The sequence below is a fragment of the Anabas testudineus genome, chromosome 12 (assembly GCF_900324465.2).
Source record: "Anabas testudineus chromosome 12, fAnaTes1.2, whole genome shotgun sequence".
NCBI classification, from domain to species: Eukaryota; Metazoa; Chordata; class Actinopteri; order Anabantiformes; family Anabantidae; genus Anabas; species Anabas testudineus.
The window spans coordinates 7,281,318-7,353,406 of record NC_046621.1 but is presented as its reverse complement, the minus strand read 5'-3'; the positions used below and the strand labels follow the sequence as shown (position 1 = coordinate 7,353,406).

Sequence of the window (72,089 nt, the reverse complement as noted above, 5' to 3'; positions counted from 1 at the left end):
TTGGCTGCAAAAGAGGCAGTGTCACTTTTTGTCAGCCATCTTGACATCCATCATGTGACAGTCAAGCCAAACTGGGCCCACATACAGTGCAGTAATGCTAAACATCTGCTCGCATTCCGCAGTTGTCTCCTCGTGCTTTATTCCAGAAGCAGAGGGAGGTGACGCTTGCCAGAGCAGTACTGCTACAACATCTGGAACAATGTCAGTTTCCACTATCTGCTAGTCCCCTGGAATTCTAAGATTCCTTAGCGTGCCTCTTTAAACCTAATTACAGTTAACGCCATAATGTGTTCAAAATCTCCAAATTGTGAAGGAGTTATGGACACAATGCTTTGGACTTCTGCCAGAGGTCTTTCTGCTGCTGGACAGTCTGGGGAACATTGTCTTTGAGGTAGATGCCTCTGTTGTGACACAGGCCAGAGGGTGTGGAATACAAGTATACAAGGATAGAGCAAATTACCGTCTACATCTATTTCTTTTCTGTCTTTAGAGTTTGGGAATAATATATCATAATTTCAGAAAACCTATCTGTATTATCAAACTGAGAAATAGACAGGAAGAACAAAAAGCAGGCAGATGGAGAGACAGAAGGATAAATCAAGACACATGCAACAAGTCAAGTTAGCTGGACAGACAAGCAGATGGAAGAAAGGAAGACTGGCAAAAACTATACAGTATAGAACAGAGCTGTAAGGCAGTAAAAACACAATGTTCTTCTTGGGTTGAGAAAACTGAGGGGAAAACAGCTCTTCACTTCCTGAAGAATAGATTGTCATTATGACTACCAGCTGCCGCACAGCGACACCATGGTGACAGGTCTGAGATTGGAAATATGATTGGCTAATCCTGCAGGATGAGACGAAATACTGCGCCTTTCTGAAGACCAAGGTAAACTTTGTTGAGGACGGGGAGTTAATTGAAGTGTCACTCAGTCCCCGATTTGAATGACGTGTCAGACAAATGAGAATCGCTGTTCCCTCCCCCCCCACTTCCCTGCTCTGCATAAATCGCTGTTTAGAGGTCACTGACTCTGAAAACAGCATCCGGTCAGTTAGTTCACACCAATATCTTAGTCACTCTTGGGCATAAAACGGTTGCTCGGCTTTATCTGCTGCTGGTGGGCTTGACTGACATGCATATTAGCTCCTTTCTCCCAAGGCTCTGAAAACACATCATATTTTCCACATTTTTCATTTTCTCTATTCAGATTGCAGCCACATTGAGGCGTCTTTGTTGCATACTAATTGCGCCATGCTCACCTCTGAGAACAAGTGAGACATCGATGCAAGGAACCAACTATTTTTCACTGTCTCTGTCGCAATAAAAAGTGTCATCCTAGACAGGCTGCCGAATAGCTAAGATCCAGCATCATCCGTGGAGAACCAGTGTAGATCAAAACAGGGACAAAATGTGATTGTTTAGGGACAAAATGTCTACAATGCAATATAAACACAAGCTTTTCCTCATCTGCAAACCCTGCAAATCCACCTTTTGTTGCTCACCTCTGGTGATATCCCACATCCCAACTGTTGTTGCTCCCTTTTCCCCGTTCTAATTCCACAGGAATCGTCTTTGCTTTTGTTTCTCAATTAAAAGACAAAAGCAAGCCTCTTGCTTTCTCCTCTGAAGGATATCAGACGATCCTGTTGGCGCATCTCTCAACCTTCACGCTCTCGTTGTTTTGCTGTGAGATATATTATTTCTTGCCAAAGAAAAAAGATAATCACAAATAACGAAATGCCACAGTGACATGTAAAAACAGTACAACTCTGAAGAGAGCGGTTTGCGAGTAAATGTCTCTCTAGCTTGTATATGTACATATGTAGGTACAGAGACTGGAATTTAAAATAACTGTTACACACCAATTTTGAATTTAATCTTATTTTGTGTTACTGATAAAAAAAAGATTCGCACACTGGCTTGTTCATTCACCACATCTCATATCTCTATCTACAGGCCTTTTCATTATGAGTGTGAAAAACATTTCCAAGGAAAATTGAAATGCAAAAAAGCAATGAAGAGCTTCAGTAACCATGTTTTGTTGCGTGTGTCTGTGATGAAATATCCTGTGAGCAGACCTTGTATTTGGGATGAAATGAGTAAGATGGGTATGTGTGTTTGTGGTTTAGGATGGTATGAGTAACAGGATGGTGTGTTTTGGAGCCAGAGGACACATGAGTCGCACTGGAGGATGGAGGTAATGGCAGCTGCTGTGGCACAAAGACGGACTTACATAAAAGGGAGTTAAACGCAGAGAAACCGACATTTTTCTGCCACAGATGTGTTTCCTCACAACAACATACTTTTGCATTTCTTTTGTTAGATTTGATTCATGTAAACATCTTGCACCACATAGTGCTCAGAATACCATCGTGGCTTAGAATTCAATTCAATTCAAGTCAATTTATTTATATAACACCAAATTACAACTAAAGTCATCTCAGGGCACTTTTATGTAAGATCTCACACCATACAGATTATAACATTACAAACATACAATATATAGAGTTATATAGAAAACCCAACAAATCCCATTTAAGCAGCATCCACTGAAAAGGAAAAACCTTTTTAATCGAGAAAAACCTCCAGCAGAACCAGCCTCAGGGTGGGCGGCCATCTGCCTCAACCTGTTGGGTGAGTGGGAAGTAGAGACAGAAACAAAAGAGTATCAACAAGCAGCAGACAAAAGGGCCAGGGATACCTGCAAAACAGGTTCAAAGAGAAGGAAACAGAGAGGAGGAAGCACAACTACGGGAGGAAGAGGACACAAAGTTAATCAAATGCAATGGTGGCATTTAAATGGATATAATTCTGTCATCCAGGTGACGTCATGTGGACGCTGAATCATGGCAACTGGATTTTTTTTGTGAGGTCAAAACATGTCACTACTCATCCAAGTAGCTTCTTCAGTCTGGCCCAGGGGAGGCAGAAAACGCTTTTCTTTCCTTACATGGCCGTTGTGTCCCAGGAGCTTGAAAGGATTTCTGGAAAGTACCACATACCTGTCCACTTCTGACTCACATAGACACCAAGGCAGAGACAGGTCCACCTAAAAACCCAGGCACCAAAACACAGGGAGGATCAATACAGTTTAAGTGGTCCAATGAACTCTGAGCTCTACACTGGAGTAACACAGCACAGACAGGAGGAGCAACCTCAGGACCAGATCCAGATGTGTAACTTCATTTAAAGGATAAAGGACACTGGACACAGAACATAGGTGGTATGACAAGAGTATGAGGGACGCTATACATGTGCATGTGGAAAACTCCTCCTTTAACAGAGGTGGAGGCCTCAGACACAATCTGTCTCTGATTTATCCTGCTTCCTTTCATCCCTCACCCGGATAATAAAGACCATTTTACACATTCACCTGGAAGGCCACAGTTAATGACCTACTTTAATAGGGGTAGAAAGCATTGCAAGAGGTCTGACTACTGTCACACCCCTTCCACTGTCTACCTAACTAGCCTATTCAGGTCAGGTGTAAAGCGAAACCAACCTGGAGGATATTTGAGGTCTCCTTCCAACCTTCCTCAGACGGAAGCTGAAGCAGGAGAAGAACTGAGATGAGTAGTGAAACAACAAAGTCCAACTACCAAAAACCAGAAAACACTAAATTAAACAGTTTAGCCAATCATGTGTGAGCATTTTAGTTACAGATTATGCTGAACTTTATGGCTGCAACTCACTACAATTTCTCTCAGAGGCGCTAAAACCCATTATGAGGATTGTAATGTAGGTTTGTCAGCACACGTAATATTAACAACTTTTTAGTTCCATATATTGACCTCATATGAACAGCTTTGAAAAACTTTTCTTCATTAATTACTTTTAACGAAATTCAATGTTCAAAGTTTTATTCACAAGCAAATTCAGTAAGTAAGTTTTTCCCACCCTCTTCTCGCTCCCTCACATGTGTTGTAGGGAGCCTTCAGGTAAATCAATCACACATCTAAATTGCCTAGGCAACAGATGGAGGCAAAGTTACTGGGTGAAGGTGGATGGTTAAATAACACAGTGGGTTGAGTGAAAACGTATTTACCTGTCTAATTTTAGCTGCAACCTCTAATCACCCTTATGGAAGCAGAAACAACCTCACTGTGCATTTGTGTTGACCCATAAAGGTACAGCTAAAAATGGTAAAAGCATCCTTAAGAACAAATGTGAATACTGTGCAAAGGCAAACTCGGACCACTGCTCTGTCACAGATGTCTGGTGGCTGGGAGCGAGGTTAAGTTGTCAGAGCAGCACCAGAATCTGTAAATATAAATATTAATGTACTGTACAGACGCTGCATTATTATGCTAAAACCACTCTGTCCTTCTCGCTGAGGCAGATTAACAACCAAAATGCACTGATGTACAGTTCGCTGCCAATTTATTCCATCAACTTTTCATTTAAAAAGTATTTTTAGAGGAACAAGGAACAGAAGAGACATGGAGGAACTAAATTGTGGATTATGTGTGAGTGTTTTAGAAGATATTATCATTTCTTTATGTTCTGCCCTGTTGCACAACGTCTCCTTTCGTTGCTAGCATCACCTGACACATGGTGTGTATGTGTGTGTTTGTGCGTATTGTGAGAGAGAGAAAGAGAGGGTGAGGGTCTGACAAAGGAATGTCTGGGTGAAATGAATGGAGGCTAAATCTGCCCATCAATAAGCAGCTTGGGCCTGTGCCATGAGGCCTGCATGCCTCCCTGCAGATGCAGCTCCACAAAAAAGATACATCTGGATCTCAAATTGTGACCGAGTGCGCGAGTGTGCGTGCATGCACATGCAACTTGGCGCTCCTTCCAACAAGGATTAAACTCTCAGACATAGACTCATCTAATCACTGGTGGCCCAAATGGAGAGAGAAAATCAAATCCGCTTCCAACAAAGTGTGATCACAAACACACACAGAAGCGAATGTGCACTGCAGAGCTTGGCTGGATGAAGAGCTTCACCTCTCCCAGTCTAGAAGCTCGAGTTATTTAAAATGCTAGTTCATCCAAATTATGTTTTCTCACTTACCTCTTAACAGTGGTGGAAGTAGTATTTAGAACATTTAAGTAAACATACCAATGTTGAATGCTCAAAACTCAAAAGTACATCTTGCATTCAACATCCTACTTAAGTAAAACTGCTGTTATTTACAAATAAAAATAAGTAAGTTTTGCTCAGAGAAATCAGCAGCATTTAATTCATAAAACACCATGGTGACTGTAAAGCATGTGGGTGAAAATATTATTTGCAGTTGCATGGCAGCCATTGGCACAAGAAACGCTGCACAGAGAGTGGTAGGAATGGATCTCACCATATATCAGCAGTGAAGTGAAACTGAAAATAAGCTGATTTCTGCAACTTTTCATGATTGTGGCCAAATAGTCCAATTTATTTTTCATCTTTTTACAGCACTTGTAGTCAAAACAGGTCCAGCTTATATAGATGTGTAAACTTCAGAAGCCGACTTCTATTTCTTTAGGCCCTAGACAAGCTTTTCCTCTCTTGAGTCTTCTATGCAGACTCAGTTAGTGCAACAGTTACAGTTTCCTGTAGGTTCTTTGTAACCACTAGTCCTGACTTGACTTCAACGGTTCACCTTTACTGCCATTACTTAGTGACATTTCAGTGGAAATTTCAAGCAGGATGCCTTTGATATCTTTTTATAGTATTTCCTGCTTTGTAGGCATCAATTAGCTTCATTTTCAGATCCTCGGTCTGTTGCTTAGATGTTGAGTGTTACTAAAAGGTTTGAAGAGTCAAACTTCAATTGGCTGTGAGCTGTCATCAGCTAACAAGTCCAAGTCAGTAAGACAGTTCCTGCCTTACAAGTACTAACAAGTACAGTGCTCTGACTCTACAAGTAGCATGCCAGAATTACTGTTAATTTATTATGTCTTGTAATTGTAATTTTGTGAGTCTTTATTTTAATTATAATTTTGATTTATATATATATATATATATATATATATATATATATATATATATATATATATATATATATATATATATATATATATATATATATATATATACAATGGCACCTCACAACTGTACTTGTAACTGTAACTGTACAATTTTGCAAATAGTTGTAAAGAGAAATTTGTTTGTTGAGATCAGGTAGTGTGATTGATCTTGGAGGATCCTGGTCTTTTAAGATTGGATTTACCATTTTGTTACACAACATTAAATTGTCCCTGCAGAACCAATATCTCAGTTACTTGAAAGAGACCAAAGATCACCCTGCAAACAGTTTTCATATTTCTATAGCAGAGAGTATACAGATATCTGGAGCAAATGAAACGGAAACTATCTCCATGGCAGATCTGGAAAATGAAAAAAGTGGGAAAAATAAGGTTTGAGTTTAACTATTTTGGTACAAAATAAACACTTCAATTCATGGGAAAAAAAAACTGTGTTAAACGTGATGTTACCTGACAGGATGAGATAGAAGATAGTGAGGTGGAATTGAAATGAAAGATGCAACAGGGGGGTCTGGCTGTTGAATAGATTAATATACAGAATACCCATAATATGCAAACAAACAAATGGCCAAAAAAGACAAATGTTTATTGTTAGATGCTTTGGCAAAACTGCTCATCTATCATTCATGTCAATAGAGCGCAGTGAATAGAAGTGAAATTAAGACACAGGAGATGGAGCAGATTTGGCTTTGATTGAATTTTGCACAGACAGTGGCCAGATACACCTGGGTTCCTCTGCTCATCAGAATCTAGATATTACCCCTGAATATAAAACACCAGACACCTGACAAGCTGGGTCTGATGTTTGACAGATAAGGTGGAGTTCCTTCAGATGCAGGTAATTTATATATATATACATAGTGGCCTCCCAAACGACCATATGGCAAGGAGAGACGAGTATGAAGCCAAACTCAAAACATATAGCAAATAAATCTAGGATTCATTCAAAACATTTTTGAAAATTAAAATGCAAAATTAGTGCGTTTTATATCTTGTGGGGCTTAAACAGAACTGCTAATGCTCATAATGTGGTCTTCAGGAAGAATGTGTGTCCATCAACAGCAGAAAATGAATGTTAACAAATTCAGACACCCTCCCACACTGATCAGGTTTTGCTTATTTAAATCAGATGTGATCACGTTGCAGGTGAAAAGCCACACAGTTCTCTGGAGCTACTCAGAGCTGTCACTGTTGATGTTCGCCAATTAGTTCACAGAACAACTGGATCATTAAGATGTTGTTTTCCCTTCTGTTGCACTGTTGTTGACATCATCTCATCCTAATTTCATTTTAGTCAACAACAACTTCAGACTTTACACATTTTCCATGCACAGACCTGCTGTTCAATGGCAACAGAATTTTGGCATTCAAGCAATTGTCACTGCACAAACTTTATTAAACAGGAAGAGCCAAAACATTAACAACATCTAAAAACATCTAAATCTATAGCTTTTGAGTGCTGAACCACAGAAATCAGCATAGTAGCTCAAGAATGGTTACGTTCTACAATGCAAAGGTGAGACTTCTGTGTGAAGCGTGGTGTTTTCTCATGGGATTGAACATTAAATTAGCTGTTTTTAGTTTTAAGACTTACTTCCCAACATGTCCGACAATCACACTTCATTATATCTCTGTATAACTTCTGACTTCTGTTTGTTTTCTGCTGGAAAATTATCTCTATCTTTGCTGTGACATTCAGCATGGCCAGTCGCCGGATCAATAACTTCATAATGATGCCCTGTGAGGATTTTGATAGAACTGGGGAGGCTTAGACGTTTGCAGACCTCTAGACTGCATCCATAATCCAGATTCAGACACTGCAACATTACAACCATTCCCACAGTTTTCTCAGATAAAAACTTCAACCTATATACCTGCTGCAACCCGCCTGTCATTTCAACCCAGTTACATCAGCAGCTCTATGTGTAAAACCTGAAAGAGAGTCATATGCCATTTGGTCATGCAAAATTAATCATTGTAACCTTTTTAAATGGATTGTGCAGGGGATTGTTTCTGTGTGTGCACTGTATATAACACTATGTGTGTGAGTACAAAGCATATATGCTGTGAGGGAGGGTGTGGATTATAGCTCTGCTACCTCAGTCTAATGAGAAGAAGACTTAATCCACTCCTACCAGCTACTAATTCCTAACCTGCCTCACTCACACTAACACTCACTTGTAAACTAGCAGTGGGTAACAGTGTGTAGAAATCAGCATGGCAAGTTAACAAAGAGCATTATCACAGAAATTGTATTGGGAAAGAATCAGTACACTGTGACATGAATGCATGTGCACCTCTTTGATTGGCCTAGTTTACTGCATACACTGTACATAAAACATGGTGTAATCATATAAGTAGTCGCCTCACAGCAAAAAAGGATCTGAGTTCCAATCCACCGGTTGACCAGGTGGCTTTCCTTGTGAAATTTGCATGTTCTCCCTGTGGGTTTTCTCCAGGTACTCCAGCTTCCCCCCACAGTCCAAAGATGTGCAATTAGGTTAATTGGTGACTCTGTGAATGTGAGTGTGGATGGTTGTCCAAGGTGTACTCTGCCTTTCAGCCAGTGATGGCTGGGATTGGCTCCTGCTACAGTGGGATCCTGGAGAGGAATGGTGGTTAAGATAATGGATCGATGGATGAATACTCTTTAACATTCAGGATATCGGTGGAGGAATTAAGTGAACCCCTGGACTGAATAACTGGATAAACATCTTTTGGCAACAAACCTCTCAAACAAAAGCTTCATAATCAGACCTGCAAAATATCCAGGAGGATTTTTGAACTATTCTTCTATACAGAACTGCTTCACCTCAGATTTATTCTCTGTCTAGTGTGAACTGCTCTCTTGACGTTATTCAACAGCTTGTCTGGTGGGTGAAGGTCTGGGCTACGAGGGGTCACTCTGTAGTAGATTTAAATTTGTGTTTAGGGTCATTGTCCCTCTTCATCACCCAGATTCTGAGCATCAGCTGGTGGATCCACTCTGACGTTACCCTGTATCATACTTCGATAATCATTTTCCACTTGATGGTGGCAAGGTATCCAGACCTAGAGGCAACAAAGCAACCTCAAACCACGATGTTCCCGCTGCAGTGCAGTGTTTTTCCTGAGTCTCATCAATGCTCTTTGGCAAACTTCAGCAGTTTTTGTTGGACAGCAGCAGTTTTCACTGTGTAAACCTACATTTTCCAAGCAGTAAGTAACATGAGCACACTACAGTGGATGGAGACAGCTAATAAAGCCTGTTCAAAACCTTCAATGCTATTTCAACGAATATTTCAAGAACTGAAACATTACACATCTTTAACACAGTAACTTAAGTAAAGTTTAATCATATTCAACAAAAAGTCTGAATATAAATTACATGCTCTAGATGCAGAGTTCAGTACAATACTAAAAACACAGACCATCATGTAAACGTGACATCCACACCCTCTTCACAGCCTTTACGCACACAAACAGGAGAGCTTGTGTAGGATCTGCCTGCCCATGTAAGAACCCTATACAAGCTATCATGTTGTTCAGCCAAAAGGACATGGTCTTTGAAAAGCCCCACTCACAGACACACCATTTTATTTGTCCTTATAATTTCGGCTTACTGAAGCTGACAAGTGTGATGTCCTTTTACACACCGGCTGAGGGGGGAGAAACTGCTGACATGGACACTTGTCCCATGAATTTCGTGCCAGCAGAGAGAATCTGCTGACGCCGCCAACTGTCCAGGAAGAAATCTCAACAAAGAAGTGAAATTAAATGCCGACAACTTCTTCTGTGCTTCCTGGAGCTACACCTCGACTTTAATATTTCATACCTTCTATATCTTCTTATTGATGACTCTGACCTTAGCAGAAAAAAGTTCAAGTAATCAAGGAAAAAGGCAACATAACAAAGTGTTCCTTCATGGTCTGTCGTTTTTTTTGCCACTGGACCCCTCATTTTCCTAAAGAGCCCTCTAATTATCCTGCATTTAAACAGAGCAAATGTAATTATTTAGAAATCCATGCAGAGGCTTTAATTGAGAAAAGCAGTCAGACATTCTGCATGCATTAATTAACACAAATTAGTTGTTAGACACTTCAGTGTTTATGAATGATCTTCTTCTCTTTTGTTTTCATTTAACGATATTTGCAAAAAAAACCTGGGCCACTGACAATAAATTATATTGTTGGAAAGACATCTTTAATTGTCTATTGTTGAGACTACTAATTGTGACTCTAAATATATGTTCTTAAGTAATATCAGCTATTCTTTTGCCTGGCTGAACTATACTGTATTTGTCTTTGCAGTAGCCTTATAACAGCATGTCTGAGAATTCTGTATATTTATAGCAAACTATAAGTTCAGAGACAGCATTAGAGGTAAGAAAAAAGCCTTTTCAAGAACTGGGTGAAACAACAAAGTCATGTGGGGGAACTAGCCACACAAAATATGGGTCACTATGTTGCCTAGAGACTTGGATTTGACTCCAGAGATTTTACCTAAAGGGAAATGAAATAGACAAATATGGGACTGGTCGTCCTGCCTACATTTCCAGGCTCGATTGAAAGTCTGGAGTTTCTTTGGCATAAAATTCAAATAGTATATAAAGATTTATGAAATGTAATAGAGATTTTTCAGAATCCTCATTTGCATGATACCACAGCCCAGTGTTTGTTGTGCTTCTCTGCCTCAGGATGCTGCATGCTTTTCATTTATTTCTTGTGATTGTATGACAGCCTTGGTGGAGAGATGAAGTGTGACCTTGGAGAGACTGTGGCACCTTGTATCGTTGTGGGTGCATCAGAGGTATCTTCTTTATGAACTGTATCCCCTCATATGCTGGTGCAATGTTATAAATTCATGGTTTTTAACAGATAAAATTCAATGTTATTACTACAGTGCTTTATGTAGTGTTTACTCAGAGCTTACAAGGCTGTAACCAAGTAGAAATGGAGGAAAGAACTCATCTCAGATCTCACCAAGACGAATTCCTCAGTGGCTTGTTGGGAGCTTGGACAAGGACAGTAAACCCGTCTGTCATCTGGTTCAAAAAGCATGATGTACATATAGTATATCACTCTGTAGACGTACAGTATATCTGCTTTGACTTTTTACAGACCCCCATGATGTTAAGATGTTGGTAAAGACATGTTTTAATAAGAAGTATATAAAGTCAAGTCAAAAGACAAATTTTAAAAGGCAAATCTCATTTCAAGCTGACACACTGCATAATACAACAACACTAATGTGACATGCCCTTGTCGTTGCACCTATAAAGGTGAGTGTGAACTAGATACCAAGCAAACCTCATGAAAGACACCACAAAGGAGGAATAGCACAGCTCAGATCCTGTGGGACTTACCAGAGGATCCTGTGGGACTTAAGATGAATGACTAGTGGCCACACAACTGGCCAGAACAGTAATGGACAAGGCAGAAAATACAGCAGTGGAAATGCATGTAGTGTTCCCAAGTGGCAGCAACATCGAGAAGAATGACTATGAGAAGCTGAAGGAATGAGGCTGAGAGGTTGAAACTAAGAGGATGTGGGAAGTCTCAGATTTAAGGAACAACTTTCAGAATATCTGCTGAGAGAAGCACAGATGAAGAAACAGGCTACACACTGAAATAACATCTCAGGAGTCGTGTACACACACACACACACACACATATATATATATATAGTATAATTAACAGCATAAATATAATGGTTGTAGTATATTATACTGAGAGATCAATGCAGAGGAGGGTGATTTGTTTTTCACTACATGTTCATTAAGTGAACAGCAGGAGACAGGTCAACATTTTCAAGTGTTTTCCCAAAGTCAAGTACATCCATTAGCTACCTGGGCTTCAGTTGCCAAAAGCATTTTAGTCAAATTTTATCCTCCGTGTCATTAGTCAGTGCAGATGCTTGGATGTTTTTGGGAAAGTCAGTCCTTTATGTGCATGCTTAGATCTCTGGAAGACAGAGACAGAATAGATAGAGAGTAATTTGAAGAGAACTGGCCACGAGAGGAAGAGTGAGAAGCATAAATGATCATTTCAAATAATTGGGGTGTGATTGTTAACTATGCATGTCGGTGTCTTGTTTGTCTTTTTTCCTGCACTCTTCCTATATTAGTCAAGATGCTTTTAAGGGGGGCTGACAGAAAAATGGATTAAATGAGGATTGCTGACGGAATACATATCAAATCTGCGGCCATGCAATTGTGGGCTGCAGCATTTGCGAGGCTTATGGCTTCTGCTGAGGCTGTGGATCCATCAAGTCTTGCCTGCTCTCCTCTTCTCTTTGCTATTCAGATGTGGAGGAAGAGAGAAGGAGAAAAGTGAGAGGGAAAAAGGAAAGAGCTCTTGATCACCTGCTTTGTCTGAAGTGAGTCACCTTGCAAATATATGAATAGCAAATGCAGGAAAAGTAATCTGGTGGCGCACTGGTACATCCTCCTATTTGCATACCTGCCAGCCCCTGTAGTTAGCTCCTGCATTTCAGGACTTGGAACCTCAAATACGCAACAATATGCATATATTTTCTTTCTCTATTCTATAACTGTGTCTTGTTCTTTTTCTATCTCGCCTTTCTTTGTCTCCTCCTCGATCCTGTCCATCTTTTCCAATCCTCTATTTGCCCCCCTCATGCCCACCCCCTTCCAAACCCCCACCTCACTCATCCTTTTCCCTCTGTCTCCCTCAGACATCAGGGTGTATTTCCCCCCCGGCAGGATGCATGACAGGGGAGCAGGTGGAACAGAGAGCAAATGACAAATCTCTCTCTCAGTCCGTCTCTGCATCTCTGTCTTTCCATCTCTCCCTCTGTCCTGCCAGAGGCCCTCCTCAGCTTTGCTTCCTCCCTCCTTCGAGCACCTTCCCATCCTATCTGACCACATTGATATTCAAATCTGCCCATGCTGCATTCCACCTTCTCTCACCATGAAGGTCTTTCCAAACCACCAAGGGAGAAAGAAGGTGGGCTAATGTCACCACCCTGCTTCTTTCTCCATAGCTAGACAAATAAAATGACAGAGCATATGCTGCTGTGGGTGGTGCCCTGCTGGACTTAGATCAGGCCACAGTCTGTGATAAAAAAGGTGAAGATGGCTGCTTGAAGATTGTGGGGCTTAAGTGGAAGAAAAATGTGTACACTCTGAGGGCGAATGAATGTTTTCTGTCCCGTACTACATATGATGTGTTCATGTGTCTGTATGAAGCTGAATGGGCAGGACACAGTCACCACAAAGAGACGTGAAGAAAGCAAAAAAAAAAAACCAGCTTATCTGTCTGTTGTTTTTTGAAATTATCAACATGGTCCCACATGAAATGAGAGTGGAGACAACGTCTCACATCTGGCCATGAGGTGTCATTATTTTTGCCTTCATGTCTCTGATGAATCTGCCCCAGCTCCTCAGAAAGGAGCTGGGCTTTATTTAATGGGCTCTTTCAGCCGTGGTTTGCTAGGCAGAAGCCTCTTACAAACCCATTTAAAGGAGGGTCTATGGATTTCATGGCTCCCCGGGCGCTCTCTCCTTCTTTCAATAAGGTGAAGTCCAAGGCTTTATCCATCCGTCAATGGGCCAGGGGAACAGTGGATGCAGCAGTTTTTAATCCCAAAGATGCCACTGTCCACTGTATGCTTGGCTGTTTCGTGATAGCAGGCCTCCTTGCACAGCTCTTACCTGGGGACTTTTAAGTTCCTGTAGCAGGGCAGATCTATTGTTACATAGATGGGGATAAAGCGTAGGCACCCTGGACATCGGGTTCAGACAGAAATGTAGAAGGATGGAGTGAGAGACAGACAAAGAAAACAGGCACAGATTCACATGGTTCTTAAGTACAGTAGAAACCATGAAGTACAAATTCAGAGTGATATGATATGAATGCACACATGCAAAAGCTGCACCAACATCAGTTTCCAAGACTGTTTCCTTCTAGTGGATAAACATGAGAGTACAAGTACAGTCAGTCAGTCAAGTACAAGCGTTTAATAGTAACAATTACATTTATGGGTAAATCACCTTTGACGTAAGATCCAGATACAGTGTTTTACATAAAACTACATTTAACAAAACTATCTACAGCATTCATGAGACTGTAGCTTACCTAAGCTTTAAAGCTGATAATAGCATGCTATTGTCACAATGACAATGTTAACATACTGATGTCTAGCAATGCTCACTATATTTACCATCTGACTGGCACCAAATACAAAGTAGAGCTGAAGGGAATGCCATTTGTTTTTAAGGTAGTTGCTTATAACCGAAGTATTTCGACCTGAGGACTGACATTGTATCACCACTGAGATGAAATATTCCAATATCAAATAAATAATACATATAAAATTTTGGCATCCTCTCTTCTTTCTGCTACTCTCTTTTGGCATTTTCTAATGGAAAAATACAAAATACAACATTTAATGGAATTGTACATCTGCGAAATTTCTTTGTAATGTAATGTTAGATCATTTTCAATCCCCTATTCTGTCCGTGTTTACAGCAACAAAGAAAAGGCCTTAGTTTTTTTTAACATTAGAATAAAAGGTGACATTTGCCTCTCCCAATTCATTTGACCATCTTTCTTAGCGTCAGCCACTGGCATACAAATGAGTGGCTTTGTAGGTGGGGGCCGATCAATGTATGATTCAGTTAGTTTGAAGCAAATAAAATGTGGTCAATTTTTGCCCTTTGATAAATCAGGAGAGAGAAACATCCACACCTCTCTCAAAAATAAAAGTATTTTCTATTCTCAGTCTCTTGACTGCGCCCCAGAGAATTGTAGGGCAGTGGTTAATGGCATTATCAGAGGCAATCACTTCACTGAGGTCAGAGAATGAGGACTTGAAAGCAATAAAATTCCCCACGGTGAGAAATTATCCACCAGCACACACACACACACACACACACACACACATGCACACTACACAATGGTATTTCTATTGTGCAAAAACATATGGCGGTGCATTTCATTACACAGAACAGTGTCTCGTATGTTGCATGATGTGCATTTTCAACTGTAGAAAAGTGGGTAGAGCAGATAAAAGACTTGTAAATGCTTGTAATTTTTAGATATAATAAAAGCATGGCTCAAGGCATCTAGACAGCCTGTCTGTTGATATAGACTGAAATGTATCAACAACTATTCAGTGGATTAGCATAACAATTCACAGGATGAAAGCTGATGTGAACACTGAATTTAGTGGCACCAGCAGATTTTCATTTCTCCAGTGCTGTATCTCAAAATCTGCATTTATTGACACAAAATAAAGTTCCAATGTTTCATGGTGAGTTGTGCACTTTGTATTGAAATGTCTAAACAGCTGCTAAGGACTTTGGTACAAACATCCATGACTCCCTTAGGGTTTATTTTACCAATGTATTGCAAAAGATTCAATTCCCATCAAGCTGCACTGTAAGTGTTGTGCAGAGCAGATGTTAGCATGCTAACATGCTAAACTAACACAGTGAACATAGTAGAGATTATACCGGCTAAAACTCTGTCTGTGGTTAATGTCATGGGTGCCAACACTTAAGGAACAATCTGGATGCTTTTGCTCTCAGTGGTGCAAGCTGCCTAACATTAGCTATGATTGCAGTTATTTATTTGATCCCAAATAACAAATATAGAAAATGTACTTGTTGATTGTACTGTAAGAAATAAAAAACATGGCATCCAGACTCACCCATTTGTCTGCATCCAGTCCAAGTGCACAGATCGGGCCTACACACCATCAGTACCATCAGCTCCAGAGAAGCAGTCACAGACATTCAGCCATGAGGGAGACGAGGGATAAGGAGGAGTGGCAGAGCAATCCCTCAGCCCTTTAGAAAGGTGAGACATCCTGTGACAACATCTACAGATTAGAATATCATAGCCAAATGAGGTGTGGAGGGGTTATGCAAATCACCAGGCAGCAGTTTGCTGACTGCATAAAGCCATGCTGCTTCTGGGTTTGGTCCAGTTTCTTACAAACAGTATCTACCATGATGTGTATGTGCATGCATGGCGGTGCATTTTTGGTCATTGATTAAAGGAAAGGAAAATGCATGTTTTGTCTGGTTCACTTTAATCAATCGATAGTTTTTGCTGAAGGCCACTTGAAAAGAATTGCAATGCTATAAAATGTTTTTAGAGATTTAAGGTAAAACAATCTCTAACAATGACGTTCTTTTCCAATTTGCAGTTAATAACTAAAGATGTTCCCCAAATATGATGATTAGAAACATTTTGAGGATTCATATTTTAAGGCAAACAGCAACATTCTTGGTGGTGGAAAAATAAATAAATCTCTCTCAGCCTTGTGTTTTGTTTGCCATCACAAATTGCTGCGTTCCACAAAATGTATAAAGTGCTCTTGCTTAAAAGTACATTTTAGGTTTAGACGGCTGAAAATTGCATTCAAATCACAAAGCATGTATGTTTATTGTTCACTGTTCTATTTACATATGTACTGTGAGCAACATGAGGTACTAAAACTTCAACCAAATCAAGGCTCAGAAACACCTGAATGACTAAAAAGGTATTTTTCTACACCTCAGAAAGACGTTGTGCTTTAAGACAGTGGCAGGGAAACAGGCTATACAGGTCACACGGAAAGACGTATGCAAAACAAACAGACAGATAGCTGCACACCTCTGGGCTGCTTATTGTCTCAGACCTGTTTGATTTATATCTTAAAATTGTTGAAAGACAAAAGTTTTAAGATACAAACAAAACTACATGAAGTCATTTATGACACATTTCTGTTAAGTTAAAGGGCTTATTAAAAAAATAGCAATTGAAGTATTAATAATTCATAATAATTTCTCCATTATGCACATTCTATGACTGCTGCATGATGTGACTGTCGAAAAACCCTCACAGGCAGTGGCCAATGGTTTCATTTCTATTTTATGCACATGGTTGTACTGGCGTTTTGTAATTTAAGTGATCCCTTATAGCTACAATGTAATTTTTGGAGAAGAAGCTATTTTGGGGAGCTGCTGATGAAAGAAATAATAATGTGTATTGCCATTTCTTTCATCAGAATCTCGTAGAAAAATCTATTTCAATTAGGAAGACTTACTATCTGTCTACTGTCTGTCATACTTGATTATGTAAAAGCTACACCAGTTAAAAAGAACTGGCACAAGCAGTTAACATGTGTTTATTGCATGTGAGAATGAGAAGGGGAACTGCTTAAAACAACATCAACAGCAGCAGACAACCAGCAGGGTAGTCAGACTTGTAGTTGAAAGTAGTTGTCCGTGAAACTTACACTATCAGGGAGGCAATCATTTTATCTCCTTGCTTCTCCTCTGTCCTCTCTCCACTAGCACACAGATCAGACCTCATGTAATGTTTGCTGACCCATACAGAACTCCACGTTGTCTCAATTCCAGTCTCCAGGGTGCATTTGATTTCTCACTGGCAGAGAAGGCTGTTCAAAAATTGTGAAGTCAAACTTTTACTTTGCCTCTCGAATAGCAGGTGTTAAATCACGTTTATATGCAGAAAGCCTTCAGAAGTTAGGCGTGGAAGATGCTTGCTTTCAATTAACAGAAAGATATTCCTAGTGAAATGGTGATACATTAAGATTCAAGTATCCAAAAGGTCATTGGTCGCCCTTCTAAATCTGTACAGCACCCCCTCTGCTCCAACTCCCCCACCACTTAGACCATCTGAATCCCTGACAACTAGTCTGTTTTTAGTCGCGCTGGATGGAGGCCTGGCACGGTGCGTGGGGGAGGCCAGACCAGTGGGGATGTCCTGGTGCAGTCTGTCCTACGCTGGACTCCTGGCCATCCCATATTAATCAGATTTGCTGCAGCAGCCATATGTCCAAGCAGCATGATAAACCCCGGCTGCTACCTGGCACCCACAGGATGCACTGTCAACACAGTGTGCGTGTGTGTATTTCACACATCGCTCCTCCAGAGACATTCCTTCAAAGATCTGTTGAGACATCAAAATGTTTTTGGCATAAATATTACAGGTGTGGGGTTTGTGGGTGTCTTAGATTTTCTTCAAGATGCTCTGGCTGAAAAAAACAAAACAAAACTAACAATTGGGCATCACAGGTAACCCTGAAGGAGGAGGAAGTCAATTTTGGACCAAGTGGTCATTTACCACAGTGTCTGGGAAATACATGGGGCTATGTACGTCACTACAACAGGAGTACTGGCACTATGGAAGTGTATTAAAAAAGGCTCATTCCATCTGTCACCTTAAGCTTAACAACACATTATATATATTCCATTTTCTCACATGAATCAGCTCCAAAAGCATCACATTTTAGACACACAGCTTGTATCACACCGCGTTAACAGCATTGTGGAGAGTCTAGCCCTATATTAACACTGGTGACACAGATGGTTGATTGGGCGACACAAAGAGTGACTGAATAGCATTTCCTATCTGAAGCTTTCTATTAAATTTCACAAAATATATGTATCCCGCGAGCAATAATTCATAACCAAACGTCGCAAGAGGCAACACCAACACTTGTCAAACATGATTAACTACGTCTGTATCTTACACAAATTTAATTCCTCTCACTGTCTCTGCCTGTAAATCAGACAACAATCACTGGCGAGCCTGCTCACAAGATTTGTGATAGGTTTTTTTTCGTGTACTTGAATGTCTCAGGAAGAATTATTAGGAATAAACAAAGTATCTGGGATCCAAACAATGTTTTCTGAATCAATAAAAAGTTGCTGTTTTGTTGAAAAAGCTCAACACACAGAACATGCTTTTGTTTGGATGATCAGAGCAGAGAATCGACTGTCTGCACACTCAACAGTTTGTCAATCGCTCAGCTGTGTACATCATGCAGAGTGCAGCAATTGCTACCGTATGAACGAAAATAAACAAAAATACATCAGCGTTGTGACAAATATGTAATGTTAATACATGTGTTTGATAATTCTGCAAGACAATACACATATCCTCGACCCAAGGGCGGCCGACTTTCAATGAGATCGGGCTTTATTGTGAACTTTATGTGATGCATAATTCATACGCCGCACTGTGTAAAAACATTACTGGCATTAGATGTTTTGGTTCTTATCCATCACTCAAAACCATCACGGCAGTGACTGATTGGGTCCAAATTCATTCTGCAGTGTGACGATGGCCAAACGCATACAGTCAGAGTCCTAAAGAACTATCTACAGAGACAACAAGTCTTACAACAGATGGTATGGCCCCCACAGAGCCATGATCCAGCATCGTGGAGTCAGTCTGGGATTACATGATGAGACAGAAGACACTGAGGCAAACTAAATCCACACGAGAACTGTGGCAAGTTCTGCAGGATGCCAAGTACATTGACTGAGCTCAAGCCTATCTGGGAGTATGTTTTAAAGATAGAGAGGATGGTCATAGCAAATACGTGAGGCTTTTTTCTGTTGAGTGAATTTTGTATATATTGAACTGATAATTAACATATATTCGTTATTTTATATTTGAAACTCGCTCAATTTACATCAATTTTATGGTATTATCTGGAAAGATGAGAGAAAATGGTGAGTTTTAACTCAGTAACTGCAATACCTTCAAGTCTTTAGCATATGAAGATAAACCACGAACTCTGAAATCTGTATTTCTATCAAAAATCAAAAATATCTTGAAGTGTAGTAACAGCACAAGAGTACTTGAATCCTGTCGATAACTCAATACAGCATTTATGGCAAAAAGTGCAGCTAACACAATAAATTCTTTTGTTCTTTTGTTAACAAAAGCCATTAAGGTAGATTCGTGTCTCTCATGATATTATCGTCACTCAATCATTCAAGGTAGACTCTTCTCCTCACTACCCGTCCTTCCACGTGTGGCCCCTTTTTTTTTGCTGCTCAACCCCCACTCACCCACCAACCCGCCCACCCTCCCACCCTTTACGCTGACATACATCTGAGCAGGACCCTGCACCTTTTGTCTTGGGCTCCCTCTTTGTTAGCAGCTGGTGGACAGAGCAGCAGCATCATGTCTACCTTTACAGTAACACTGCAGGGACAACACATTTGGTACGCTGCAACACATCAGACGTTACATTTCCCACAATGCAGGAGAGAATGAATGAACGGAGACTGTCATGTGGTTATGTGTCATTTTATTGTTTTGCTTTGCTTTTATTAGATTTAATTTAGTAATAAACCTTTAGGGGAATGTCATCACTTTTATTTAGAATAATGACTGGGAAGGTTTCAATAATTATAATTTAATGTTTTATTATTGGTGTATTTAAATATACATATATATGTGTTTGTATGTATTTAATATTGTGATGTGCAAATCTAAATATATATATATATATAATAATATATAGAGATCAATCAATCTATTTATCTATCTACGTGTATCTGGTTTGAAGTGTGAAGCAGCAGCATCACCACCAAAGTGAACTGCAGATAACCCCATGACGTGGCAGACACAGTATGGAAAGCCTATATAAAATTCAGGGTGCCCGCATGTTTCTGGTGGTGGTCTGAGCCGCTGATAAGGCTTTGCAGGCTATCTGACTTCAGTCTAGATGAAGGATGAGCTTCTCAGACATAGACGTTGTCCATCCTGCTGATGCTCCCTCGTCTCATCGTAAACTCTTGTGCACCCTCTGGTGCTTGCTAGTCTCCCAAACTTCTTTGTGTAGCCTGCTTTGCAGATTGTCTTCCTTGTCTGTGTGGTTGCTCATTATTCAGAGACAGACGGATCTCAGGTCATCTGCAGCTGCAGCAAAGGAGAAGCAGGAAAGATGGCGATCATCCATTAGACCGACCGGGCGCACGCATGAAATACGAGGACAACTTTTGGGAGGATCGCTTGAGGAGAAGATTGTACCAGTGAGTGTTACCTCTTGCACTATATTTCCAGTTTCGCCAAGATTTCGGCTGGGCTTTCAAGGTCTGCGAGAACGTCGGTATGGTAGATCATGGGATATAATTTGGAGAGCGCCTCGTGAATGACCTGGAAAGAGCTGATCCCCCCCTTTTCTCTTTTTAGTCCATGTCCAGTCGACTTGGGAGAGGAAGCCGGGGGCGAGATTTTTTAGTCGGGTAGGCTCTCCGGCTGGCACCCATGCAGCCAAAGTCAAGTGGGTCTTCTCGTTTCCTAGTTAATATCCTAACCAACCCACCGCTTCCTCGCTATGTCGCCTTTCGGTTTGTTGTCAAAGTGACACAAGGAAATGGACGCGGCGGTGTAACGAGGCTCGGCTGCGTGTTTGGAGCAGCACAGGAGCGGAGTGGTTTTGTTATTCTGACATGTCTGGTCAGGGGAATTACTGGACACGGCTGTGCGTCCCCGTCCCCCCCCCCCCCCCCACTCCTTTACTCCGTCTCCGGCCGTGCGTGTTGTTGCGCGTTAGCTTCATGGAGAAGCCATTGCACGGATTGCTCTCCTCTCCCAACCAGCCTCCATTAGCGACACAGAGGAGCTGGCATAGCCGCTGGTCCAGTCCAGTCACACACACACACACACACACACACACACACACACACACCATGAAAGCCATGTCCAGGGTGAGGAGGCTAACTGTGCCACACACGCTCCTCTCCATTTTAAAAAAAAGAAACCTTATCTGGTGGCGATTTTGACTCCACAGGGTTGGAGCCAGATATCTGTGGATGGTGGTGAATACAGTGTAGTTTAGTGTCTGTTTAATTCTAGTGTTTTGTTTTTGTTCTTCTCTGCTACATTGTGTCCTCCCCCCCCCCCCCCTCTGCACTGTTTGGATGCCTGTTTGCTGTCACTGCTCTCAAGTCAGGTATGTCACACTAGTAGGGCTTCACCATAAAATGGAGGAAAGCAGATGAGTCTCCAAGGAGAGAGCCCTGGAGTCAGACAGGCAGGATCCCTCACGCCAGAACAAAGGTTGTGTTCAAAACTGATTGGCCACCACCTCTCTCTCTCCTTCTCCTTCTTCTTCTTCTTCCTCTTCTTCTGCTTGTTTTTCTGCTTTTTCAGCTCGGAAGTTTAGGGCTGCTAGAGGAAGCAGAAGAACTCTGAAAAAAGTGAGGTTAGATCCTTTAGCGGGGCTTTCAAGGTCAACTTCTGCGTTTTTCTGGCTCCATGAACGTGCTGCTTCCATTTGACACAATTAAACACGATTTGGTTGGGAAGTGTGCAGGAGTTTTACTCGGGGAAAGGTTCGCAGCTGCCACTTTTTTTGGGGCAGTATGTGTCTGCGACTGTGATGGCTGAGGGACACATGGATGAGATAGGAATTTCAATGCTGAATAATGCAGTGTTTTGGCCGTGCAGGTAGTTAATGTTCAACAATGTGGTCTCAACACACACACACACACACTCTCTGTCTCTCTCTGTGTGTGTGTGTGTGTGTGACTGAGTGAAGTAATGGCTGTTACTGTTTCTTAAAGGAAGTTCTCAAGATGATTCTTGTTTTATGCTTTGGATGAACTTTTGATTAAATTAGAGCTCGGTGTTGTTATCTCAACACTCCTAGGCTTTAAAAAACACAATTTAGTGTTCTGGTTAATATGTCTCGCTCATAATTTGTTGACTAATTATTTACAGAGGGGCTCTCTTGCTGTTTATTGGGTGTCACATGTGCCTGGTGTTGAGACATTGTGGTTTTTTTTTTTTCATTTGCCGTTTCAAGTGCGTTTTATTACTTGAAAAGTTATTTGCATTAATGGATTTGGTTGTTGGTCATTTATTAACAGGCGTCATGCTGTAATTTCTGTGTCCACTGTCCAGCCTTAGGTAATATTTCACACGTTATATCCTAAAGGTGTCTGTTGACCAGTTTGTCAGGAGAGTGAAGGTGTGTTGTGTTTGCAAGCTGTTGTGTGTTTGTGTGACAGTTGCTCTACGTGTGTGTGTGTGTGTGTGTGTGTGTGTGTGTGTGTGCGTGTGTGAATGTTAGTGTGGCTATGCTACGCTCTGCAGTTCCCCTGGCCACTGTGTGAAATCTTGCTGACAAGGAGACTGTGAGCTTGACACACTGTGCTGCGACAATGCTGGGGCTGAGAAGAGCAATCAAAATGGTGGCGATGCTCCTTCTCCCTGGCGTGGCAGGGCAAACAGGTTCTCAAGGAGGAGCTGATAGAGGACAGGAATCTGCTGCAGTCAACACAATTGTCTCACAGACGGCTGCAATGGATCTACTGTAGTGTGCTGGATGGTGGATTTTCTGCAAACGTGTCCAGTGATTTAGCTCTGGATGTGCTTGTGACATTTTTATTTATTTTTTATTTTTTTGAAGAAAGCCTCTACAGTCCACACACCTCATCTCTGACACGTTGCACCTTGGCTTTTTTTTGCTCCCAGGGTTGCTGTTGTAACTTTCACAAGTCTTCAACACATTATTGCATATTCATGCCACACTAGTAGCTAATCTGTGTGTTGTCAGTTTAACTAATCAGTTAAGGTCATGTGGGTTAGGGCTGTTTGTTTTGGCTGTGGCAGTGATGGCATTTCCAGTAGGTTGTGTTATAATAAAATGAGGCTGGATTACCAATAGAGACCACTGATAAGGGGCCCCGCTCTGTTGTAGGCCCCTCAATGTCACCAGGTTCTCTATGTGGTAGTTATATTGTTGTAATTGTGAATGATTCATTACACATTTGTCTGGTAATATGCATTAATGTAGCACAATTAAAAACTGAAAAACACATGGCCTTGAAGTGTCTCCAGCATTTTTACCTTATCTTATCTAATGTCTAAATAGAAGATCTTCGTTTAAATTGTACTAATTTGGCAGGAAGTAACTAATCTTTCAAATTAAAATGCCATCTTTTCTGGTTCCAGTTTCTCCAGTATGAGGATTTGATTTTTCTTTGTCTTAGTAAATTGAATGTTGTTTAATTGTAGACCTGTGTTAGCTTGGGCTCTGGCTAGTTGGGATGGCCATTTATCACTTTTTTGAGATATAAAGATTAATCAGTTAAGAGAAAATGATCATCAGATGAATCATTAGTTGCAGCTTTACTTAAATGATCCTTATGTGTTTTAGTTGATGCACGTTTACATATTCCTTAGACAACTTTGTGTTTTATCACAAACTAACCTGGGGCTGGATTGAACTCCAGCACAGACATATTGTTTGGTGTCTCTCACTCTAGCAAAATGTTTTGGGGGCACACGTGTATGGAGGAACTCAATGGGGGCTCCACCACCTCATTTTTGGCTTCTTAGTTGTTTTTTCTGGTTCTGCATCAGCTCCATTCTGTACTACAGACCAAAACATCTACTGTAAATGCTTCTTAGGTTGACGAATTAACTTAACAGTTGGTGAGATATTTACTGTCCATTGAATTAATGAGTGGATAAGATAAGTGTTTTGTAACATGACACAATTGTCATGAAACATTTATGCTTTATTTTTATATTGACACATCCAGGTTAATTGAAATTTCATAGCTGAAATCCACGACTGACTAAATATTTGTACTGGGAGTATTACAACTCTGTCCACATCCAAATGAAACTGGCTGACTTTTACCTCTGAATGAAATATTTAATACACATTGTTGCTGCAGTTGAGCTTTAAGGTGACAGGGCAAAACCGAACAGTGGTAGATACTTTTAGAAAAAAAAAAATTACATAACAGGATTTTTGCAAGGTATTTCAGGATTACTCTAAAAAAGCTCGGCAGAGAGGACAGAGGATTAAACAAGAGAGACTTCTGTGATGGTTTGAACGCTGGAAGGAAGTGGTTGTGAAGCTCATCACTCACTTTGATACTCGTTCTGTGTCTTTTGGCCTCACACATGCACTAACACACAACCTCTCTCTCTCTCCTTCTCTTCCTCTCTCTCATTCACTCACTCACATTGGGTGATGCACTCTCCATTCTTCTGTACCTGGGGCACTGAAGAAGGCTGGGGAGACGCACAAAAGCAAATTGAAATGCTCCAGTGAGTGCTTTCTTGACATGATGCATGGCTCATGAGATGCAGCCTGGCCCTGCTGCTACACTTTGTGAGCGTGCTGAAACACACAAGCCCAACATCCAAAACACTAGTCGCACAGTAGAGCACAAACCACATTTCTTTCTTGATTTAGCTGCAAAATGTGATTGTGCTCACATGTGTTTCAATCCACCACGTTTTGTGCAATTATTTAATGCTGTGTACCTCAGCATAGGGCTCTGTGAAAAAAAAACCAAACTGAAAAGCAACATCTAGTCTGGGTTTAAATGGAACAAGGAAGTGGCTCGCTTGAGGTGTCATTCCAGTTTCTGTTGTCAGTTGCCACGTTACACTGCTGCAGAACTGGTTCCTCCTCTCTGCTTTCCATCAGAACATCAACATTTCAATGCTGACTTTCCCCTTCTGGAAAAAAGGTGTGCAGCTCAGCTAATATCTGACTGTATCTTTAGGCTTTGTCAGCATAGATACATAAAATATATAGGCAACTAGTTTTATAGAAGATGAAGACTTCAGACAGAGTGGCCATGGTGATGAGACTGTTTGTCCAGTGGGATAAATTTAAGCCATCTGTATGTCAGGTTTCTAGCCTAAACTCAGGGTTAATGCCCCTCTCTAATAAGACACAGTGAACAAACTCTGTCAGCCTTGAGCTGCCTGTGGTGGAAAAAAATTCAGAATTCTTTGGAGACGCCCGTTCCTTGGGCAGTGTGGTGCCACCAGACAAGGCCTTCATTGAGCAGGAACAGGAGTGGTCTTGTAGAAGGGATCCACACTGGCTCGGCCTACGAAGCAACAGAGCTGTCCAAGGACGATTAAATATTTAAGAGCTTGGAAAGGAGGTCTCGGTGGTAAGTTAATATTGATGGGTCTCTCATCTTTCCCTTTCTCAAACTTGTTGAGTTGACTCACGAGGTCAGTTTGGTGATCCTGAAGAGTAGCTTCACTGCTCTTTTTAGATAAACCTGACAGTAGATTTAAAATGATCTTCATGGCAAAGCATTTCCTGCAATGTTTCTGCAAGAAATCTGACTGACTTTGACTTTTGGCTCTTTTTTTTTTTTTTTTTGAAGTCTTCCATGTCTTCTTTTGGTCACTCTGAAATGCACCATCCTGACTAGCTTGTAACCTCACCCACTCCCTGTAACTGTAGTAACTGCCATGCCAGACAAGGAAGTCAGCATTGCAGTGTTTTCTGGCAGTTGTCCACCGCGTGCCACTTACAAGAAACCCTTCAGTGCATCCCAGTGTTTTCTTGTTATCCTTTTGTTCTGGAATGAGATACTGCTCAAGGCATTTCAGCAGAGAGAAGAAAATTTAAATTAAATTAAAGATTTTAAACTTTGCATTAAGATAAGAGGCTTCTGTAGGAAATGGTTTTATTCAAAGTGAGAAGAAGTCGTATCATGTTTACTGGGTGACCAGTGAGGACTTTTTTTGGTGCATGTTTTGGGCATTGAGCGCTGACGTTCTTCACAAATGCTGTTTGAGATAATACAGAACTTATTTGAGGCAGCACCAAATTGGTTTTCATCAGGAAATGGTTTCCTAAGAGAGATGGACTACAAGGCTGCATGGAATGTTAGGTTTCCTGGAGTGATTGTCCTTGTGGAAAAACACTTCCTGGTTTCTCTCCAGTATCTGTCCTTGACACCCTTCACTTATTTATTCAGCCCACAAACCTACATGTTTCAGTTTTAGGAGCATGTTTCCAGTCTCATACTGTAAGTCTGACTGTGAACATGTGCGGTTTATACTTACTGTATGGATCGTGTGCTTTGTGCTGTAGCCTACTTGCACAAGAGCTTGATAAAATTCCTTTTCGGAGAGTTTTGTCTCTTCAAGCTCGAGGGAAGAAACCTCTTGAGGAAAACCAAATATATCTACCTATTCATTCCCATATAAAATTGCAAAAATAATCACGCCCTGGGCTATTAATTAAAATGTGCACTTAATCATTTTTGCATGGAATATTTAATCATGTTGCCAAGGGTTGCCCCAAGTTTTATCTCCTATGCTTTTCAGTGTAAGGAAAGGATTTACCTTAAAAGTGTTTAGAACATGTTGCATCTGCAGAAGTTTACACATAACATGTCAAAGTTCTATATGACAGGGTCATTTGAAAGCTCCATATTTAGACGCACAATCATCAGATCTCTTAAGCTTGTGAAGAACAACAGAGCCGCACTGTAGGTGGCCATCTTTGCAGTGAGCAAAACCACACATCTCACTTCTGCTTTTGCTGACTGCCATGACAGTCTGCAGAGGGGAAGTTGCTCACTCAGGTCTGTCCTCTTAAAGTTAAACACTTCCATCTGTGTAACAAGATAGCAGAGTGAGCAGCTCCACTCAGCTGAGCTGGACAGTCAAAGACCTTGAGGAGCACAAAATGGTGGATGGCCATGCCACTGATACTCCAGCGTGATTGGCTGTGTCTCCTTGGCCACAGTGGGGCTGGCTATGTGAAATGGAGTCCTCTGTGTGGAGCATTGGCCCAGCCTCAGCTCAGCTCTGATGCAGAAGATAATTCTGTCAGCCCCAAGAGAGAGAGAGAGAGAGCGAGAGAGAGAGAGAGAGGAAAGAGCAGCCAAGTGAGGTGACTATACTAAAAGAAGGTTGAGCAGTAGACTTCCAGAGAACTCAAGTCGTGCATATCTGCTCGCTTCCTCCTGCACCCGCCAAGTTATTTGAGTTCTTTGTGTTTCTGACTTCTGTTAATGACTGCATGTTATTCATATCAATTTTATCATCATTAGCTGATTCTTTTATTAAACAACAAGGAGTGATGAGAGGGACTATGAATGAATGAGCATTCATAATCTAACCTTCACACCCAGCAGCCTTTAGCTCAGAGATTTACCAGCCCCCTGTTTTGTTGCCTTGTGAAAATTTCGTTCTTGAAGGTCACATAAATATCTCTGAAGGCTCTTGATTGAAACGTAAATGCAGGAGATGAAAAGCGCTACAAGCAGTATATTTTGAATGTTTGAATATTTTTTGTTTGTTTGTTTTGTTTTCATCATGACAACCTGAAGACAGGAGCCACATGGAAGATGGCCCTTAATGGTTGTCTGCTCCTAATCTGCTCAGTCATTATCTTCAGTGCAAAAGAGGGCAAATGCTACTACCGAGTGCAGTCTGTTGCACATGTCCCCCTTTCCAGGAGGAACAATCTGATCCCTTTACTGAGCACCAAGGCTATCCTTGGAGCAAGCTTACTCGTACCATGGTGGCCAGCTTCTTTCCTTTTTTCATGCAGCTATAGAGAGAGAAATGTGAAATTAGCAAGATGGACTTCTTGGAAAGGAAATATTTTGTAAATTAATTATTAAGAATAAGAAAAAGAAGAGCGAGTGCATTGATATTGGGTTTTAAAGGCTGTTTAATAGTGGGTGATGTCAGGTATCCAACCATCTGTCAGAGAGACAGACTGACCTTGCAGTATGGATGACCCCGACATAAAATAGAAAGTTATCTTCTTTTCCGGGGACGGGTATTGCAACTGAAAGCCAATGCTAATGGCATTCCTTACTCTCTCTTTCAGCTTCTCTGTCTTTCTTTTTGATGTTGAAGGCCTCAGTCAGCAGTGTACTTTGAGGTCCAAAGATCAAAATCCTTCAATCTTCTAGGCTCTGCTCGTTGTCCTTTATTACCGAGGTGGCGCATGTTCATATTGTGTAATGCATTTGCTTTGATGTAGTTTTAGATTAGATCTTGAGTGTGATAATAATACATAAACCAGATTAAGGGGCAGTAACAGTATCTAACCATTCATTCTTGCAATGACAGTCCTAGCTTTCTGTCAACTCAGTGGGATAATGGCAGGTTTACATAGAGTAGTTCTTCACCCAGAATCACACAGGGTTGTCTGGGCCTGCTGCAGTAAGATGTTTTTTTTTTTTTGTATGCCCTCTGAATGTGACACTGCTAGTGTAGGTCAAGCTGCAGACAGATCAGCAAAGCTCACTGGATTGCAGTGAATGAAAAACTCTGCACCTGTATTTACCAGTCCTCTGAGACAATCCAGGATTACTGAGCTGCGTTCACAAAAAAAAAAAAAAAATCTTTTTTTTTTCTCATTCATTCAGTTAAAGTAACTAGTAAAATAAACACAAAAAGCTACTGTTTGGATTCTCTCTGTGCTAACAATAGGAAGTCTCTTGCGTAAGTACAGTATATGCATACCTTGGTAATTTGTTGTTGTAATGGTGTTAGGTGTCAATCGGTTTGATTTAAAACTATAAAGTGAGCTTAGTTTGCTTAAATCAAGTGCATTTATTATAATTATATCAAATAAAACTAGACTTTTAATCAATGTCACAGTGGACAGAGAGAAGCATGGAACCAAAGCAACATTTTTGAGATGTTACTGTTGAATACTGAGGAAAAAAACAAAACAAAAAAACTGATTAAATTTAAGACTTTGATTTTTTTTTTTTTTTTTTTTTTTTTTGTTCTTTCTGTAGCACAGATGAACATCCAGGCTTCAAGAATAATGGCACTATCATGGCCTTATCTAGAGCAGCTCATCTTTCTATGATGGATGGTCACGTAAAGAGGAAGCTCTAAAGGAAAAAGCACCAAGAGGTCAACAGCAAGCTAAAAATAACTGTATAAAGAGTCTGTGCAAGATGTGTACTTAGCAGGAGTTGTATGTGTTCCACACACTTCTAAGCTGAGGGTTAGAGCACGACAGTATGACAGCGTCTTATCAAAAAGCACAAGTTGATTTTGTAAGAATGTCAAATTCCCATGAGATAATTAATTAAATAATAATTAAGGAAATTGTAGTCTGATGAAACCAATATACAGGGGCAATTAAAAAAGTAAAACAGCCTTACCTATTTCTCAGGAGGAATTTATCATAAAATATGACTTTATCTTAGTCTCCAAAAGACAAATTAAGCTAAAAGCACACAAACATTCATTTGTGGTTTTCGGTTGCTATAATCTTCAATGTCTTTATTTAGCACACCCATTAAGCATAGTACTAGTGGAAAAAGTAATGAACCCTTGGATTTAATACCTGGTTGAACCTCTCTTACCGCACTAACCTCAAACATATATTTCCTGTTGCTGCCTATCAGACCTGCACAGTGTTAGGAGGTCATTCTTACTTACAGAACAGCTTCAGCTCAGATATTGTCAGGATGTCTGGGGTGAACAACTCTCTTGAGCCTATTCTACTGTGTCTTACATTATACATACTTGCCAGCTTCAAACTTTAATTAGCTTTTGTTGATGTCATTACCTGAAGTATACTTAGATTAAAGAGTTAGATTTGACCACATTTTGATTCAAACTTATACATAAATGCAGATTTATCCAAAGGGTGAACTTACCTTCACCTGTCAGTGTAGACTGTTGATGTAATTTCCTAAATATGGAGCAGTAGAACATGAACTACACGTCGTCACCTTAAGGGCAAGGTCTACTGCAACATACACTGGTGGCCTTTTAATACTTCACAGGTTTTGTGTAGGTTAAGGCTAGAGAGGAGGATTATAAGAGACTAAGATATGTTGGGGGAATGAAAATAACCTAAATCCACATGTGCAGAAAAGGAAAGTAACCAAAGTAAAGCAAAATATATTTAAAGTCAGACATGTTTAAAATGTGAAATGAAAACAACTGCTTTTAGTGGCTAAATAAGTTACTGTAAATATCTGGGAAGTGGAATCACTTCCTGCCTCCACTGAGCTCAAACTGATCACATCGTAGGGAAACATAACAACAAGTTGCAATTATTAGACAATAGTAAACATTAAAATGTGGTTTAACAGGAGCACCAGTAGAGAACAGAGATCATAGTAGCACAACCCCTGACTGTGTTGACACAAGTAAGAGCATGTCGAGTGCTTAGTAATACAACTTTAAATTTGTAAGATGTATTTCTGATGTTTAAAATGTAAATAATCTGGCTTTAAAGCCAGCTATTTTGCTTCACACACAGATGTTTCCAATGGACATGGAGCTTATGATGGAGTGGTGACTGTGTGTTAGCTGGTTAATGGTTGACCTACTTTTTTGAATGCCATATGCTTCCTGAAACAGATTTGTTGTCAGATTAACGCCAGTGTTTTTAGACAGGGAGGGTAATAATATTATGTGACAATGTTGGTGATTTTGGCCACACTCTGGCTTTCTGGCCTATTCACAGCTGATTGATTCATTATTAATGCGATATGATTGCGGCCTGCTATGAGCTGATCATGCATGTTGATCTTCCAAAACGATCATCACGGCTGCAAAGTAGTCTGAAGTTTGGATTGAATCTAACATAAAGTAATTACTGGTGGCTTTGCTATTGTATTTTATGCTCCTTTCTGTTCTATCTTACATCCCTTTCGTTACATTCCAGTAGATGTCTGATGAATGTTATGACAAAACGTTCATACCGAACATTATTGATTCCTCACACCTCCTCTGGAAAATGCCTGGTCCATTGATCGGGCAGGTGGGATCGATGTCTCATCTCTCTGTATTCAGTCTTCCTTAAATGAGCAGCACCATGTGATCACATCACTTAAGAATGGTCTCTGCTCTGATGACAAAGGTGGTGGTGGTGGTGGGGTTACTGTTGTTCTTATCACACGACAGATGAAACGCAGTTGTAACGAAACAGATATGCCTGTCCGCACTACAGTAATAAGATATGTTTGTTAGATTCAGGTGGTTTAATTGTGGTTTTGTAAATCAATTCCAGTCTTAAAATCCATTAAATTAGATTAGATTATTCACATACTAATACAGCTCTATGTCTACGTACTGTATTTTAATTGTATTATAGGCCAAAGTCTAAATAAGCATGTTTGTTAATATGTATGTTCATTCATTTCTAAAATTATTCTTTATTAAATATACAGTTTATGTATGCTACACTACTATAGATAAAATAGTGCGATGATTCCGAGGACTAATATTTCTTTCTACTCTTTATTAGTATTAGATTTAGATTTATAAAGCAGAAATAAAGCAACATGACAAAGATTTTAGTGTTATGTTAGTGGCTCTGTGAGACTAACTGCTAATGTCAGCATACAGACAAGACGAAGCCAGAGAATCACAGAAGTTAATACAGTTCTTGGGGTGAATATTGTGTGTAGCACATTTTATGCCTTTTCCAGTAGAACAACATCACTCTGTGGAAAACTGTGACACTGTTTTTGAGCAAAATAGGTAAAGAAGGAAAGCTTCATATATAACATAATCATTTACCTTTTCACTCTTGATCATTAAAGGTTCTTGTTGTTTGAAGACCCTGTTTACTGTAGTCTTTGTATCTTCTTGTAGCAGTAGATCAGTTCTGGGTGCAAGGAGATATCACATTGGTGGAACACATTGCTGCTGTAAATACAAGTTAAGATCTATCTGGATTTCGTCTGAACAGCAAGACTGATACTACATATCTACATGTACCTGCCAGGGCACTAACACAATATGAGACTTCCATGCCATGCTGTGGTTCCATCAATATGTTTTTCTTCATTGGAGAGATGAGGCAGTGGCACAGTATTGGAATATGAAGGTCAGTCAGGTCAGACCAGCTTTTCTCTTTTGAACCAGTGTTATCTGCTACAGTGCCGACAGATAAAAGCCTGACTGTGAGCCAACAAGGGTGTAAGCTGCACGCAGGCTACGAACCAGACGCTGTTATTTTGGCTGGCTTGCATTGAGGACACCGTTTTTAATCTGAACCAAAATAACTTTAAAAGTGTGTATTAAGAAATTCTTGGGAGTTCCTTTTGGGGGGGATAATGTTCTGTGACACATTCAGATCCAACTCACTTTAATGTGTATTCTGAGACCTTCAGGTGAGGCTAAGCCATGAAAAACCCACAAGTTAACGTTGGATTACAGACCTCTGTGTGCGTTTGAGGTGATGATGGTGCGGAGCGGCCGGGTGCCTATGTGCATATGCAAGCTGTCTCGAATGAATGTTGTGCATACACGGCAGTGAACTGAAGCACATGCACAAATGGCTGAATGTTAGCTGACAGTATAAACGTTAATTATGCTTCCTGGTAACCCCTTGGCTGTGGTTACAGGCCCTGTGGCAGCTCTGTCTGTTCACTATAAACAACACAGCAGGAATAAGGTTAGATTATATCATAAATGTGTCTGATACCATGTTTTAGTTTTTACTTATTAACCTTTGGATTTGGTTTCTAAGTCTAGAGAGGAAGATCTCATTCTACTCTGTTAGACTCCTATTTGCAAAATGCGTCTGTATTTATTCATTTATATGTTTATTGAGCTGCTATGGCTGAAAACGATGCAATGAGATCAGTGAGAGTGAACCAAAACCATGTATATGCTGGGCAGTGGACAGCTAAATTAAACAATTAGCTGTAACACCACAAACGGCTTCCAGGAAGGTTTAATGGTAAATTCTATGAAATGTTACCAGTAAAATTTGAAAGAGCGAGGTAAACAGTTTCACACATTAACACACACATTGTATGTATGTGTGCATGTGGTTCAGGACGATGCTAAGGCCGCGTGAGTTCACTACAGCTTGAACTGAAATGTTATAAGATTTCCTACAGATGTGGAAGAAGTGACTCAGTAGTCGTCATGCTCAGTCGGTGTCTGTGGTGGCTCTATTTGTAACTCAAGGCTGCCTTGATGGTCATGGCAGACACTTTGACTGATTTGCACCTGTTAATTTGTCCTCTGTAAACACATAGTGTTGCTTTTATTTTATTCTCCTCTCACAGTGAGAAGATTTGACATGTTTTCTGAAACATTGCAATATCACTGGAGTTTGCACATTGCTTGTTTTACACCTTTCTACAAGTTTAGGCAAAGAGTCTTCGTAGTCAGGATTTTCACTCACTCTTCTTTGCAGATCACTTCGAGTTCTCCGATAGTTTTAGTCACACACAGCATGATGAAGTTCTGCCTACAGATTTTTAATTATGTTCTCAAGTCAGAGGACAGTAAGGGCCATTCAGAAAGCTTTGTCTTATTTGGTCTCAAGTAGTTTGTGGTCGATTTTCAGGTCTGCTTTGTATCTCTGTCCAGTTGCAGAAGCCAACCTCTTTTCAGTTTTATTCTCCTGACTGAGTTGAAACTGGCTGCCACACACACCCAACCCCCCTCCACCTTCTTTACAGTGGGCAGTCCATAATGTGTTTGGTCCATGAAATGCTTCTCCTTTTTTTTTTTTTTTTTTTTTTTTTTCTACAAACATACCTTTGTTGAAGATGTCCAGAGAGATCGATTATAACGTGATCTGTACACTTACAGCACTTGTTCCCAAAATGACTCTGGCTTATCCAGATGTTGTTTTGCAAACTTCAGATGCTGACTTATGCGATGATGCTGCATGACGGTTCCATGTAGACCCTGTTTGTGCATCAACACTGCACAGTGGAAGGGTGCACCATCCTGTGTCAGCTACACTTTGCTGCAAATGAGCTTTTTTATCTTTTTACCAGATTCTAATACGACTTTAAATCTTACATCTAATGATGCAGCCATCAGGTGTAGGATGAACACACACACACGCACACATATAAATTGTCTTTGAAACCAAAACCTCGTGTCAGTTTTTCAGCTTTCAAAGTCTTTCAGTTGTATCTAGTAAAGAGAATGATTAAAGGTTTGGTGCCAAAATAAATATTTCTTGCTGCTGCTTGACTGAGCCAATACTTGCATCAGCAGATGTTGGGTTTCAGGACCATGATCCTTCAGTTACAAAGCTTGTGAAAGGCTGAACAGAGGTATGTCATACTGTGAAGAAGACAGGTATTGTTGAAAATTAGTCAAGAGGTCCATGAAGTATACGAGAAATTATTATATGAGAAAGAAGCAAGTACTTCCATTACCTCTCCATATAGGAAGTCCTTTCGTTAGTTTGAAAAGAAATATCTGACCTTTAAGAACCTTTAGCTACACATAATTGCCAACAATACATGGTGTGAGTACCAAAATGTTACTGTAATCGTAAAAATACAATGTCAAACTTGTTAAAGCCCGACTTTTCTCCCCGTCGGTTTCTGTGTAGAGTCTCGTTTTATCATCTGAATGTTATCGCATGGATCCAGAGACACGTAGGAAGATTTGGCACATTCAGGAAAAGCAGGTTGTGCAGTTAAATGTTTACTAAACTTGAAACAAAAAGTGTGATAACAAGGGTGGGTGGGCAGACTTGCACTCACAAGAAAAGAAATACGATAACAAGAAAGACAATGGGGGAAAAAACACAGGTTATGTTGTATTTATTTTTTTGGTTCATATTGTATGAAAGGGAAAATAGTTGTTTAGTGCAGCCGCATGCACTGCACAAGTGTACATGATGTATTATATAAAGCTTTTAATTAATGCCAATATTATCTCTCCTTGAATTTGACTCATTTTATAGTGTCATTGATTTATATATAAATGCACTTGATCCTTAGACATTGCTACATCACTAATATTAAAATAATTTTTTAAAAAAGTTGTGCATTTAACTGCTCATTGCTTTTAATATTTACACCGTGTGTCTAGTTTTACAAAACAACATGCTGCTTTATAACCTGTCTATTTGTCGAACTAAAGTTCATCTAGATTATTTTTATACGCCTACATGATCTGTAAAGGTTTGACTCCTATAGCTGAATAAACATCTGTGTCAAGCAGGTGGACATGAATATAAATTTTTGTCAGACTTTTTAAATTATATCTTTGTTGAGACTGAGTTAGGAAAGGTCATGTAGTATGTGGTGCATGTATCGCATGGCATTATGATTCTGTGTCTTATTTGTGTTTAAGCAACCAGTCAGGACACTATCTGATCCGGTGTGTTGAGTTCTCCATAGCTGCTGACATCAGAGTAAGGGAGGAACCTTCTTGATCTTCAGCTCTTTGTCTCCTGTTTGTGCAAGAGGCCAAATTCTCCGCGGTCGTGTGACGCAACGTTTTCTGCACTTCTCCAGACACAGTGAAATCTTTATCCTCCGCTGCTCTCATCTGAGTCAACCTGGTGAACACAAAGGCCTCAAAAGATCAGAATTAAAAGTACAGCCTGATTGCCTTAGCACTTCTTTCTCTCTCTCTCTCTTGGTTTTATAACTTTCTTGAAACTAAAAATTTATTGATTTTTGTCTGATTTTGTCATCTCATCTCTGGAAAAATCAATTTCCATGACTCTGGCTACCTGCTGTTATTGCCACTGTATTTTTCTTTTAAAAAGCAGGCTGTCATTTTTAATCAATGGGTCATTAATTATTGAGGCTGAGCCGACGAGATGCACGTCCTGTCTTGTTTGGCAGATAAATTATCTGAAGCTAGGATACCTGCCATATCATAATCTAACATATCAGTGGATTTTTCTCTCCCTGACGACATGATATGGTAGCACTAACCAACAGTTAAGGACAAAACCTCTGTACTCCTAATCAGCTTAATGCTGGCTTATTGAAAGGCCTTCTTTCAGACAGAGCAGCTGCTGTCAGCCAGTTTGAGTAGAGGGTGTGTCTGCTGGCAGAGTTCACCGATGCAGAGAGACCAGTTGGTGATTAACAAACGACAGTAGACTTTGGAATCTAGGGAGCCCAGTCTGATGGCTTTGTCCTACGTTGCTTACTACTGAAGGTCTTCCAGGTGGCTCCATCATGCTCTGCACCTCCCTTCTCCTCCCACCCTTCCCCTTCTGCTTCTCTCAGCTCCTTTCTCGTCTTCTCCTCGGGGCTCCGGGTTGCAGAGCTCTGAGATAAAGAAGTTCAGACATGCCTCACATTTTTAGACCCCCTTGTGGAACGTACTTGGCAGCTCCTAGAAGTCGCATTTGCTATATTTCTTTCCACAAAGTGTTGGTGCATGCCATTCGCTCTGACCTATTCTGTCTTTCTTTAGAACAGGGATTCTAGCATTTCTCTGAAAATCTCTTGACGTGAGAGATAATGTCCCTGAGAAATGAAAGGACTAGGCAAAGTCAGGCTGGCAAGAGTGTGAGATGTTTTCTGCTGAGCTGTGTGGGCAGAGGACTTGGGTACAGCACTGTACATCTGGCAGATAGATTTCTGTCAGCAGCTCTCCAGTGACAGGCTGCCTCCCTTTGAGGAAGAGGATCAGATCTGTGGGTCCATGTTGTGTGCTGGCTGAACACCTAAGCACACATAGTCAGCTCCTAAAATGGCTGCCCTTGAAGCACAGCTCAGAGGAGGATCTGAGCAGCTCAGTCGCTCCCTGTTAGAGCCCCAGCTGACTAGATGAAAGCAGTTACACAATCTTACCCATTAACTTGGTGTGGCGCGGGGACTGACTGGCTGAAAAGATAGAGCCAACTCTAAGGCAGATGGTGGTTGTGTAGGAGCCTTTTTTTCCCCAGGCATTCCTCTCCCCTCCTTCTCCTAGAGGATTCTCTTGATATCCATGTCAAGGAACCTGGCATTAGGAGGCAACTTTGTTCAAAACAGCAGTGAACTGCCAAGAGAGCAGGGTGGGGCCCCGTGGTGAGGCTGTAACCTGACCCTGAACAACAATGGATCCCCTGGTCGCTCAGGGACATACTGGCTGCTTGGCCGGCTCACATGGAGCTCTCCACTGGTCTGTTGGGTGTGGGAAGCAGGGCAGGATTCCCAACTGTCTCTCACTGGATGCCACTTGAAATTTCTTGGTTTCATTATTCAGAGCGGTGGTCTGAATTTGATAGTGGTGTTAAGCTATATTTCACTGATATGTGTTCAAATCACAGCACACCTTCCATCACAACATCCAGTTACTATTTTTGCATAGTGTAGTATTGCATAATTTGTCTTAGTGGTTTTTCTAGTGGAATTTACCCTGACAGTGCTTTTGGATGAAAGCATCTGCCAAAATGACTAAATGTAAAAAGACAAATGTGCCTACAGTAATAACACAAAAAATTAATTGATTGAAAAATGAATTATTCATGTCTTTATTAAGAACAACCATTAAAAACCTCACAGCGCGACTGGAAGAAGTATGTGAAGTTACAAAAACATAATAAAAATACGCTTATGTGTGCCATGCCTCACCAAAAGGAGCTTTCAGAGGATCTATGATCAAGAATTGCTGATTTACATAAAACTGGAAAGGGTTACAAAGTGATGTCAAAGACTTTAGGAATTCACCAGTCTAGGAAAACAATCTCTAGGACTGTGGCTACTCTACCAAGAAGTGGGCGGCCAGTCAAAATGACTCCAAGAGCACAACGATCACTCATAAATGATGTAAAGAAACAACCCCGAGTGACAGCCAAAGATTTGAAGGTATCATTAGAAGGCTCATTATTCTGATCAGATTTTATGACAAATAAATGAGAACTATGAACACATACTTTTTCTTGCCACTCCACGTTTGGTTGACTTACCTCTTTCTAATTCCATGTCCCCCAGGTGTTTTTTCTGTGGGCACCATTCTTTATACAACTTTTCATACATGCAGTTGTAAAGAAGTTATCAAAATGTACTGTACTTCATATTAACATTCTTAGTCTTTTATTTATTTGTTTATTTTTTGTAGACAAACTGAAAAATCAATAAAGTCCAAGGGAAACGTAGAACAGCGTTTCACTTATTTGCATAGTTTACTGACCAGCATGTTGACTGTACTTATTCCACCTCTGCTCCAAAGTGGCTCCATAATGCTGCTGCTTTCTAAAAGTGTTCAAGCATAGCAGTAAATTTTAATTATGGTTGTTTTACAGAATCCTGTTAATTATTTAATATTATTTTATCATTCATTTCTTGAATTTTTAATTTTCTTTTATTGTTTGGCCCAGTCAGTGATGAAACATCGTCATCCTCTGTTTTTTTTAACAAATTGAATTGTGATTGCGGTTGTAGCAAAAATGGATTTAGCCAAATTGTAGATGTGCCCAACAATGTTATGTAGACTTGTGTGATTTAGAACAGTGGGTCAAGAAAGGGTCATGCTTGCAGTGTGAACCATTAATCCTCTTTGAATAGATGCAAAATGTTTTGTTTGCCTAATAGAATACACAAATGATTACTAGTTATAGATATAGAAGAAATAAAACTAGAAAACTGATTCTCACCTTTGAGCTGTAGTTAGCATTTCTTATTGTGGATTTTTGTAATCTCACTGCAGTATATGCTTTGTGTGTGTGTGTGTGTGTGTGCGTGTGCTTCTGTGTGTATGTGTTGTTTTAGCTCTCTATTTCAACTTTCCTGCAGCTGATATTAATATGAGGGATGGGCACACTAGGTTATATATCAAGGAGGTAAAGAGGTGTGTACTCAGAACAGCTTTAATCCATATTCAGCTGTGTGCATGTTTAAATACTGTATGTTCAGACCTGGAAAGTGTTGTGTTTTTTATGGAACCTCTTATCATCCTGAAATATGGAGACTTGAAGGACCAGTTTTTGTGCCACAGTATACACCTGGTCCTGTAACGGCCTCATATTGTAAGTGGTGATGATTATGCGTCCATGGAGAGCAGTTATCAGACCTAAAACAGACCTACCCATACTATTACAGATCCTCCAGACACTTGTTGATACCGTCCTTGTTAGTACGATTAGTAGTCACACAACAAAGTAATTCACCTTTATAGCTGCATCTATTATCTGAACTGCTTATCCTGTTAAGGGTCACTGGGTGCTTGAGCTTGGTACAGACTGGACAGGTCACCAATGTATCACAGGGCTGATATATAGAGACAAGCAACAATTCATTCTCACATTCATCTTTATAGGCAATTTGGAGTCGCTGATTAACCTAACTGTATCTCTTTGATGAAATATGCAGAAAATCCAAAAAAGTATTTCAAGAACATGCAAACTCCACAAAGACCAGTCGAACCACGCTGTGAGGCGGCACTTACTAACCACTCTGCCACTCCAGGCTGCCCCTTCAGAGCTGCATTTAAATGTTAAATATCATTTTCATGTGGTGTTAAAGCTCTGTACAGAATGTTTGATTATTATTTTTTTCTCCAAAAGAACGACACACACCACAATATACGCTTCTTGTCATAAGCTGGTGTAACAAATGAGTAGCTTTGTACTTTTACCTTATATTAGAAACATGAAAAAGACAAATTGATTTTGCAATATTATACATTCTATTCATAATTATAGTTTTTGCTTGACTTGAATTTCACGAACGAGCTGTGAAACGATGGCCCGAACACCGGCTTCCGTTATTCTGGCCAAGCCTGAACTGCAGAGAGGCCCAAAGACATAAAACCTTCATCTCTCAGTTGATTCATCCAATCTTATTTCAGCGCATACAATCTGATAGAATAGTCTGCTCTAAATACTGAGCTGTGGAGCTGCTCTCCAGCTGTTGCTTATCCCAAGGTAATAAAAATGGGACAAATCAGCCCATAATCCCTCCTCAGTCCCTCCATTGTTCTTGGAATGATGGGACTAAAAAAATGGGACCTTCTTAGTATTCTTAGTATAACATCAGCATCTGCTGAATTCTCCTCTTTGTTATGTTTTGTTGGGTTTATGGACAACTCCAACCATAGAGATGGAAAATATTCACATATTTTATATGAATATATGGCACTCTATGTATTTAGGTTGTTCACCGTTATGAGGCAGGAAACCGTTATATATATAAATACACAAATGTATAGTCGTTTTTCTTTTACATTTTTGCAGTAACAAAACGCACATTTTGAAGGCATGCCAGTGACAGATTTGATTTAGAGCTACATCATAATGGTTTCAATATTTCAACATCACACTTTATTCAATGATTGTATTCCTCTCAGCCAAAAGCAATCGTAGAAAACAAATGCATATTATTTGGCGTGTTTATTCATCCTAATTCAAATAAGAACAGTATGTTATCCAAAAAGATTTTCCCCCAGCCTATCCTTAACACATTCTATAAAGATAGAAAACGAGACTCTCCTTTAACAGGATGTCTTTTGAGCACATAATCATGAACATTTGAATGTGTGATATTTTTGTAGGCAGTTGTCTTACTTTTTATGTGGGAAAGGTGTGTCATCCGTCATGCACTTGATTATTCTTTTCACAGCAGGAATTGCTTTTGGTAATGATAGAAGATCATCACCAAGCTCATTTTTATGGAAGGGCATGTTCACAGCAGTGAATATGGAAACATTACAGGATCATTTTAGTCCTAAAGTCTTGAATTGACTTCAGTCTTTAAGCTTTGTCACAGCTCTGTATATATGATTCTTCATTCATATGATTATGATATCTCATAACATTTGCTTCAGTTAGATTTTTATTCACACACATTAACATCAACTCATGCAATTTCATATGTCCTCCTAATTTTTTTTCTTTTTCCCTCTGCAGGTTTCCCTGATTTTCCAGGGAGTGCTCCCCCTTTTTAGTGATGGAGGTATTACAGTGTGACGGCTGTGACTTCCGAGCTGAGTCATATGATGATTTAAAGACCCACATTCAGGAAGTACACACTGTTTTCCTGCAGCCTGCAGATGCAGATGAGTCTGATTCTCTGAAAGATGAAGATGAAGAGGAGGAGGAAGAGGAGGAGTATGAGGATAAGGATGACAAGGATGACAAGGATTATACGCCTCCTAAAGCTGGAATGAGTATGTCTACCACATTAATTTAGATGTTAGAGTTAATTTGAAGAGGATTAGGCAATGTTTTTTTTTTTTGTTTTGTTTCAAAGAACTCTTCAATTTAGAATAATTATATTTTTATTGAGGAGCATAAAATTTTATTAAGTTGTGGCAGAATGTATTAACAGAAACAACAGAAAGTCTAACTGTCAGTGTACTAACTTTACTGCTTCGTGTTTCACACATTCTCTCTTTTTTTAGGCCCCAACTCCACTGACAGTTCCAACCAAACATCACAAAAGCAGACAGCTGAAACCCATCTGCCGTTTTACCAGTGCAAGTTCTGTGTCCGCTACTTCAGATCAAAGTCATTCTTAAGAAACCACACCAAAAAAGTGCATAATGTTGTAGTGGAAGATTCAGATGCAAGTGTCTCCTCACATGCAGCTAAGCCACCCAGTTACACAGTTATAATGCACAATGATCATTCAAAAGTGTATTCCTGTCAGTACTGCACTTACAAGTCTCCACGCAAAGCAAGGATAGTGAAACACCAACTAATGTATCACAACAAAGTTCCCTCAGAGAGTGCTGAAGATGCTTCAGAATATGATGAACACAGGGAGAAGTCTGACTCAGCCAGTGGACTTCTGAAGGGAACATTTGCCTGTGAATGGTGTGACTATCAGACTGATCAAAAGGACAGCTGGACTAATCACGTGGTGAAGGAACACAGTGACAAGGTCAAGATAGTTTCCTGCATTGCAGATCTGGAAGGGGAGGCAAGTGCAAGCTCACCCAAACCAGATTCTCCCTCCTCCTCCCATAGCCCAAATAGATCAAAGACAGGTTTTGCTGATGTTCGTGAAAAAGAGGAGCCAGTAGTGAAAACACCAGAAAGCGCACTGGAGAAGTCAGTCCCAGAGATCTCATCCTTTCAGTATGCACAATTTAGTGCAGCAACACCAAACAGCACAGGATCCTCTATTTTATCCAAAAGATTTGCTTCATCTGATGTCTCCAACAGTGGCATAGATGCTAACCTGCTCAATGATGAAGACTCTCGAAGCAGCTTAGAGGATGACGATGACGAAGAATTGGGTGATATAGATGATCCCAGCTATACTGGAACTCTGTCAGCAGATGCAAAGCAGCTTTTAACAGATGATGATAATAAATTGCTGGAGACTAAAGGAATACCTTTCAGAAAGTACATGAACCGATTTCAGTGCCCGTTTTGCTCCTTCCTCACCATGCACAGACGGAGCATCTCCCGCCACATTGAAAACATTCACCTTTCTGGCAAATCCACAGTTTACAAATGTGACGAATGCCCGTTTATTTGCACCAGCCCTCTAAAATTAGGCACACACAAACAGAGCCACAATTCTTCAGATCTAGAGACCTTGGACCTGACGAGTGATAGTCCAGAACCTCACAATGACAATGCTGCAGAGCCAATTAATGGGGGTAATGTAAGTGCCAAGGTCAACGGAAAAAAGACAACCAGCACTTCGAACGACCAGCAGAACCCACATCGCTGCACGCTCTGCAGCTTTTCCACCACCACTCTGAAAGGTCTGAGGGTTCACCAACAGCATAAGCATTCCTACTGTGATGACCTAGATCCCCCTGGCTTTGAAAACCAGCTGACTGACCAGCCAGACTCTGACGCAGAAGCTTCTCCAATCTTTCTACAAAAAACCCAGACTTCCATTTTAGGACTTGCCACCAAAAAGCCCCTAGTAACAGGGAAAAGAGCCAGGAAGTCTATTAATGACTTGCCTTTGGATTTGTCCTCAGTGAAGAAGAGAACCAGAATTGATGAAATTGCCAGTAACCTTCAGAGTAAGATAAGCCAAAGCCAACAGGACATGATCATAAATCTGGATGACATGGATGATGACGATGTAGGAGAAAGCCATGACGGTGCTGATAAAGATGACAGCAAAAACCCTGTTTTTGCTTACAACCTACAACCACTTCATCCAAGAGAAACTCTCTCTCATGAAGGTGGCAGAATAGGGAAAAGAAAGAGCAACCCGAAGTCAAAGCCTAGAAACATTCCCATATCACTGACTCTCTCGGATGATAGTGAAAATATCTCTGCTGATACTAGTGACTGTGCTGTACAAGAGAACATTGAATACTCAGAAGAACCTGGAACTACGCGTTTCTACTGTAAACACTGTGATTACCACAATAAATCAGCTCGTAGCGTCAGCACCCATTACCAGAGGATGCACCCTTACATCAAGTTCAGCTTTAAGTACATCCTGGACCCCGAGGACCAGAGCGCTGTCTTCCGCTGCTTAGAGTGCTACATTGAATACACAAGTTATAATGATCTACACCAACACTACATGGAACACCACCCCGAAGCAAGCAATGTGCTCAACTTCAACCAGCCCCATCTGTTATACTTGTGCCGCTTTTGTTCATACACAAGCCCCAATGTCAGGAGCCTAATGCCCCATTACCAAAGAATGCATCCCACAGTGAAAATCAACAATGCCATGATCTTCTCCAGCTATATAGTGGAGCAGCCCCACAAAACGGGTGAATCACAAACTCTGAGGGAAATACTTAACTCCGGCCCCAAGACATTTAACTCAGCCACATCAACACCCAGGTCCTCCTCAAGCCCAGTGCCGAAAACCGTTTCCAAAACCCCCGAAGCCAGTGCTGAGTCAGACTCTCTCAAAGAAGCTATTGGTGGTAATGTTGTTGTCTATGATTGTGATGTGTGTTCCTTTGCAAGCCCCAACATGCACTCTGTTTTGGTCCACTACCAAAAGAAACACCCAGAGCAGAAGGCGTCTTATTTCCGTATACAGAAAACCATGAAGGTCATGTCGGTGGATCAGTCGCAGCCTTTGGCCAACTCTTCATTTAATCTCAGCATGTCTACGCCCCCAAAACAATCAAGCGCAGCCCTGTATGGATCAGATGAAGAAATGTACTACTGTAAACACTGCGTGTACAATAACAGGTCGGTTGTTGGTGTGTTGGTTCATTACCAGAAGAGACATCCTGAAGTAAAAGTGACAGCAAAATATATCAAACATGGTGCTCCCACTCCTGGTTTGATAAAATTAATGGATGAATTACAAATTGCAGCGCCCAAACAGTTTTTGAAGCAGTTTCAGAATAATGGTCACGATGGATCTAACAACTCAAGCCCTAAACCAGGAAGTGGTGAGCGAGGTGAGGATGAGTTGTTTTTTTGTCAGCACTGTGACTATGGCAACCGCACTGTAAAAGGAGTACTTATCCACTACCAGAAAAAACATAGAGAAACAAAGGCTAATGCTGATCTTGTGCGTCGTCACACCGCAGTTGTCCGGAGTCAGCGTGAGCGTGCACAGATGGTTCAGTCAGGTAGTGTGTCTTCTGCCGTTATCCCAGCCCCTCCAGACACTGAAAATACTACACCTCTGCGTTCCCTTAAGTGCAGACACTGTTCTTACACATCTCCATATGTCTACGCCCTTAAGAAGCATCTGAAGAAAGAGCACCCCACTGTGAAAGCCACAGCCATGACCATTTTACACTGGGCTTACCAAGATGGCATTCTGGAAGCTGGCTACCACTGCGAATGGTGTATTTACTCCCATTCTGAACCCCAGGGTCTGCTGCTCCATTACCAAAGACGTCATCCTGAGCACAATGTCGATTACACATACATGGCCAGCAAGCTATGGGCTGGACCAGAAACCACCCAACAACCGGGAGGCAATATGGAAACAAAGCATTACAAATGCAGGGACTGTGCCTTTGAGGCCTGCACAATATGGGATATCACCAGTCACTACCAGGCAGTCCACCCCTGGGCCATCAAAGGGGATGAATCAGTGCTTTTGGATATCATCAAAGGGAATGGTTCAGCTGAAAAGACCCACCAGCAGGTTGCCAAAGAACAGTCATCTTTCAATTGCCAGTCTATTGAAGATGATGGAGCAGTGCTCATTACCACCCCACCTCAAGAAAGCAATCCCCATCCTTCCCACCCACGTCTTTCCATCTCAAATAATCCTTACCGGTGTACTGTATGTCTGTCAGAGTACAACAGTCTCCATGGCCTCCTCACTCACTATGGAAAGAAGCACCCAGGCATGAAAGTAAAAGCTGCAGATTTTGCACAGGAAGCAGACATCAATCCCAGTTCTGTGTACAAATGTCGTCACTGTCCATATGTAAACTCTCGCATCCATGGTGTTCTAACTCATTATCAGAAAAGACACCCGTTAGTGAAAGTCACCGCAGAAGACTTTGCAGATGATGTAGAGCAAATCAGTGACTTAAATGAGGGAGATGACAAATGCAAAACTCAAAGGCAGGGCTACGGTGCATACAGATGCAAAATGTGCCCATACACGCACGGGACACTGGAGAAACTCAAAATCCATTATGAGAAATATCACAATCAGTCAGCCTCTGATATGTTCATGCCTTCTCTGACAAATTTCTCTTCCAGTAAAGAAACAGAGCCAATAGCTGAATGCAGTGCTAGTAATATATCAAGCGCAGCCAAAGTCCAGGAGGTCAGTGAATTGGACCTTGCCCTCTCCCAGTTACCCATCAATAAGGCAGAGAAACATGCTGTATTCAAGTGTCAGCTCTGCAAATACTTCTGTTCCACCAGGAAAGGCATTGCGCGCCACTATCGTATCAAGCACAATAATGTTCGTGCTCAGCCAGAGGGTAAAAACAATGTCTTCAAATGTGCTTTGTGTTCATACACAAACCCTATACGCAAAGGCCTGGCAGCACACTACCAGAAGCGCCATGATATTGATGCCTATTATACCCATTGTCTGGCTGCTTCCAAGACTTTGAGTGATAAGCCTAACAAAGTGTTGGCACCCTCACCATCAGAAGGAGACAATTCAGAAATGAGTGAAGACCTGCGATTGGCTGTGGAGAGACGCAGGTGTTCTCTCTGCGCCTTCCAAGCCTTCAGCAGAAAGAGCATTGTCTCACACTACATCAAACGCCATCCAGGTGTCTTCCCCAAGAAGCAGCATTCTAGCAAACTTGGTCGCTATTTTACTGTTATCTATGCCAAAGAACCAGAGAAGATTGATGTTAGTGCAATGGCAGAGGAAGACAAGGAAGTGCTGGAGGTTCCGCTTGACCCTGAGCAGGACAGAGAGGTTGAATGGCTGCCATACAAGTGTCTCAAATGCTTCCAGTTGTCCTTCAGTACAGGCGAGCTGCTCTCTATGCACTACAACGACCACCATGGCATTGACTTAAAGAGAGACTTTGTGGTATCTCCTGGTCCCGAGGATGAGGATTCTGAGCTGTATCAGTGTTCTCACTGTGAACTCAAGTTCCTGGCTCTCCCAGTGCTGGCCAAACATCTACTGAACCACAACGAGGAGTTTGAGAAAAGGGCCATGAGGCAGGAGAGAAGGAGGCAGCTTCTCAGCAAACAGAAAGCTACAGAACTACCTGAGACCAAACTTGAGAAGGTGAGTGGAGATACGTCTTCCTGGATTTTTATAAATCACAGAATAAAACTGCTAAAAAAAAAAAAATTTTAAATCTCAAATCCTGCAAATCATCTGATGCTGGAGTCACAGGTTACTGCTGCTTACATACTACAGATGTTATCTAGAAGTCTCCTAGAAGTACAAGGCTGCCATGACTTTTTAAATATCCATGGAAAACGGCTCATAGTCATGAGTTTAAAAACCCACAGTTTCATCTAGAGTAGTCCATTTCTGCCAAAGGGGAGAGTGAATATATTTATGTATTTTCATTTAGAGCATGATGCTGAAGTGTCATAGTTAGTTTTATGAATTCATTAAAAAATGCCATCATCTCTTTACATGTATATTTTAACACACTTGCAGGCATAATTTCATTGCAATAAGATAAAAATCGTAGAGAAGAGATGTCAGTATTCTCTCACTGTGGCAAACATATTAGTTGAATCAGAATCACAGACGTTAATGGAAGTAAGTCAGTTTTACTGTTGTTGTCCTTTAAAAGGTTAAATAATATAAATTAAAATAAGCTCATCAGCCACAAATCATTTTCAGACACAGCGTTTAAAAAAAAAAAATATTAAAGCAACAATGACAGCTGTGGCTAAAACATTTTTCCTCACTTTGCTTTTCAGGAAAGCTCTGTAAATAAAACTCCCATAGGATTTAGGTGTAACTTCTGTGTCGAAGTGCACCCCACCCTACGAGCCATCTGCAACCACCTTAGGAAGCATGTCCAGTATGGAGAAGTCAAAGAGGGACATGTCAAGGTAGGTGAAGCTGGATTTATTCTCAAGTTTATCTGATGCTGTTTTAAGATTTGTTTATTTCATTTGGAGACTAATTTAATACATTTAGACCAGACTGAAAAAGCTACTTGGATGACTTCTTGCTCCTTATTATTTATATAATATATGGAAAATGTTTGGGTATTATACATGCTTTGTAGGGAGCAATGCTAACTGTTCTCCCCCGGTTTCACTCTTTGTGCTAAGCTAAGCGAACCGGCAACTGACATACACACAGAGAGACGTGAGAGTTGATCTTCTGATGTAACTCTCACCAAGAAAACAAATGTTCCAAGACTGTGAACCTACTTCTTTACTAAATGGTGCACATAGCAAAAGTACACGATGCATTATTTACTACCATTTTAACATTAACTGTACTTGATGGACCAGCTTTGTCCGTCCCCAGTGTTTTGGTTTTGTAATCTTCCTTTCTTCCTCCCAGCTCTGCAGTGATCTGTTTCACTGGACTTGGGTTCTGTTTCCCATTTTGTTTATTACTGATGAAGGCTTCTGGGTAGACAGTCTGTCAGCTTCCCCCAGAGAAAACAAGCAAGGCTGTCCCATTGCAGAGCATGGAGGGGAGGAGTGGAGGACAGCGTGGTGAGCCATAACTTTTAGGGCAGCGGCGGGTAACCATTCAAACATTAGTATTCCACTGATGTTGCCAGTGAGGGGAACAGGCCTCACATTGGATCCTGAGGGGAACAGGATCCATGCCTCACCCAAACTGAGGCCTGTCCTTCCGTGAGACGCTCAGTCTGTCTTTTATATATTTGAGATGAGGGAGTCTGAGGACACCGACGGGGATACAGTTAGGAAGTACTGACTTTACTGAGATCAACTTGAACTAGAAGTGTTTTTATTTTTAGGTATATTCAGTAATTAAATGTGTGGTTCCATGTCAGGGTGACACACAGGATTATGAGTTACCTGCAAGCCTTCATGGCCTACAGTACAATGCTCATGACTATGCACGTTCTCTCCACCACCTAGAAACTGTACTGTAATTTTTACACATTGCGGAGGGAAACTATACATTTTTCATTGTATAACATCACAAAGTTTCAGTTCTAGAGATGCAGTGGCTTCTGATTGATGACAGTTGAATGAAGAACAGGCTGACAGTGCATTCGGGGTAGGCTGGATTGCCTGTGTATGCCACATCTTATTTATGGCTACATGAAGTGCAGGGTCAGGTCCTTCCACAGAAGATGAGCTTCCTCAAGGCGATAAAAAAAGCCATGGTGATGGTCTGCTTGAGACGTCTGTAGAAGCTGATGATGACGTTTTGTTTTACAAGTTGTTCTTGTTGGTATTGTTAGGTAATGTGCAAAAAGGGAAAGGTGCTCTGTTGCAGTTCGTTATCTTTTTTTTTTTAGCAAGATTAGTTCTGTATTTTCGTAATTGTTTTCTTAGTTAGCATAATCAGCGAATAATGAAACAGGTCTAACAGCCACACACACACACACACACACAATGTTAGTGCCTAATCACTAACACTTTTGTACATTTGTCATTTTTCTTGAGAAATATGCGTCTGAGGAAGATTTAACAAGATAGGGTTGGACTTAAATTTCCTGTCATACTGCATTTATATAGTGCAATCAACTCAATATGAACTGACTAATACGCTTTCAGGTCAAGGTTGGAGTTGGCCTAAGGTTGCTGTTGAGGCTTGCCTATGCTGAACCTGAATCAGCCGTGCTTTTTTTCCCCCCTCACTTTCATTTTCCCCTCATACAGGCTTGCACTGCAGCCTGGAGTATTTCGGACTAGCATTTAGGCTGTTTCAAATGCGTAGAAAGGCTTTCATGTCAGTCATTGCCCCACATTTTTATCATTCAAAAGTCAGAGGATTTAATAAGCTACAATATGGTGGATGACTGAAAGTCAGAGGAACAGAGTCAGAGTTCAACTATGACTTAAATTTGACCATTTTGTGCTGTAAAGGAGGGTAAAAACTCAAGGTGTTAAACGGCGCTTAACTATTTCCTTTAATTCATTATCTTGATGTGTCTGTTCTTTTGAAAAGCATGGAGGTGCCAAACTAAGTGACACTTCAGTTTCACTTACAGCTGTTTCGGTCACTTAATCTTGATCTTTCTTTATTTATCGCAATGTTGTGCATCTGCATAGCTTATTGCATAAGTAAAGGAAGATAAAACAAACATGCACAGAAGCTTTCTGAACATTTTCTCCTCCTCTTTTACAGCAGGAAGTCAGCGAGGTCCCCCTGACTCTGCCTTCTGAGAGCCTAACCAATGGCAACTTGGAGGGGGATGAAGCAGCTGAAGTCGACGGCCTCGAGGGACCTGCAACTGCAACAATGGGCCCACCCTTGGTTTCCACAGCTTCTGGTGGTGTTGCTGTTGCCACGGAGATGCTGGATCCAGAAATGGATGCTGTTGAAGGAAGGGCAGCAGCACTCGTGGCTGCAGCGAGGGCCGTGGTGTCAGAGGGCCAGCTCAAGCAGCGCTTAGAAGCAGGGGGTCACCCATGTGCCCAGTGCAACCGTGTCTTCATGTCCATGCAGGGACTCAGGTCCCATGAGAGGAGTCACTCAGCCATGGCACTGTTTAGCAGAGAGGACAAATATAGCTGCCAGTACTGCCAGTTTGTCTCTCCCTTCAGACACAAGTAAGTAGGGATGATTAGGTTAAATGTGTTATAGTCCCTGAATACAGGAAGGTACCATATATAAGTACATTAGAGTAAACATTGCTCAAGGCACACTGGTATAGTTTTTACCATTCTTAAAGTGTTTATTGTCTGATCTTTTATTGCACTTTCCATTTTTGCTTTCCTGAAAAGTTGGTTCAGGCTCCAATATTTAACATTTGGTTCCTGGGCTACTTGGTGACACCTGTGTTTACTGATGACATCAGCAAGTATGGTTGAATTACTAAAGTAAACACTCACTGAGCCGCTACTTTTTCAAACGACCTTGTGTTTTTATGATGCAGCTTAACAAATACATGCATCATTTCCTTTAATCCACCTTGCATGGAAAGGCAATTCATTTCATGCGCAGGAATGATGGACACAAACTGTTAGAGAGGTAATTATATACACTAAGTGGCTCTTTGAGGCTCGTGATGTTTCTCTTTCTGTCAGATTAGTTTCCATTTTGAGAGAGTGTGACTTTGTGGACACTTGAACCAGTATCGTCTAGCGGTACTGCAGAGCAAGTAAATTGTTTTCAGCAATAAATCTGTACAATTCCACCCTTACATGTGCAAGATGTAGCTATGCTTGCACTACGGTATATTTTAAACTTTCACCCCTACATACCTTACCAATCTCACACCAGCTGTTCTACAAATCTACTGGATGTTAAACTCATTTTGTACAGAGCACAATTTTACACCGTCTTCTGTTTACCCTTTCACAATCCTTTGAATCTTCGATCTTCCCCAAGATTTCCTGCCTCCTAGGAGAGCAAGACAAACATTACAGCGAGACAGACATTTTGGTAGTGTGATTTGTTTTATCCATCACAGAGACGCCGAGCAAGAGAGAAAGAGAGAGTCCTCATCTCCTCTGAGCTCCCAGGTGTAATCCCTCTGTACTGTATGTGTCCTGACCCAGAAAGAAGCCGCATTCCCATGCCACCTAGGAGGCTGGCATTAAAAACACAGCCATCATCCCCACAGGCACTCACACACTCATTCCCACCAGGGGATTGTGGGTAGATGAGTTCACCCCATGGCTCCTTGTTCTGTAGTCATTGGAAATGTGCGGCTGTTGTTTGTGAAGTAAACAGAATCGAGCACTTTAGATGCTGCTGAAAAACCCTGTTGTTGAAACCATCAAAGTGGGTGCAGCAGAGAAGTGTCTCTCTCTCTTTCCTCTACTCTATCCGTGTCCCTTTCTCTCTGTATCTGTCATCCTTCTCTCCTCATTTCATCTGTTTTTCTTTTATCCCCTTATCTCATATGCTCCTGTCTGTTTTTCTGTGTTTTGTCTCTCAGCCTGGACAGACATGTGCAGTCGCACCATGGGCACCACAAGCCCTTCAAGTGCAAGCTCTGCCCCTTTAAATCTTCCTACGCAAGTCGCTTGAAGAGCCACCTGCATAAGGCACACACAGGTAAAAAGAGACACACAGACACATACATTAAATCACACCTTGCAGCTGTATCCATGACTAACAAGGTGTTCCCGGGGCAGAATAGCAGCCTCATGTTTACCACCTTCCGCATAACGATGCTGTGCTTGATTTAGCTTATGCAGCACAATGCAACCGATGGATTAACTCAAGGAGCGGCTTCGCAATTCACTAGCTACATTAGACACACCTAATTAAGCACATCCAAAATAATTCCAATTTTAGTACAAATAGCCTGGATAAATATGAATACTGTTAATACTGTCTGTTTGGGAATATTGGGAAAAATCCCAGTATGTTACAAAGGGGAAGACATACTGGTGTTTATTGTTAGATATGAGTCTCTGCCTGTGATCGTTTTTGTTTTTGTTTTTGAGGGAGCCAGACAGCAGACATTGATCCAAAGACAAAGACATACAAGCAAATGCTAAACAGATCCACCTGAGCAATCAATACATGGGCAAAAGCAACAATCTTAAAACTAGAAAGGCCAATTTTCAAATGACATTTGAGTGCTTTCAACTGTCTGATTGGAACGAACAAGAAGCAGGAATAAGAGTTAACAATTGCTGTGGATAATTGGCACAAACCAATTTTGAGTTGCAATTATTTTATTTATTTATTGTTTCAAAAGTGGAGTTTGGTGATTTGTTGATTCTTGTTTTTGTTGTTGTAGTTGTTGCACAGAATATCAGCATTTAATTTCATCGCAGTGGCTCAGTCCACCTACAGGGAAAAAATACTTGACTGATGGACTGATGCATCCACACCTAGGAGCTGTCTTATTCTAGACAACATGTTCAGCACCAGAAACAGTTCAATAAGGATGTGGTTTCCTTATTAAACCATTTCTGGTAAGGCCAGGTTACAGTCAGATCAGATCCGGTTGTTGTGGCTCCACTCTTCAGGATGCTTTTCATTTCTACGCAAATATGTTTAACAGAAACAGGAGCAAGAAAAAACCTTACTAACACAGTAACCAAAACAGCATTAGTACAGTTAAGCGGTTTGTGCATATGTCTGATTTTTAATTAAATTATTTGAAACTTTGGTAAACGATGCAGCTCAACAGTTTTCCCATTCAAATTACACTAATTAGTCCAAGGGGAGAGATCAGAGTGAGTACTAGGTGACATAGGTGTTGCAGCTTAGCTCAGAGGGGAGTAGTTTTGTTTGTGGTGGAGAATATTTTTGTTATATTATATGTATATGTTGACCTATGATTCTTTTTCCTTATTCAGGTGAGCAGCACACATATAAGTGTTTGTCGTGCCCCTTCTCCTCCATGACCATCAGCCTGCTGAAGGAGCACTCTCTCAGAGACCACGGTGAGGCTCTGACCCTCCCCAAACTCCGAGCTGCTACACAGGGTGCTCACAGCGTCCTCAGGCCGTCCCGGCCGACCAGTAACACAGAGCTCACAGAGACTCCCTTGGCCCCAGATGGTATGAGATCATATGTAATATTATTTTAATATAAGATCAAATGATAATTGTTATCAGGCCTAATGCTGAAGGTCTCAACTGAGTTTTGAAGTAGCAGGAAAAAATGCTTATGATTCCAAAAACCTGAATTATTGAGTTTCTTCACTATTAAAGTAATTTAGTGTTAGGTGCCAGAGCTGAGGCTCTATAACATCTTAGAAAATAGTACAAATGTGCATTATAATTTCCCATAGCCCAGAAGAGGTGGACAAATACAACACTGTACAAGTGTACCTAATAAAGTGGCCAATAAAGTGTCTGTATTTACCATATATTTGAGGATTTAGGCATTGGACTGCTCAGATTCGACTGCCAAAGTCTTCTGATTATGACAACCTACTTTAAAGAATGTGTTCAGTTAAAGAGGCACCTCCTTCACTTTGGTGAAGGTTGGGGTAGCAGCTTGATGTCATGTTTTAGGTGTTTTAGTCACTGTGCAGCCGCTGCCTTAGCTTGCAGACTGTTCTTGGCAGCAGCTGTCACCTTGCTGCTGGAGCTGTGGAATCTTCCCTGGAGCTGAAGCAGGGGCAGCGTTCCTCAATGCACCAACCATTACGGTCAGCTGTGCCCTACCAAGACAAATGAAGCATTGGAAAAAGAGCAGAGCTGACATATTGAATGTTTCTCGACTGTGCCAAAGTAGCTACCTTCGGTTGAATGTCTAAAAATTGGAGGTTTGCAGTGGAATAGAGAGTGTGCTTTTACCATTCGATTGCTTCTCATTAGCAGGGCTGGTTACACGCTGAAATTGTTTTGAATGTAGCTGGAGCAGGTTTTTTTTAAGTTACACCTGCACCTGCCTAGAGCTATCCAACCCTATCCTCACTTTTTAATTCTGCTTTTATCCTTACAATAAAATAAGCTTTCCCCCTCTCCCTCTGTCTTCTTCAACTTCTCATAGAAGAACCCAAACTGTCATTTATGCCATGTAATAGACAGTTTTGGTCCTTAATCCATTCAAGAAGCTATCTCATCTCCATATATCTCCACAATGCAGAGGATATTAAAAGCATGAATCAACTGTGGCATTGTTGAATGTGTAAGCATTCCTCTCCCGCTCCTGCTAAAGTGAGAAATTGGTTCTCAAACATTTTATAAGGTAGATGTTAAAAGAAAAGTTTTGTTTCTGCCATGCTTCCTCATAGTCTGAGTGCTACAGTAAATGAAGCATTTTTCACACGGATAGAAATTCTATTAGTGTCACTATGGTTTATTTATTGATGTGGAGAATTCTTAAACTAGGACAAGGAGATGAGCTTACGTACTGATCTTATAGAGTCTTGAGAAAGGGAACTAAGAGGGAAAGAGGTGGGAGACGAATGATGGCAGTGACAGTTACACTTCTTTATCTTTGAGGAGGGGGGAGTCAATTTAATTTGAGCCCAACTTGATTCCCAATAGGAAGTACATACACCTTGAGTAAGTGTATTTAGACGCCTTCCACCACTGATCAACAAACCGGAAAGGTCATACACAATAATACATTTGGTGTTTTATCTCCAGTATCTTAAATAATGTTTTCCAAAATGTTTCTGTCTCAGACCCATCATACATGGAGCCAGCAGATGTTCGTCAACAGCTTAGTCAGTACCAGTTGGCCTCGCGCAGTCAAATATCTTCCAGCTCAACACCTGGTGGCTCAACGATGGCGGACAATCGACCAGACGGCGTCCTCACTTGTGAGTTCTGTGAATTCAGCTCTGGATACATGCAGAGCCTGCGCCGGCACTACAGAGACCGCCACGGTGGCAAGAAGCTCTTCAAGTGCAAAGATTGTTCTTTTTTCACCTGCTACAAGTAAGGAGAGACTTCACCTTTGCAGAGAACATAACTTATGGTTATACTTAATTATAAACTGTTTATTTGAGTGTAGAAACTGCAAACAAAATAGTATTAACTTCCCATATATCACACACTCAGTGGGGTACTCACACATGTACCAACACTATTCAGATTTGGCTGTTATAATGATCCCTCTTTGTGTGTGTGTCTCTCTCTCTCAGGAATACCTTCAACATGCATGTGGAGGCCGGTCACAACAACAATGCACCTGAGGACCTCCCTAAAGACCTGCGCTGCCCTCTCTGCCTTTACCACACCAAACACAGGAGCAATATGATTGACCACATTGTCCTGCACAGAGGTAACAACTACTCGTGGAGTATTTCTTGTTTTACGTACAGTGACTTCCTGGGTGGAAGAAATTGTCTGTCACATAATTATATTTAATTGCAGCTTCTAATTATTACACTTAAGCCTCACACTGCACATTAGACAGACAGGATATGTGATGCAGATTTTGTACCTTTGGACAGAGTCAGGCTAGCTTCTTCCCCTGGTTTCAATCTTCATGCTAAACTAAGCTTCAGTTCGTGTTTACCGTGCAGACAAGTCTTGTGTTTCCAGGAACACACTTAAAAGCAAGCACAGATGAATGGAACTGCTCTGATCTGTCGATTTGAGTGTTGGGGTTGTTTTTATATGAGACTGGCCTCAGTTATCTAGAGGAAGTGTTTGTGTTGAAACTGAGAAAATGACAAAACCACCTATAGGTAACAGCCACAATGATTACTTTTTTCCTGGTGCGTGTGCTCGTGTGTGTGACTGATGTCATTTGATACCACTTCTGCTCAGCCTCTACTCCTTCCCGTCATTACCTCTCAGTGTTCTTTCCCCCCATCCTGTGCTCTACCCTTATTTCCCCTCCCTTTCCGCCAACCTGTTTATCCTCATCACACTCTGCTCTTCCTCCACCAGAGGAGCGCGTGGCTCCATTGGAGGTGAGCCGCTCCAAACTGTCACGCCACCTTGAGGGCCTGGTGTTCCGTTGCCACAAATGCACCTTCACATGCTCCAGTGACCAGGCCCTGCAGCTGCACCTACAGAAGCACGCCGAGATCAAGCCGTACCAGTGCCAGCTCTGCTATTATGACAGCAGTCAGCGGAGCCAGCTAGAGGAGCATCTCCGCCTTGAGCACAAGGTCAGCCTGAATGCAGCTATGATACACATGAAGTTTTGTTTAACTTTTGTAATTGCTTTCTACAGTATAGGTTAGAAAATAGGAAGAATATGGTCATTGCAATTGTGCACAGTGTCCTCAATATACAGATTACTGCGAGAGATGTTTACACACTCTGTAATTCCAAATGTGGTGTTTGCTGGTTCAATGGGAGGTAATAGTATATAGAGCTTTTCTACCTTGTTGGTACTTCAAGCCCTTTAAACTGCTTCTCATTCACCCATGCACACACACACACACACCATCAAAACAGATCTCATATCCTTAAAAAACATCTCCAAAACTGATTGAGTTCATGTTCAATGAATCAGGCTAGTAAAATGAGTTTTATCTGCTAAAAAATGGAAATCTTTTAGTATAGCAGCAAAGTAAGGGACCCTGCATGTCAGCAGTTTTATATCGTGTTTAATAGGATTTTTGCTGCTGGAACAACAGTAGCTGTTATCCAGTATACAGTAAGATGTTTATGGGATTTAACAACACAGGCAATTGTTTTGTTTATTTTGCTGGTTTAGGTTCACAAAAACTCATGTACATGCTGCTAGCTCTTTGCATAGAATGTTAGCTGATCAAATGATAAAACATTTGACAATAAACACTGTACAAATGTTGATTTAACCACTAAGCTACTCCTCTGTGACTACAACGCTGCAGCAGTTTCACCTTTCATTTTAAAAAGAGAAAATACTGTTAATTATTTCCATTTATTGTGCATGCGATATTATATTTTAAAACACGTTTAAGACAAACTTCAGTCAGTTGAGAAATGATGTGAAGATTGCAATGGACTGTACAACGGACCATAAAGTGAATCAGGTGCACTAATAGTTGTCTCCATAAACCCTTCGACCTTGACTTCATTCTATGGTTTCCTTGAATGTGACTATAAATAAATGTAATGACAGCATTTCTACAGAAGCTTCTAAAGCTAAAATTAAACTGTGCTGCACCTTGACAGATGAGGAGATAAAAATATATATGAGTGAAATTGTCACCGAATAATACAGTGGAATAAAATGAGTAGATGCCTTCATATCAGATTGCTTCAGAACATTCTAACCACATCCAGGGGATAAAAAAAGTTTCATTTTCCGCTATTGGTTACTTGTGCAAGGAGCCGAGTACCTCTACATTCATGATTATTATCATCATTTGGTGAAATTTCTAAGGTTTTTGGTAGATAAAGGTCAAAAAAAGGTCATCCACATGTAGCCATCATTTAGCATTTCTCTGACACCCCACGTTGTGGGTCCTACTTGCACATCAGGCAGAAAATTACATGTATTTTCTTGTCATTGGAATAAATGTATGCCTCTGTCCTGGCAAAACTTAAATTTCTATTGTAGACAGTCAGTCACGATATTTGTTAACAAGAAGAATGAGAGCGAGACAGACAGCTACAGATCCAGAGGACTGGAGGGACGTTTTCACTACTGGGAAATGGATTGCCGGAGTCTTTAGGGAATATGAGAAGAGGAGTTACTCAGAGTGTGATAGGTTGTTGTACAACAACAACAATGCATTCATTCATTCTATCTTTGTTAATATACTATTGTTTGGGGTTTTCTTACTCGTTATCATATGCTGCATTGTGCAGGTGCATCCAAAGTCTGCTAATCTATTTGATTTAATACTTTTTGGTTATATATATTTCAGCCAGACCATTTCTTTGCCTTAGATTATAACAGTAAATTTGTGTCCTAGTGAATAAACACAAACAGAAACATGCATCCGCTGTTACTAAAGTTAGAGAAAAATGGCAAACCAAAACAATAGTTAGCCTAAATGTATTTATGCTTTTATTACTATTTATTATAAATAAAGCAAGAAAAAAATTGAATTAAAAGGACATTGAACATTACACTTCTCAGAGTTATGTTATATCAAATGTATAAATATCTCCTGTCTCGGATCAGGTTATTCGAAACTTTGAGCTGATGGGTCGGGTCAACCTGGACCAACTGGAGATGATAAAGGAACAAGAGAGCAGTGCAGAGGAGGAAGAGGAGAGAGAAATCATGGAGATTGTAGTAGACGGAAAAGTATCTGCAGAGGAGGAGGATGAGGATGACAACGAAGGGATGGATGTTATGGAGGAAATCGCGGAGGAACACAGAGAGGTGGATGATGAGGAGATGGAGGACAACATCAAAGAAGAAGAGGAGGAGGAAGAAGAGGAAGAAATAGAGGAGGAGGAGGAAGTCAAGGAGGTGCAGGAAGAAAAATCTGCCCAAGGTAACTACAGATCATTTTTGTCTCTCCAAGGACGATTTCCTTATTGTTATTCTGTTTCCTGTGTTTCTTTTTGCCTATAATTCACTGAAGGTACTACTACTACGTGTGGTTTGCTCGCTGCAGGAAACAGAAAAACTAACATCAAAAGTCTACAGAACATGAATTAACATTCATTTTGACACAGTCGTTGGTGTCGGCATTTAACATTACTGGATTCTTCCACTGACCAGTTATTTCAACTCTGTTTACCAGAGGTCCTTGCATCTCCAAACACCAGCAGCAGCAGCAGCAGTAGCAGCAGCTCTGGGCTGAGCAGTTCAGAGAAGCGCCTTCCCTGCGAGTTCTGTGGCCGCTGCTTCACCAACAGCACTGAGTGGGAACGGCATGTCCTTCGACACGGCATGTTAGTATTTGTTTCCTATTTTTCTTCTTTTTATCAATTGATGTATGTATAGCTCCAAGTACAGGTAGAAAAACTGTCTCTATCTCTGTCCGCTGTACTGAAGGGTTAGTTCTATGGTAGACAGTGGTGGTCTATCAGTGTTGGTGACAGGAACATCGTGACATCTACTGGATAGGGACCCATTTTCTCATAATACTTCCATGTTATCAGCTGTAGTTTGTGTTTAGTTCTTTATAGATGTTAAGATAAGCAACACTTAATCTAAGTAACACCTAGCAGAATCAATAGGCTTTCATTATTTTTTACTGTATTTGTTTGTTTGTACTGTATAAATTTTAGTGCTCTCTATCATTAGACCTTTTCATACAATGATAAATACCTATACATTTTATTTTTAGGACGGTTAACAACAGTCGGATGGACACCAGCACCACTTCAGCAACAGAGGCCTCAGCGTTATCTTCCACCGGCTCCTCTGTAGTGATGGACACAGGACTAGATCTGTCCAGCAACAGAAAAGAGGAGGAAAACCCTGCTGATCTATCACAGAGGAGTCAAAGCCAGTATATGGAAGACAAAGAAATGCTCGAGACCAAAAAGGATCAACAGTTTGGTTGAGCAGACTGTGGCCTCCTGGGATGTCGTGCTAGAAGATGATGACATTGGGTAGGCTCAGCACTATCAGAACTGAGCTGTATCTTAAGATAACAAATCAAAGGAAACAAAAGGATCGAAACTGACTTTTTATGAGTTGGCGCATCATTAGATTTTAGGTGTTACATATATAAGTATTAGGTTGTGCTTCATAAAACGGCTGAGCTCTTTTATTGGGCGGTCCCCTAGGACAGATCTTAATATATTGGTAACCAATAGTGAACAGAACTCTTTATTGCTGACATTCTGGTCAAATCTACAGTGAAAGATCCCACCTAAATAAAACTAAGCTATTTATAAAGAATGTTGTCCAAAATGAATATCTAAATTTAGCATTTTATTATTTGAAGCACCTTTTACACTCCCCCCACCCCCACGCTCATCCAAAAACCTGGGTAATGTAAATTTACCAAAAGGAAACAAACAAGAAACGAAAGCATTTACAACCGTGGCCCACTGTTGAACTACCTTTTCTTGTATCTTGCTAAAATTTAAGACTGTTTTCATCCAAGTCTCGTGTTAAATCTTTTTTTTTTTTTTTTCAGCAAGAGTCGCACCTTATTTTAGTAAAATCCTAAATAATTTTTTCTTTGTTCATATAAATACTGACAATGTCCCCAAATGTGTTTGTAGCAAATTGCTATATTTTAGGTCCCTCAATGTTATACTGCGTATAAGCCCTCAGCCTGTTGAACCCCTTTGCGTTTTGCATTAACATTATTTTATTGTCCAGCAATCACACTGAGAATTTGTGGAAATAATGGAATTAGTTTAAATGTCCTTTCCCCTGTAAGATCTCATGTTGTTTGTTATCTGTACCACAGTTAGCCTGTGCACTCAGCAGCTCAAATAACAACAGCAATATGTGTCATGACTGTACCCGTATGGTATAATCTCTGTTAGGGGTTAGTGTGAAACATCAGTAAAGGATTTGATAGTAGTGGCATCTTAATGAAGAGACAGATGTTACACTTGTCTTTTCAGTGCAGAACATAAGTGATTGGATGAATCACAGAATCCAGCCCTGTCCACATATTCTTCAGGAGGTTTACTTTAAATGTATCCAGAGGTGCACACCATATGGATCTTTATGAGATCTTCTAACTACTTGTCATCCTGTGCACGTTATATATGCTGGTTCACGGGATCAGGCTACATTATGTACAGACCAAGTGTCGACAACCACAGCTTTGTGCTGCAGCCAGAGCACAGTGCCTTAAAGTGCAGTTCCTCTAGTGGCCACTGTATTGCCTTAATCACTTAGAAAACTTTATTTAATTAACTAGAAAAACATCCAAGTTCTAGCTGAAAATATAAAACCAACTTTTATTCCCAAAAGAATTTAGAGTCAGGATAGCTGACTATCATTTACTTTAATATTACTTTAATATTTGCCTCAGTGGCAGTTTTGAGAGTCATTATTGAATTAAGATCAGATTAGATTGAACTTTACTGAACAAAGAGGTTTAAATCATTTGTTCAAACGAGATAAAATAATCTGTTTTCATCAACCTCAACCAGTAGTGGTAAAAGCTTTTGTTTAATTGCTAGGGTTTTGAGATATTTTGCTACCACCCTGATCCAACGGAAGTAAAAATAATTTAGTTAGTTATACAAGAAACGTTTAACAAATTAGAGCCATTTGCACTGGAATTGGTTTCTACCAGCTACATAGTCCTTGCTAGACTCCCCGCTGTGGATTCTACTTTTAGTATGAACTCCACAAATGAGATTTCATGCATTTTTGGAGCCATATTAGTTTAATTTACACGTGTCTCAGGCTCTCACAGTCATCTTTCGAGATCCAAATGACTGACAGGCTGGCTTGGAGTATTAAACTCATCTTTAGGCTACAAAATGCATCATCAGAAGGTTACGACCAAAGCCACACACACACGGCCATGTTTTCATTCAGTCTACAGTCCAGTTTTGACATGATGGCATACACTGATAAGACAAGTGTAAACAGGGCAAAAAGTCCCAAAACCACTGGTTCCAAACATATTTATATAGATAGAGACAGATAGTATATGTGCCACTGGGATTGTACTGTATAAAAGATTGAAGTTTTCTAAAGGTGTCGAATCCCCCAGCTTAAACCTCGTTCAATTCTCATCCTGTCATATCCTGCATTTATGTGCTTCTTTTAAGACTAAATTGTCTTGTTATTGTGGTTTATGGCAAAAGGCAGAGATAGTGTGTGTGTGTGTGTGTGTGTGTGTGTGTGTGCGTGTGTTGGAATTTGCTGCTTGAATGCCCTGAAGCCTTATAAGAAGTGAACAGCAATTAAGTCAATTTATGCCCAATTCCAATAAGACCAATAAGCAACGTCATTCAGCCTGAAATTAAATGGCTCATAACTGCATTATAAAATTTTCAGAGGAACACAGTTAATCTAATTCAATTCTTGGTACCAAAATATTTACCAAGCATGCTGTGTTTGCTGCTGTGATTGTCTTATCCTAAGCACTGAACTTTTGATGGACGTGAGTAATATGGGTTTGGACCAGTTCTATGGGTGGAACCCAGGTAAATAAACTACATGTTTGCAGCCATGTATAGTGAAGAAAACTACTCGTTAAGTGTTTGAACTGTGGTGTTTCAGAAAGGGTACTTTAACGTTTTGTTTTCCTATAGGTGTTCTTATTTTTTTTTAAAAAGAGAGAAAAAAAGAAATCTAAAGATAATAGACAACCCTTTAGGGGCTTTAAATAAGTCCCTGATCCAACAGTACTATGCTGTTATACAATGTCTGGTTACAATGAAAAATATCTCGGTTTTTGTACTGCAGTGTGGATGAACAGATGGGAAGTACAGTGTGATTGTACAATATTTAAACACATGAAGGAAAATGCTGTTATCTAATAATTAATGGCCAGGGTTTGGCCAAAAACATGGTAAAGACAAGAAATAGACATGTTCCTTTGGGAGCACTCTTCCTAAACTGCTTGGTCTTTTTTCTGGGCATGTCCACTCTCTGGGTTCCCAGTTGATATGTAGATCTCACTGGGATCTTGCTCATTTATGTCTAATCCAAAATCCGACTCGCCACTATCGTACGCCTATGACCAGTAAGAGCATCAGCTCCAAGTAGGCCTGTCCAGAATCTATCCAGTTGACAATAAGTGGGAATGTAGCAGCCCCACTCTGCTCCTCAGTCCTTGTAATACTTTTAAAAACCATTTCAGTTTTGTGCTGAATTTTTTGAAACCCCCCCTTTCCGTTTTTCAGGACCAGCTTGTAGCTTTTTGAAAGTAAACTGTTTAAAAACTGTTGTTGTAGTAATAAGCTTTGTAAGGCAGCTTGTTGCCCAGCTTGAACCCCCAGTGTAAGCTAGATGATAAACTGGGATGATGTGGGTAATGATGCTGTCAACCCAAAACTGTTTGTTGTTCTGTGATCATTATAATAGAAGATGACTATGAATCCCTCACTGTGTGCAGTCTCTAGACTGAAATATCCCCAGTTTACCCAAAGTTAAGCCCCTGCTGACAACACACTGGATACTTGTATATATGTTTAGTTTGTTTCTGATGCATTTCTCTTTTCAAACTGTTGTCTCCATAGTTTGACACTAGAATCTCTCCTTCTTGCCTTTCTTCCCATATAAATCTGATTACCTGATGGTGGGTTGTGATGTTGCCTAGAATGATTGTTTACAATTTTATTCCATTTATCTCTGGATATTCTGTAAATATTGTAATTCATTGTCTTTTTTTAACTTGATAATAAAGTTATCAGATAACAGGTGATTGTGCGTCTCTCATTTCTGTATAGCTACACCATAAAATAAAATTAAACCTCTTGATGTTATAAGACTTACAGCATAAGTTCGTTAAATATAAGGTGTAAGAAAAAGGACACAATTTGATTTGACATTCTTACCCAGGATGAACTGTAATAACTTCATCTAGCACCATACTTGCATCTAAATGTCACTTTGTAAACATATACATATAAATTTGTATATTTTAATATAACATTTTGTATTTGTTGATGACAGTGGGAGCACTAGTTCAGAAATTTAATTCAATCCTCGTGTCAAGCTGATCATCTTCGTCAAATATCTTTAATAAAATGTCTGCTTTTGTGCAACCTGTTCCCCATTTTCAATGTCATGTCCTTTGTAACAGAGGCCTTGTAACAACCAATAATAGGCCCTGTGGCTTGTCCACAGGAAATAGCTCCAGGCAGAGAAGGCATCTTATGGCCTTTACTCATGGTGTTACACCCTTCCACTCCTCTGTTTCTCTCTCCACTCCACACCCTGCAAGAGGGCTGCTGACCTAAAACCACAAACCCTGCCTGCAAATGCTACTTATGAGTGTGTCCTTGTGTGTGTTTTTGTGACTGTGTGTAATGTACATGCATGAAATGCAGCTCTCGTCCCCTATCACAAGTGAATTAGATCACTAGCTTTACTTACAGTTACAGTATGCGTCCATGTTACGCCAGCATCTTACTGTATCACTAAAAACAGCAGTTTGAGTAGTGTTTCTCTAGTTTCTTGCTATTCTAACACGTGCATTTCTTCTCTGCTTATTTTAAAGGTAAAGTCTTTATTTGACATGTCTAACATCATCTCTTAAAAATATCTCTAAGTCATCAGACATCTGACTATAATCTCTGTGGCTCACCACTTCAGAGCGGGCCAATGGCAGACTCACGACCCCTGGAGACAAAAGCAAGAGGCACAGACAGAGTGGGGAGAGGGGAAAAGAGGACACTGTTGCTGCTGCTGCTGCTGCTGCTGCTGAGTGGAGCAACATGAGGAATGCCTGATGAGTGTGTACTCAGGCCAAGGCAGGCGAGGGCACTGGTCCTGTCGTAATAAATGGATGACAGAGAGAGAGAGGAGGAGAGGATTGGGTGGACAGATAGAAGGGAATGTCAGGACAGAAGAAGAGTAAGGAGGGTGAAGAGGGGCAGAAGGATGGGAAGAGATCGTTGAGAGGAGTGGGAGATAAAGATAGACTGATGCATACGGTCATAAAACGTAAGAGGGAGTGATATGAGAATGAGGGAGAAGTGGCCTGGGGTAGAGACCCCAATGAGCTCCAGCATATTATCTCTGGCACTTAACAGTACTCTCAAAGTCAGACTGGACTGCACGTTGGACATCATATCTAGCTACAGAGTGCTGATTGTATATTAATGAAATTACACCATGCTTAGAAGACCTGTGATTGTTGAGTAAGCAGATGTTGATTAAAAGTTGCCATAAAGCCATGATTAACTTAAAGATTAAATATCCTTTGTCTGTGTATTTTGAGTAGATAAATCTGTTATCTGTGAAGGCCAATCGTAACTCTCAAATATTGAAATATTTAGTTAAATACAGCATTTTAAACTCTCCGTTAACCTCTGTGGAATAAATAAATGGATCAGATGGTGTCATACGTACTGCCCACCAGTAGGGGCGCTGCAGCCTGACTAACGTGCGTAGAAGAAGAGCAGTCATGGCGCCTGACAGTTTGTAATGAGCCAAAAGAGCAAAGATTCTTGCAAGTTGTATTTACATTGTTTAAACCAGGTTCCGGGAATACAAACTCAGTCGACAAAATGCAGATAACTTTGAAAACGTTACAACAGCAGACGTTCAAAATCGACATCGATGAAGAGGAGACGGTAAGAGTTGAGACCATACATTTGTGAAGGGGGTGGGCTGGGAGTTGGGTATGTCCTGGAACGAGTGCTTCAGTTTTTATCATTTATTATTAAACTATTGATAGATGACTCGCTGTAAACACGATGGAATAATTTTAGCTCTAGTAGCAGCACTAATTAAAAGTATGTAGTTTTGATGCGATGTGTTAGACCGATTTGTGTTTTTTATTAAATAAGGGTTCTGAAAGTAGTTTGTCTTGCCAGCATTTAGCCGTAACCCATTCAATGGTCCAAATAGGTGGACAGAAAAAAATAGCAATAACTGTAAGTTTAGCGTTTAATGTGTAGTAACGTTGGCACTGTCCGTCTTGTGTTGAATACGTCAAATTAATGCCACAGTATCGAGACAGTAGCAGCTAAATAATTAGCTAACACTTAGCTAATGTTCTGTAAAGTAACGTTAGTTAACGTTAGCGTAGCTAAGCTAACGCTTCTTATTGCATGTAGGGAACAAAGATGACATTGACTCAGCGTAAAGCAGCAGTAAATGGCACGTTTGGTGAAAGTCTAACTTAAACTCTCTTTTATTTAGGGCTGATGACCCTGATACTGTACATTTTATTAAAACTTGAGCTAACCAGCTATTATTTATATTTTACTTATTGGCGGTAGCTTAACCGTTAATTCTTTTACTTTTAGTTGATCTGCAGACAGTAACGCTAACTAGCTAAGTTAGCTACCGCTAAATAAACAATTGCTTCAATGTTAACTTTCTGAAGCAACTATGAAAACTATGTTCCATGTAATTCAGTTTAGTCAGGTATATTTTTTTTACTGTTTACTTGTCGTTTGAATGAAGTGCTACAATCAGTGTTTGTGATTTCGGTGACGTGTGGCCCAAGATCCTGACTCATCTCATCTAGTCAGCTGCAGTTTCATGACTATGTTAGTGGTTAACTTTAGTGCACACTTTGGACTTGAACTCATGCTAACTTTATGTAACCAGATAAATGGTGGTGTCATTATCAGGAAACCTGACCTGATTCCTTTTTTGCACAGGTGAAGACATTAAAAAAGAAGATTGAAGAAGAGAAGGGAAAAGATCATTTTTCAGTTGCCGGACAGAAACTAATATATGCTGGTAAGTTACAGATGTTAACTGTATAAATAGGGCTGCAGCAGTTATTTTTTAATATTGATTATCCTGCCTGTTATTTTCTCCTTTCAAATGCTTGATGCAATTTATAAATCACTAGATGCTGTATTGAGATACTTAATTCTTGTTTTGTCTGACCAACAAATTACAAAATGGAATTAGTACATTTTTTGGAAAGTTTCTCTTCTCCTTATATAGTCACAATCCACACTGGTTTATGTGTTTCTTAATTTACAATAAGTGCATATTGTTCCCTACAGTTGCAGGGAGCCAAGGTCTGTCATGAAAGTGAATGTGGTTCTGAGCACCAATGCACAATACGTGTGAAGCCGTCAAAGGGCCTAGTTTATTAAACAGTTTTATATTCCTTAAGCATTTTAATAATTCCAGTTGATTGACAGCTGACAACTTCTCCTAATAATCCAGCTTTTTTTAAAAAAGACAGCTGTGCAGCAGTAGGGCATGCACAGCTTGGACCCTCTCACTGAGCTAACTGAAAATGCTTTGTGCTGTTTATTTCATTGGTGATTCTCCCGTGGCTCTCTGTCTCACACTGCTGGGAAGCCCCAGTGTTTTTGTAGAGCACAATGTGGTATTTTTGACAGATCGCCTACTCTCAGTAAACTGACAAATGTTAGAAATGGGTTGAGCTTAATCTAATTCCAATAAATCGTGCCTGGATCCCCATACTGTGATTTGTTGGATTTGGCATAATTGAGTGTGCAAATGTTTATGCATGGAGTTTTTTGTACTATACATTCAGACGTCTAATGAAATGTATTTTTTCCATATAAATTTAGACCTCAAGTGTTTTATATTGGGATTAACAGCATTGCAAATATATACAGATATCTGTAAAGACACTGTGTCTATAGAAGCATTTTTAGATGGAAGCAGTCCTGTGCAAGACATTTTAGACATGATGCACTGCCATCAGGATGACATCTAGGTGGTCTCAAATTCATGGTGCTGCCTAACAAAAAGTCAGAATCATTCAGAACTATCCTTACTAACAAGTACAAGAAGTCCTGAAACAGATGGTGTGGCCCCCACAGAGCCCTGATCTTAACCTCTTTGAGTCAGTCTAAACTAAATCCACAGTAGAACTCTGGCAAGCTCTTAAAGATACTTAAACAACCTATGTACCAAGTACTTGAGAGACCGTGAACAAGTGTCTGTTCAAAGATGATTACTATACTATACTAGCTTAACTACCTTCTAACAACAATTTGTTGTTTGTTGTTCTGTTTTTCTCTTACTTTCAGGTAAAATCCTCAACGATGACACGGCTCTCAAAGAATACAAAATCGATGAGAAGAACTTTGTGGTTGTCATGGTAACAAAGGTTAGCAAATTAGTAGTATCTGCGGAAGTAGCTCAGTGTGATCAGTGCTAGAGTATATATTATTTTTAATAGCTAAGACGGTGTTCAAGCAAAGACACCCTTAAGTCGAATACAAGCCACAATTAATGTTTAAATGTCAATCTATAAACCATTGATCCAATTGTGTTTTTTGAAAATTGATTTGTAGCCTAAAACCGCCTCAGCTGCCCCTCAGCCTTCATCTGTCACGTCAACTCCCAGCACTACAGCTCCCGCAGCACCTACCACCTCAGCAACCAGCTCAGACGACTCAACAGAGCGTGCCTCTACAGACGACAAACCAGAGGAGAGACAGTCTTCAACTGCTGAACCAGCTTCCACCACTGCTGGGTAAAGATGGGTCATTGTTTCGCTTTAAGTATTTGTGTAATTTCAGCATGTCTTGATTTGAGAATTGATGCACAGGCCATGTCTTACCCAAGGTTTATTTTCTTTTCCAGAAGCTCTGAGGCATCAACAAACACAAATCTTATTGATGAGGCTGTTTCAAATCTAGGTAAGGCTGCATTTGTAAATCTAATTCGTAGATCAGCAGCTCAGCCAAAACATAATCCTGCTGTTTTCCGTAGCAACATGCAACTTTACAAATATTGTACTGAGTAAATCCTGCAAGTCTTAATTATTATGACTCATGTAGCCACCAGTGTGAATTGTCAGTGTTTGAGGCAGGTTGTTTATTTTTATGAGACACAGTAGAGAAATTAATCTTTATGATGCTAACTACATACAGTAAATTGCTCTCTCGTTATGCATAAAAAGGCGTTCAACCGATACATTGTTTTGTTTAATGAGCAGCTTCAGTATTATTTCTTTCACGTATTATATAACCTTGAAAAGCCTTCTGCATTTACCAGGTTAGTGACAGTAGTACTATGTTTGTGCGTGTTTAATTATAAGCTAATTTCACATTTTCTTTGTGGCTCTGACAGAAAACTACCAGAGGGACTCTTTAGACCCATTACTGAAATGCACTTACTGTTTTGGTGTTTGTGTGTTCCTTTAGTGACAGGGGCATCGTATGATGCCATGGTGAATGAGATGATGCTCATGGGCTACGAGAGGGAGCAGGTGGTAGCAGCTTTGAGAGCCAGCTTCAACAACCCAGACAGAGCTGTGGAGTATCTGCTCACAGTAAGAACTTACAGTTGCTCTGGCCATAGTGAATGAGTTGTAGACTGGGCACCAGCTTCAGAATGAGTGTGGTACATCAGCTTGTCCAGGTATGTGAGGTATTTTAAAATTATTGTATTTCATATTTTTTCTTACAGGGTATTCCTGGCAGAGATCAGAGCCGTGCTACAGGACCTGATGCGGTAGTGCCTCCAGTGAGTGGAGTTCCAGCTGCACCCACAGGCAGTAGTAGTGTCCCTGCCAACCCTAGTTCATCACCAAGTGCTGGCGGAGGTAAATGGCCATGTTCTAGTTCCAACAGCCCCAATCAGCAGATGTTTGTTTCTGTTATTATCTTTCAGTGTCTGCCTTCTTGCTGCTTACATTTTCTCCCTGATACCTTATGTTTTCAGTCAACCCCTTGAGTTTCCTTAGAAATCAGCCCCAGTTCCACGTGATGCGACAGCTGATTCAGCAGAATGCTGCGCTGCTTCCTGCCCTGCTGCAGGAGATCGGCAGGGAAAACCCAGAGCTGCTGCAGGTGAAGTACTGACATAGCTTGATGGGTAGCAAGATAAAAATGTCAATATATTGACGTATTTCATACTTTCAGCATTAGAGTCTTGTGTCACTTAAACATACACTCCAGGAAATTTTAAACATAACATTCAGCCTACTTATCACATGGTGTACAACGCAACCTTTGAAACAGGGCGTGTGCAGCTGTGTGAACATCTCAAAAAAATTTAATCCCTCAGAAAATCAAAAAAATACTTAAATTCCATTTATAAAAATTGGGAATAAAAACCCCAGAACCAATTTTTCCAGACTTCTGTTACATAAAATTCATAGGTGGACCTAAAAGATTCACAAAAGATTATCTATTAATTTTCTGCTTCTTATCCAGTTTAGCTAGCAAAACTTTGACCTAATTGTTTTTGTACATACATTCATGTACTTTGGAAATAATTGTAGTTCAATTTGTTTTCATTGACTGTGAAAACACGACGCTTCCTAAAATACAAGTGCTATGGAACAATAAACCGTTTCTGTGCCTCCACCTGTAGGAGATTAGCAGCCACCAAGAGCAGTTCATCCAGATGCTGAATGAACCCAACCCAGAAGCAGTGCCGGCAGGTGGAACAGGAGGAGCAGGAGGAGCAGGAGGGATGGGAGGTGATGCACCAGGCGGGGGTCACACCAGCTATATTCAGGTCACACCACAGGAGAAAGAGGCCATTGAGAGGGTGAGGAGGAACACAGGGCTGTTGCTAACCATGTCAGGATGAATGTCAAACATCAGTGCAGCTTTACTAATAAGGCTGCAGTATGATGCGCAGTTGATGATTTTACCAAAGTCCTTCTGTGTATATTCTTCACATTGTAGAGATAGGTAAACATGAAGCACAAATTACTGTTTGCTTACTAAAGAATGACTAATTTGCAGCTTCTCTTTCTAATTCCAGCTAAAAGCCTTAGGATTTCCAGAGGGACTAGTTATACAAGCCTACTTCGCTTGTGAGAAGAACGAGAACTTGGCAGCCAACTTCCTTTTACAGCAGAACTTTGACGACGATTGAAAGAGCCATCTTCGTTTGACGTGTTTTTCTTATATCTTCCTCTACTTTTTGATTGCTGATATTGAATATATGTGTACAACAAGCCTTTTACAATTTCAAGTTTTATTCACCACTTTGTTATTTCATCTTGTAACACTGGATCATTATCACAAGGCTGACAGGCTGTTATTTGTGATCGGCTCGAAATGGAGGAACAATTAAAGTACAGTAACTGTGCATCAGAAATTACATGTGTGCTATTGATTTTTTTTTTCTCAATACTTAAGTTGAGACAATATGATTTTTTTTTTTTTATCTACAGGGCTTGCAATGGCAGTATGTTTTGTGTTGTAAGTGATGTTGGTCCAGGCTCGATTGAAAGGTTATGACAGCATTCATTCATTTTCAGTTTTTGAAGTGACGAAATGGAGATTTGAAAAGTTAAAAGTTACATAAAAAGATGTATGGCATGGGGACTTAACCCTAACTCACTGTTTAATCACTCATCTGCATGTAAATCAACAAGTATTGATTGCTATCAGGAAGTCTGAATGGCAGAGCATAAATAAAAGGAGAGAAACATGTATATAGTTTATATACATGTGGTAGAGTTACGTTGAAATGACTTTGATTTTTACAGGAAAAAAATAAAGTTTTCAGAAAAATAAAATTTCTATGTTTTTCTATGTGTGTATGTTCACTTCACTGTGATTAATTTGTTATTAAGAAGTGTGTTCAGATAAGTTACCCATTTAAGACTGCAGAGATTAATTTAATTAAAAACCATTCTTTATATTTTTCTGATTAAATATCAGGCTTTTTAGTAGTTTGAAAAATGTATTAAAATTGTATTAAAGGCCTAAAATGAAAAAAGGAACGTTTCACACAGGACTACATTAAGGCTTTAGAGATAAATGACAGAGGAGCCATAAATGTGCTTAAAATGGAATTGACCTACAGGGGGCAACATAGACCACAATGTGATTCTAATGGTTAACACTGACATGAACCTCATGACTACAAAATGCAACAAAATGTGTATAAAAAAACATGAAAGTTAAAATAATACTTGAAATACATCAATACAATTTGGCCTCTAAAGATAGTTGAAATACTGTATGTGAATTGAAACTAACCTCAAACATAGCCTCTTATTGCATTTCCGTCTTTTTTGCCACCTTTTTACTTTTTATTTGATGAATTTCAAACCGTTTTGCAAGGTGCTGTTATGCTGTCATTCTGTACAGAGCAAAGTCTTTATTCTGACTTTTTATTTATTTTTGAAAGGTTTCAATACTTTCAAAATTGGATGTTTTTTCACTAAATCAAGAAATAAGTTTTGATGACGTTGACATTTAATTTAATGGTAAATTACAAGACTTTAAGGTTAAAGATTTTTAGTGAGAAAAATACAATATGGGAAAGCTGCTGCGTGGACGTCAATGACTCCACACCATCAGCTTACTTTTAGTTTTTTTTAGTAGTGTCTGAACTGATGTCTCTGTCTGCTGTCGTGCACACCGAGCTTTCATTTATGTAAATTTATTATCAATATTATGTAGCTTTTTAGGCAAAAAAGTACGTAGTGAGATGTATGTACATAAACAGTGTAGACAAATGCATAATAATAATCGTGTAGCACAAACATATGAAGATGTTATCTCCCTGTAGCTTGTTGATGGGTTCATATTCATGTTGCACACCTGAGCATGCCGATCAGATTTAGTGTCACCCTTGAATGTCAGCCTGTAACCCGGTTGTCCTCCCCATTCTTCCAGCT

General features: G+C 40.4%; 2 protein-coding genes across 5 annotated transcripts; both read left to right on the top strand.

Annotated features, from left to right (window-relative positions):
• The first annotated feature begins 20,625 nt into the window (after positions 1-20,625).
• znf462 (zinc finger protein 462) lies at positions 20,626-60,488 on the top strand. 4 transcript variants are annotated; one of them, XM_026356640.1, is made up of 13 exons: positions 20,626-20,758; positions 41,071-41,330; positions 41,565-46,780; positions 47,434-47,568; positions 49,802-50,226; positions 51,561-51,679; positions 52,939-53,025; positions 54,723-54,978; positions 55,185-55,324; positions 55,939-56,162; positions 58,118-58,436; positions 58,689-58,839; positions 59,238-60,488. In XM_026356640.1, the coding sequence occupies exons 2-13, from the start codon at positions 41,111-41,113 to the stop codon at positions 59,455-59,457; spliced, it is 7,512 nt and encodes a 2,503-aa protein (XP_026212425.1). In that variant the 5' UTR covers positions 20,626-20,758; positions 41,071-41,110; the 3' UTR covers positions 59,458-60,488. The 4 variants fall into 4 exon arrangements, with proteins under 4 accessions (XP_026212425.1, XP_026212422.1, XP_026212423.1 ...); XM_026356637.1 differs by having other exon boundaries at positions 52,939-53,142; XM_026356638.1 differs by lacking the exon at positions 20,626-20,758 and adding an exon at positions 21,742-21,788 and having other exon boundaries at positions 52,939-53,142.
• A 4,442-nt stretch (positions 60,489-64,930) lies between these two features.
• On the top strand, positions 64,931-70,967 carry rad23b (RAD23 homolog B, nucleotide excision repair protein). Its single transcript, XM_026356839.1, has 10 exons — positions 64,931-65,121; positions 66,160-66,241; positions 67,522-67,601; positions 67,789-67,970; positions 68,081-68,136; positions 68,644-68,771; positions 68,909-69,044; positions 69,164-69,291; positions 69,818-69,997; positions 70,217-70,967. The coding sequence occupies exons 1-10, from the start codon at positions 65,056-65,058 to the stop codon at positions 70,328-70,330; spliced, it is 1,152 nt and encodes a 383-aa protein (XP_026212624.1). The 5' UTR covers positions 64,931-65,055; the 3' UTR covers positions 70,331-70,967.
• Positions 70,968-72,089: the final 1,122 nt, after the last annotated feature.

Excerpts from the sequence above, each read along its gene's own strand:
- znf462 (XM_026356637.1), top strand. The coding sequence starts at position 41,111 with ATGGAGGTATTACAGTGTGACGGCTGTGACTTCCGAGCTGAGTCATAT. Across the intron at positions 51,680-52,938 it reads CCTGCATAAGGCACACACAG|GTGAGCAGCACACATATAAG; the intron begins GTAAAAAGAGAC and ends TTCCTTATTCAG. Across the intron at positions 56,163-58,117 it reads ATCTCCGCCTTGAGCACAAG|GTTATTCGAAACTTTGAGCT; the intron begins GTCAGCCTGAAT and ends GTCTCGGATCAG.
- rad23b (XM_026356839.1), top strand. The coding sequence starts at position 65,056 with ATGCAGATAACTTTGAAAACGTTACAACAGCAGACGTTCAAAATCGAC. Across the intron at positions 68,137-68,643 it reads TGAGGCTGTTTCAAATCTAG|TGACAGGGGCATCGTATGAT; the intron begins GTAAGGCTGCAT and ends GTGTTCCTTTAG. Across the intron at positions 69,292-69,817 it reads AAAACCCAGAGCTGCTGCAG|GAGATTAGCAGCCACCAAGA; the intron begins GTGAAGTACTGA and ends CTCCACCTGTAG.